Below are 72,089 nucleotides of genomic sequence, written 5' to 3'. Positions count from 1 at the left end.
CCGATGAGATCATCGTGGAACATGTGGGAGCCAACATGGGTATCCAGATCCCGCTGTTGGTTATTGACCGGAGAGTCATCTCGGTCATGTCTGCATGTCTCCCGAACCCGCAGGGTCTACACACTTAAGGTTCGGTGACGCTAGGGTTATAGAGATATTAGTATGCGGTAACCCGAAAGTTGTTCGGAGTCCCGGATGAGATCCCGGACGTCACGAGGAGTTCCGGAATGGTCCGGAGGTAAAGAATTATATATAGGAAGTGCTATTTCGGCCATCGGGACAAGTTTCGGGGTCACCGGTATTGTACCGGGACCACCGGAAGGGTCCCGGGGGTCCACCGGGTGGGGCCACCTGCCCCGAGGGGCCACATGGGCTGTAGGGGGTGCGCCTTGGCCTATATGGGCCAAGGGCACCAGCCCCAAGAGGCCCATGCGCCAAGAGTAGAGGAAAAAGGGAGAGTCCTAAAGGGGGAAGGCACCTCCGAGGTGCCTTGGGGAGGATGGACTCCTCCCCCCCTTGGCCGCACCCTTCCTTGGAGGAAGGGGCAAGGGCTGCGCCCCCCCCCCCTCTCCCTTGGCCCTATATATAGTGGGGAAAAGGAGGAGCAACTATACCTAAGGCCTGGCGCCTCCCTCTCCCTCCCGTGACACATCTCCCTCCTCCCGCAGCGCTTAGCGAAGCCCTGTTGGAATCCCGCTACTTCCACCACGCCGTCGTGCTGCTGGATATCCATCAACCTATCCCTCCTCCTTGCTGGATCAAGGCGTGGGAGACGTCTCCGCTCCGTACGTGTGTTGAACGCGGAGGTGCCGTCCGTTCGGCGCTAGGATCATCGGTGATTTGGATCACGACGAGTACGACTCCATCAACCCCGTTCTCTTGAACGCTTCCGCGCGCGATCTACAAGGGTATGTAGATCCACTCCTCCCTCGTTGCTAGATGAATCCATAGATTGATCTTGGTGACACGTAGGAAAATTTTGAATTTATGCTACGTTCCCCAACAGTGGCATCATGAGCTAGGTTTATGCGTAGTTACTATGCACGAGTAGAACACAAAGTAGTTGTGGGCGTTGATTTTGTTCAATATGCTTGCCGTTACTAGTCTTATCTTGATTCGGCGGCATCGTGGGATGAAGCGGCCCGGAGCGACCTTACACGTACTCTTACGTGAGACTGGTTCCACCGACTGACATGCACTAGTTACATAAGGTGGCTAGCGGGTGTCTGTCTCTCCTACTTTAGTCGGATCGGATTCGATGAAAAGGGTCCTTATGAAGGGCAAATAGCAATTGGCATATCACGTTGTGGTTTTTGCGTAGGTAAGAAACGTTCTTGCTTGAAACCCATAGCAGCCACGTAAAACATGCAAACAACAATTAGAGGACGTCTAACTTGTTTTTGCAGGGTATGCCATGTGATGTGATATGGCCAAAAGGATGTGATGAATGATATATGTGATGTATGAGATTGATCATGTTCTTGTAACGAGAATCATGACTTGCATGTCGATGAGCGTGACAACTTCATGGAGACACAATGATGGAGATCATGATGATGGAGATCATGGTGTCATGCCGGTGACGATGATGATCATGGATCCCCGAAGATGGAGATCAAAAGGAGCAATATGATATTGGCCATATCATGTCACTATTTGATTACATGTGATGTTTATCATGTTTATACATCTTGTTTACTTAGAACGATGGTAGTAAATAAGATGATCCCTCATTAAAATTTCAAGAAAGTGTTCCCCCTAACTGTGCACCGTTGCGACAGTTCGTTGTTTCAATGCACCACGTGATGATCAGGTGTTTGATTCAAACGTTCACATACAACGGGTGTAAGACAGATTTACACATGCAAACACTTAGGTTGACTTGACGAGCCTAGCATGTGTACAGACATGGCCTCGGAACACAGAAGACCGAAAGGTCGAGCATGAGTCGTATAGAAGATACGATCAACATGAAGATGTTCACCGATGTTGACTAGTCCGTCTCACGTGATGATCGGACACGGCCTAGTTGACTCGGATCATGTAATCACTTAGATGACTAGAGGGATGTCTATCTGAGTGGGAGTTCATAAGATGAACTTAATTATCCTGAACATAGTCAAAAGGTCTTCGCAAATTATGTTGTAGCTCGCGCTTCAGTTCTACTATTTAGTTATGTTCCTAGAGAAAATTTAGTTGAAAGTTGATAGTAGTAATTATGCGGACTAGGTCCGTAAACTGAGGTTTGTCCTCATTGCTTCATAGAAGGCTTATGTCCTTAATGCACCGCTCAGTGTGCTGAACCTCGAACGTTGTCTATGGATGTTGCGAACATCTGACATACACATTTTGATAACTATGTGATAGTTCAGTTAAACGGCTTAGAGTTGAGGCACCGAAGACGTTTTGAAACGTCGCGAAACATATGAGATGTTTCGAGGGCTGAAATTGGGATTTCAGGCTCGTGCCCACGTCAAGAGGTATAAGACCTCCGACGATTTTCTTAGCCTGCAAACTAAGGGAGAAAAGCTCAATTGTTGAACTTGTGCTCAGATTGTCTGAGTACTACAATCGCTTGAATCGAGTGGGAGTTGATCTTCCAGATGAGATAGTGATGTTTCTCCGAAGTCATTACCACCAAGCTGCTAGAGCTTCGTGATGAACTATGATATATCAGGGACATATATGATGATCCTTGAGATATTCGCGATGTTTGACACCACAAAAGTAGAAATCAAGAAGGAGCATCAATTGTTGATGGTTAGTGAAACCACTAGTTTCAAGAAGGGCAAGGGCAAGAAGGGATACTTCATGAAACGGCAAATCAGTTGCTGCTCTAGTGAAGAAACCCAAAGTTGAACCCAAACCCGAGACTAAGTGCTTCTGTAATAAGGGGAACAGCCACTAGAGCAGAATTACCATAGATACTTGGTAGATGAGAAGGCTGGCAAGGTCGATAGAAGTATATTGGATATACATTGTGTTAATGTGTACTTTAATAGTACTCCTAGTAGCACCAGGGTATTAGATACCGGTTCGGTTGCTAAGGGTTAGTAACTCGAAATAAAAGCTACGGAATAAACGGAGACTAGCTAAAGGTGAGCTGACGATATGTGTTGGAAGTGTATCCAATGTTGATATGATCAAGCATCGCACGCTCCCTCTACCATCGAGATTGGTGTTTGCATTGAGCATAGACATGACTGGATTATGTCTATCGCAATACGGTTATTCATTTAAGGAGAATAATGGTTACTCTGTTTATTTGAATAATACCTGCAATGGTCTTGCACCTAAAATGAATGGTTCACTGAATCTCGATCATAGTGATACACATGTTCATGCCAAAAGATATAAGATAGTAATGATAGTACCACCTACTTGTGGCACTGCCACGTAAGTCATATCGGTATAAAATGCATGAAGAAGCTCCATGTTGATGGATCTTTGGACTCACTCTTTTAAAAGTTTGAGACATGCGTACCATATCTATTGGTGTATATGCATGAAGAAACTCCATGCAAATGGACCGTTTGGACTCACTTGATTTTGAATCACTTGAGACATGCAAATCATACCACATGGGCAAGATGACTAAAAGCCTCGTTTTCGGTAAAATGGAACTAGAAAGCAACTTGTTGGAAGTAATACATTTTGATGTGTGCAATCCAATGAGTGCTGAGGCATGTAGTGGATATCGTTATGTTCTTACTTCACAGATGATTTGAGTAGATGTTGAGTATATTTACTTGATGAATCACGAGTCTGAATTATTGAAAGGTTCAAGTAATTTCAGGGTGAAATTGAAAGATCGTCGTGACAAGAGGATAAAATATCTATGATATGATCATAGAGATGAATATCTGAATTACGAGTTTGGCACAGAATTAAGACATTGTGGAAATTGTTTCACAACTAATACAGCCTAGAACACCATAGTGTGATGGTGTGTCCGAACATCATAACTGCACCCTATTAGATGTGATGCATACCATGATGTCTCTTATCGAATTACCACGATAGTTTATGGGTTAGGCATTAGAGACAATCACATTCACTTTAAATAGGGCACCACGTAATTCCGATGAGATGAAACCATATGAACTATGGTTTAGAGAAACCTAAGCTGTCATTTCTTAAAAGTTTGGGGCTGCGACGCTTATGTGAAAAAGTTTCAGGCTGATAAGCTCAAACCCAAAGCGGATAAATGCATCTTCATAGGACACCCAAAACAGTTGGGTATACCTCCTATCTCAGATCCGAAAGCAATAAGGGATTGTTTCTAGAATCGGGTCCTTTCTCAAGGAAAAGTTTCTCTCGAAAGAATTGAGTGGGAGGATGGTGGAGACTTGATGAGGTTATTGAACTGTCTCTTCAACTAGTGTGTGGCAGGGCACAGGAAGTTATTCCTGTGGCACCTACACCAATTGAAGTGGAAGCTTATGATAGTGATCATGAAACTTCAGATCAAGTCACTACCAAACCTCGTGGGATGACAAGGATGCGTACTACTTCAGAGTGGTACGTAATCCTGTCTTGGAAGTCATGTTGCTAGACAACAATGAACCTACGAGCTATGGAGAAGCGATGGTGGGCCTGGATTCCGATAAATGGCTCGAGGCCATAAAATCCGAGAGAGGATCCATGTATGAAAACAAAGTGTGGACTTTGGCAGAACAGCTCGATGGTCGTAAGGCTATTGAGTGCAGATGGATTTTAAAAGGAAGACGGACAATGATGGTAAGTATCACCATTAAGAAAGCTTGACTTGTCATTAAGATGTTTTCCGACAAGTTCAAGGAGTTGACTACGATGAGACTTTCTCACTCGTAGCGATGCTAAGAGTCTGTTGGAATTATATTAGCAATTACTGCATCATTTATGAAATCTTGCAGATAGGATGTCAAAACATTGTTTCCTCGATGATTTTTCTTGAGGAAAGGTTGTATGTAATACAACCGGAAGGTTTTGTCAATCCTGAAATATGCTAATAAGTATGCAAAGCTCCAGCGATCCTTCTAAGGACTGGAGTAAGCATCTCGGAGTTGGAATGTATGCTTTGATGAGATGATCAAAGATTTTGGTGTATACAAAGTTTATGAGAAACTTGTATTTCCAAAGAAGTGAGTGGGAGCACTATAGAATTTCTGATGAGTATATGTTATGGATCATAAATGATGTAGAATTTCTGGAAAGCATATAGGGTTATTTGGAAAGTGTTTTCAATGGAAAGCCTGGATTAAGCTACTTGAACATTGAGCATCAAGATCTATAAGGATAGATCAAAACGCTTAATGGTACTTTCAAATGAGCACATACCTTGACATGATCTTGAAGGTGTTCAAGATGGATCAGTCAAAGAAGGAGTTCTTGCCTGAGTTGTAAGGTATGAAGTTAAGACTTAAAGCTCGACCACGGCAGAATAGAGAGAAAGGACGAAGGTCGTCCCCTATGCTTAAGACATAGGCTCTACAGTATGCTATGCTGTGTACCGCACCTGAAGTGTGCCTTGCCATGAGTCAGTCAAGGGGTGCAAGAGTGATCCAAGTATGGATCACAGGACAGCGGTCAAAGTTATCCTTAGTAACTAGTGGACTAAGGAATTTTCTCGATTATGGAGGTGGTAAAAGAGTTCGTCGTAAAGGGTTACGCCAATGCAAACTTTGACACTAATCCAGATTATTCTGAGTAGTAAACTGGATTCGTATAGTAGAACAGTTATTTGGAATAGCTCCAAATGTAGCGTAGTAGTTGCATCTACAAGATGACATAGAGATTTGCGAAGTACATATGGATCTGAAAGATTCAGACCCGTTGACTATAACATCTCTCACAAGCATAACATGTTCAAACCCAGAACTCATCGAGTGTTAATCACATGGTAATGTGAACTAGATTATTGACTCTAGTAAACTCTTTGGGTGTTAGTCACATGGGGATGTGACCTTGAGTGTTAATCACATAGCGATGTGAACTGGTTATTGACTCTAGTGCAAGTGGGAGACTGTTGGAAATATGCCCTAGAGGCAATAATAAATTGATTATTATTATATTTCCTTGTTCATGATAATCGTCTATTATCCATGCTAGAATTGTATTGATAGGAAACTCAAATACATGTGTGGATACATAGACAACACCATGTCCCTAGTAAGCCTCTAGTTGACTAGCTCGTTGATCAATAGATGGTTACGGTTTCCTGACCATGGACATTGGATGTCATTGATAACGGGATCACATCATTAGGAGAATGATGTGATGGACAAGACCCAATCCTAAGCATAGCACAAGATCGTGTAGTTCGTATGCTAAAGCTTTTCTAATGTCAAGTATCATTTCCTTAGACCATGAGATTGTGCAACTCCTGGATACCGTAGGAGTGCTTTGGGTGTGCCAAACGTCACAACGTAACTGGGTGGCTATAAAGGTACACTACGGGTATCTCCGAAAGTGTCTGTTGGGTTGGCACGAATCAAGACTGGGATTTGTCACTCCGTGTGACGAAGAGGTATCTCTGGGCCCACTCGGTAGGACATCATCATAATGTGCACAATGTGATCAAGGAGTTGATCACGGGATGATGTGTTACTGAACGAGTAAAAGAGACTTGCCGGTAACGAGAAAGAACAAGGTATCGGGATACCGACGATCGAATCTCGGGCAAGTATCGTACCGCTAGACAAAGGGAATTGTATACGGGATTGATTAAGTCCTTGACATCGTGGTTCATCCGATGAGATCATCGTGGAACATGTGGGAGCCAACATGGGTATCCAGATCCCGCTATTGGTTATTGACCGGAGAGTCATCTCGGCCATGTCTGCATGTCTCCCGAACCCGCAGGGTCTACACACTTAAGGTTCGGTGACGCTAGGGTTATAGAGATATTAGTATGCGGTAACCCAAAAGTTGTTCGGAGTCCCGGATGAGATCCCGGACGTCACGAGGAGTTCCGGAATGGTCCGGAGGTAAAGAATTATATATAGGAAGTGCTATTTCGGCCATCGGGACAAGTTTCGGGGTCACCGGTATTGTACCGGGACCACCGGAAGGGTCCCGGGGGTCCACCGGGTGGGGCCACCTGCCCCGGGGGGCCACATGGGCTGTAGGGGGTGCGCCTTGGCCTATATGGTCCAAGGGCACCAGCCCCAAGAGGCCCATGCGCCAAGAGTAGAGGAAAAAGGGAGAGTCCTAAAGGGGGAAGGCACCTCCGAGGTGCATTGGGGAGGATGGACTCCTCCCCCCCTTGGCCGCACCCTTCCTTGGAGGAAGGGGCAAGGGCTGCGCCTCCCCCCTCTCCCTTGGCCCTATATATAGTGGGGAAAAGGAGGAGCAACTATACCTAAGGCCTGGCGCCTCCCTCTCCCTCCCGTGACACATCTCCCTCCTCCCGCAGCGCTTAGTGAAGCCCTGTTGGAATCCCGCTACTTCCACCACGCCGTCGTGCTGCTGGATCTCCATCAACCTCTCCCTCCTCCTTTCTGGATCAAGGCGTGGGAGACGTCTTCGCTCCGTACGTGTGTTGAACGCGGAGGTGCCGTCCGTTCGGCGCTAGGATCATCGGTGATTTGGATCACGACGAGTACGACTCCATCAACCCCGTTCTCTTGAACCCTTCCGCGCGCGATCTACAAGGGTATGTAGATCCACTCCTCCCTCGTTGCTAGATGACTCCATAGATTGATCTTGGTGACACGTAGGAAAATTTTGAATTTATGCTACGTTCCCCAACAAGATATAGATCGTGTGGTCTATATTACAAGATGGTAGGCACACCATCATCACCAACTCGGTTTTTTTACAAGAGTGGAGAAGTAGAGATAAGAGTAGAGATAGAGACTAGGGAGGAGCACCATCTACTACTTCGTGTGCTACTCCTGCGCTCCATTCGGCGGCCGCAACGTCCCCTACAACCACTCCCTCCTGCGCTCCATTCAGCCGGCGCTGTTGGAATTTGAGGAGCGCACTCGCGCGACTACTGGCAGCGATGACTTCACCGACGACGACTTCTTCCCCGACTGAGGGAGTCCTGGATTAAGGGGTCCTCAGGTGTCCGGGATGTGTGATATGGGCCGGACTAATGGGTCGTCAAGATACAACATAGAAGGCCTTCCCCCATATCCGGATAGGACTCTCCTTTGTGTGTATGGAAAGATTGGTGTTCAGATGTATAGTTTCCTTCTTCTGTAAACCGACTCTGTACAACCCTAGGCCCCTCCAGTGTCTATATAAACCGGAGGGCTTAGTCCATAGAGGCTATCAGAATTCACATAGGCTAGACTTCTAGGGTTTAGTCATTACGATCTCAAGGTAGATCAACTCTTGTAACCCCTATACTCATCAAAGTAAATCAAGCAGGAAGTAGGGTCTTACCTCCGTTAAGAGGGCCCGAACCTGGGTAAACATCGTGTCCCCTTTGTCCCATGTTACCTCCGATCCTCAGACGCATAGTTCGGGACCCCCTACCCGAGATCGGCCGGTTTTGTCACAGACATTGGTGCTTTCATTGAGAGTTCCACTTTGTCGTCGACAAAAGGTTCGATGGCTCGTTCGACCATCATCAAAGATGTTGTTTCCGAGGAAATCTTCGTCCCCAGTCAACTTTTTGTGTTCGGCAGCTTCGCTTTGCGTGTCAATTCGGTTGGTCACCTTGAACAGATCTGTAGCTACGCACTGGTCATCAGATCAGATTTAGGAGCCTGAATTACGTCGCCGATATCCGAGGAGACTTGATCTTCGAAGGATTCATGGCCTCGGATCCATCATCAGGCACCGCTCAAGGACCAACTATCATCCCTGCCCTGGCCTTAGATGTAGAGCAGACCACTTCATCCAAAGATGGGTGTCTGAAACCCATCGAACTCTGTCCTACTACGGAGCTCTTCTCCGAAGACCCAGAGGCAACTATGTCTTCAGCGAGTCTGGAATCAAGCAGAACTCTTCCTATCATCGGAGAGCCGAACTTGCCTCTAGATGTCAACTCAGAACTATCAAGGTCTGCGCCTAGTAAACACAGCGTCGTAGAATCTGCCATTGAAGGAAATATGGCCTAGAGGCAATAATAAAGTTATTATTTATTTCCTTATATCATGATAAATGTTTATTATTCATGCTAGAATTGTATTAACCGGAAACATAATACATGTGTGAATACATAGACAAACAGAGTGTCACTAGTATGCCTCTACTAGACTAGCTCGTTAATCAAAGATGGTTATGTTTCCTAACCATGGACAAAGAGTTGTTATTTAATTAATAGGATCACATCATTAGGTGAATGGTCTGATTGACATGACCCATTCCATTAGCTTAGCACCCAATCGTTTAGTATGTTGCTATTGCTTTCTTCATGACTTATACATGTTCCTATGACTATGAGATTATGCAACTCCCATTTGCCGGAGGAACACTTTGTGTGCTACCAAACGTCACAACGTAACTGGGTGATTATAAAGGTGCTCTACAGGTGTCTCCAAAGGTACATGTTGGGTTGGCATATTTCGAGATTAGGATTTGTCACTCCGATTGTCGGAGAGGTATCTCTGGGCCCTCTCGGTAATGCACATCACATAAGCCTTGCAAGCATTGCAACTAATGATTTAGTTGTGAGATGATGCATTACGAAACGAGTAAAGAGACTTGCCGGTAACGAGATTGAACTAGGTATTGAGATACCGACGATCGAATCTCGGGCAAGTAACATACCGATGACAAAGGGAACAACGTATGTTGTTATGCGGTCTGACCGATAAAAGATCTTCGTAGAATATGTAGGAGCCAATATGAGCATCCAGGTTCCGCTATTGGTTATTGACCGGAGACATGTCTCGGTCATGTCTACATTGTTCTCGAACCCGTAGGGTCCGCACGCTTAAGGTTTTGATGACAGTTATATTATGAGTTTATGCATTTTGATGTACCGAAGTTTGTTCAGAGTCCCGGATGTGATCACAGACATGACGAGGAGTCTTGAAATGGTCGAGACATAAAGATTGATATATTGGAAGCCTATATTTGGATATCGGAAGTGTTCCAGGTGAAATCGGGATTTTACCGGAGTACCGGGAGGTACCGGAACCCCCCGGGAGGTATATGGGCCTTAGTGGGCCTTAGTGGAAGAGAGGAGAGGTGGCCAGGGCTGGGCCGCGCGCCCCTCCGCCCCTAGTCCGAATAGGACAAGGAGAGGGGGGCGGCGCCCCCCTTCCTTCTCTCTCTCCTCTTTCCCCCCTCCCGAATCCTATTCCAACTAGGAAAGGGGGGGAATCCTACTCCCAGAGGGAGTAGTACTCCTCCTGGCGTGGCCTCCCCTGGCCGGCCGCACCCCTCCCCTTTGATCCTTTATATACGGAGGCAGGGAGCACCCTTAGACACACAAGTTGATCCACGTGATCATATTCTTAGCCGTGTGCGGAGCCACCTTCCACCATAGTCCTCGATAATATTGTAGCGGTGCTTAGGCGAAGCCCTGTGACGGTAGAACATCAAGATCGTCACCACGCCGTCGTGCTGACGGAACTCTTCCCCGACACTTTGCTGGATCGGAGTCCGGGGATCGTCATCGAGCTAAACGTGTGCTAGAACTCAGAGGTGCCGTAGTTTTGGTGCTTGATCGGTCGGGCCATGAAGACGTACGACTACATCAACCATGTTGTGCTAACGTTTCCGTTGTCGATCTACAAGGGTATGTAGATCAAACTCTCCCCTCTCGTTGCTATGCATCACCATGATCTTGCGTGTGCGTAGGAAATTTTTTGAAATTACTACGTTCCCCAACAGTGGAATCAGAGCCTAGGTTTTATATGTTGATGTTATATGCACGAGTAGAACACAAGTGAGTTGTGGGCGATATAAGTCATACTGCTTACCAGCATGTCATACTTTGGTTCGGCGGTATTGTTGGACGAAGCGGCCCGGACCGACATTACGCGTACGCTTACGCGAGACCGGTTCTCCCGACGTGCTTTGCACAAAGGTGGCTAGCGGGTGACAGTTTCTCCAACTTTAGTTGAACCGAGTGTGGCTACGCCAGGTCCTTGCGAAGGTTAAAACAGCACCAACTTGACAAACTATCGTTGTGGTTTTGATGCGTAGGTAAGATTGGTTCTTGCTTAAGCCCGTAGCAGCCACGTAAAACATGCAACAACAAAGTAGAGGACGTCTAACTTGTTTTTGCAGGGCATGTTGTGATGTGATATGGTCAAGACATGATGCTAAACTTTATTGTATGAGATGATCATGTTTTCTAACCGAGTTATCAGCAACTGGCAGGAGCCATATGGTTGTTGCTTTATTGTATGCAATGCAATCGCGTTGTAATGCTTTACTTTATCACTAAGCGGTAGCGATAGTCGTGGAAGCATAAGATTGGCGAGACGACAACGATGCTGCGATGGAGATCAAGGTGTCGCGCCGGTGACGATGGTGATCACGATGGTGCTTCGAAGATGGAGATCACAAGCACAAGATGATGATGGCCATATCATATCACTTATATTGATTGCATGTGATGTTTATCTTTTATGCATCTTATCTTGCTTTGATTGACGGTAGCATTATAAGATGATCTCTCACTAATTATCAAGAAGTGTTCTCCCTGAGTATGCACCGTTGCGAAAGTTCTTCGTGCTGAGACACCACATGATGATCGGGTGTGATAGGCTCTATGTTCAAATACAACGGGTGCAAAATAGTTGCACACGCGGAATACTCAGGTTATACTTGACGAGCCAAGCATATACAGATATGGCCTCGGAACACGGAGACCGAAAGGTCGAGCGTGAATCATATAGTAGACATGATCAACATAGCGATGTTCACCAATGAAACTACTCCATCTCACGTGATGATCGGACATGGTTTAGTTGATTTGGATCACGTAATCACTTAGAGGACTAGAGGGATGTCTATCTAAGTGGGAGTTCTTTAAGTAATATGATTAATTGAACCTAAATTTATCATGAACTTAGTACCTGATAGTATCTTGCTTATTCATGTTTGATTGTAGATAGATGGCCCGTGCTGTTGTTCCGTTGAATTTTAATGCGTTCCTTGAGAAAGCAAAGTTGAAAGATGATGGTAGCAATTACACGAACTGGGTCCGTAACTTGAGGATTATCCTCATTGCTGCACAGAAGAATTACGTCCTGGAAGCACCGCTGGGTGCCAGGCCTGCTGCTGGAGCAACACCAGATGTTATGAACGTCTGGCAGAGCAAAGCTGATGACTACTCGATAGTTCAGTGTGCCATGCTTTACGGCTTAGAATCGGGACTTCAACGACGTTTTGAACGTCATGGAGCATATGACATGTTCCAGGAGTTGAAGTTAATATTTCAAGCAAATGCCTGGATTGAGAGATATGAAGTCTCCAATAAGTTCTATAGCTGCAAGATGGAGGAGAACAGTTCTGTCAGTGAGCACATACTCAAAATGTCTGGGTATAATAATCACTTGATTGAATTGGGAGTTAATCTTCCAGATGATTGCATCATTGACATAATTCTCCAATCACTGCCACCAAGCTACAAGAGCTTCGTGATGAACTATAATATGCAAGGGATGAATAAGACTATCCCCGAGCTCTTCGCAATGCTGAAAGCTGCGGAGGTAGAAATCAAAAAGGAGCATCAAGTGTTTATGGTCAACAAGACCACTAGTTTCAAGAAAAAGGGCAAAGGGAAGAAGAAGGGGAACTTCAAAAAGAACAGCAAGCAAGTTGCTGCTCAAGAGAAGAAACCTAAACCTGGACCTAAGCTTGAAACTGAGTGCTTCTACTGCAAGCAGACTAGTCACTGGAAGCGGAACTGCCTCAAGTATTTGGCGGATAATAAGGATGGCAAGGTGAACAAAGGTATATGTGATATACATGTTATTGATGTGTACCTTACTAATGCTCGCAGTAGCACCTGGGTATTTGATACTGGTTCTGTTGCTAATATTTGCAACTCGAAACAGGGACTACGGATTAAGCGAAGATTGGCTAAGGACGAGGTGACGATGCGCGTGGGAAATGGTTCCAAAGTCGATGTGATCGCAGTCGGCACGCTACCTCTACATCTACCTTCGGGATTAATATTAGACCTAAATAATTGTTATTTGGTGCCAGCGTTAAGCATGAACATTATATCTGGATCTTGTTTGATGCGAGACGGTTATTCATTTAAATCAGAGAATAATGGTTGTTCTATTTACATGAGTAATATCTTTTATGGTCATGCACCCTTAAAGAGTGGTCTATTCTTATTAAATCTCGACAGTAGTGACATACATATTCATAGTGTTGAAACCAAAAGATGCAGAGTTGATAATGATAGTGCAACTTATTTGTGGCACTGCCGTTTAGGTCATATCGGTATAAAGCGCATGAAGAAACTCCATACTGATGGGCTTTTGGAACCACTTGATTATGAATCACTTGGTACTTGCGAACCGTGCCTTATGGGTAAGATGACAAAAACACTGTTCTCCGGTACTATGGAGAGAGCAACAGATTTGTTAGAAATCATACATACAGATGTATGTGGTCCGATGAATGTTGAGGCTCGTGGCGGATATCGTTATTTTCTCACCTTCACAGATGACTTAAGCAGATATGGGTATATCTACTTAATGAAACACAAGTCTGAAACGTTTGAAAAGTTCAAAGAATTTCAGAGTGAAGTTGAAAATCATCGTAACAAGAAAATAAAATTCCTACGATCTGATCGTGGAGGAGAATATTTGAGTTACGAGTTTGGTGTACATTTGAAACAATGTGGAATAGTTTCGCAACTCACGCCCCCCGGAACACCACAGCGTAATGGTGTGTCCGAACGTCATAATCGTACTTTACTAGATATGGTACGATCTATGATGTCTCTTACTGATTTACCGCTATCATTTTGGGGATACGCTCTAGAGACGGCCGCATTCACGTTAAATAGGGCACCATCAAAATTCGTTGAGACGACGCCTTATGAACTGTGGTTTGGCAAGAAACCAAAGTTGTCGTTTCTGAAAGTTTGGGGCTGCGATGCCTATGTGAAAAAGCTTCAACCTGATAAGCTCGAACCCAAATCGGAGAAATGTGTCTTCATAGGATATCCAAAGGAAACTATTGGATACACCTTCTATCACAGATCCGAAGGCAAGACTTTTGTTGCTAAATTTGGAAAGTTTCTGGAGAAGGAGTTTCTCTCGAAAGAAGTGAGTGGGAGGAAAGTAGAACTTGACGAGGTAACTGTACCCACTCCCTTATTGGAAAGTAGTACATCACAGAAACCTGTTTCTGTGACAACTACACCAATTAGTGAGGAAGCTAATGATGATGATCATGAAACTTCAGAACAAGATACTACTGAACCTCGTAGATCAACCAGAGTGAGATCCGCACCAGAGTGGTACGGTAACCCTGTTCTGGAAGTCATGCTACTAGATCATGATGAACCTACGAACTATGAAGAAGCGATGGTGAGCCCAGATTCCGCAAAATGGCTTGAAGCCATGAAATCTGAGATGGGATCCATGTATGAGAACAAAGTATGGACTTTGGTTGACTTGCCCAATGATCAGCAAGCAACTGAGAATAAATGGATCTTCAAGAAGAAGACTGACGCTGACGGTAATATTACTGTCTACAAAGCTCGACTTGTCGCAAAAGGTTTTCGGCAAGTTCAAGGGATTGACTACGATGAGGCCTTCTCACCCGTAGCGATGCTTAAGTCTGTTCGAATCATGTTAGCAATTGTCGCATTTTATGATTATGAAATTTGACAGATGGATGTCAAAACTGCATTCCTCAATGGATTTCTGGAAGAAGAGTTGTATATGATGCAACCATAAGGTTTTATCGATTCAAAGGGAGCTAACAAAGTGTGCAAGCTCCAGCGATCCATTTATGGACTGGTGCAAGTTTCTCGGAGTTGGAATAAATGCTTTGATAGTGTGATCAAAGCATTTGGTTTTATACAGACTTTTGGAGAAGCCTGTATTTACAAGAAAGTGAGTGGGAGCTCTGTAGCATTTCTGATATTATATGTGGATGACATATTACTAATTGGAAATGATATAGAATTTCTGGATAGCATAAAGGGATACTTGAATAAAAGTTTTTCAATGAAAGACCTCGGTGAAGCTGCTTACATATTAGGCATTAAGATCTATAGAGATAGATCAAGACGCTTAATTGGACTTTCACAAAGCACATACCTTGACAAAGTTTTGAAGAAGTTCAAAATGGATCAAGCAAAGAAAGGGTTCTTGCCTGTGTTACAAGGTGTGAAGTTGAGTCAGACTCAATGCCCGACCACTGCAGAAGATAGAGAGAAAATGAAAGATGTTCCCTATGCTTCAGTCATAGGCTCTATCATATATGCAATGCTGTGTACCAGACCTGATGTGTGCCTTGCTATAAGTCTAGCAGGGAGGTACCAAAGTAATCCAAGAGTGGATCACTGGACAGCGGTCAAGAACATCCTGAAATACCTGAAAAGGACTAAGGATATGTTTCTCGTTTATGGAGGTGCCAAAGAGCTAATCGTAAGTGGTTACGTCGACGCGAGCTTTGACACTGATCCAGACGATTCTAAATCGCAAACCGGATACGTATTTACATTAAACGGTGGAGCTGTCAGTTGGTGCAGTTCTAAACAAAGCGTCGTGGCGGGATCTACGTCTGAAGCGGAATACATAGCTGCTTCGGAAGCAGCGAATGAAGGAGTCTGGATGAAGGAGTTCATATCCGATCTAGGTGTCATACCTAGCGCATCGGGTCCAATGAAAATCTTTTGTGACAATACTGGTGCAATTGCCTTGGCAAAGGAATCCAGATTTCACAAGAGAACCAAGCACATCAAGAGACGCTTCAATTCCATCCGGGATCTAGTCCAGGTGGGAGACATAGAGATTTGCAAGATACATACAGATCTGAATGTAGCAGACCCGTTGACTAAGCCTCTTCCATGAGCAAAACATGATCAGCACCAAGGCTCCATGGGTGTTAGAATCATTACTGTGTAATCTAGATTATTGACTCTAGTGCAAGTGGGAGACTGAAGGAAATATACCCTAGAGGCAATAATAAAGTTATTATTTTTTCCTTATATCATGATAAATGTTTATTATTCATGCTAGAATTGTATCAACCGGAAACATAATACATGTGTGAATACATAGACAAACAGAGTGTCACTAGTATGCCTCTACTAGACTGGCTCGTTAATCAAAGATGGTTATGTTTCCTAACCATGGACAAAGAGTTGTTATTTAATTAACGGGATCACATCATTAGTTGAATGATCTGATTGACATGACCCATTCCATTAGCTTAGCACCCGATCGTTTAGTATGTTGCTATTGCTTTCTTCATGACTTATACATGTTCCTATGACTATGAGATTATGCAACTCCCGTTTGCCGAAGGAACACTTTGTGTGCTACCAAACGTCACAACGTAACTGGGTGATTATAAAGGTGCTCTACAGGTGTCTCCAAAGGTACATGTTGGGTTGGCGTATTTCGAGATTAGGATTTGTCACTCCGATTGTCAGAGAGGTATCTCTGGGCCCTCTCGGTAATGCACATCACATAAGCCTTGCAAGCATTGCAACTAATGAGTTAGTTGTGAGATGATGCATTACGGAACGAGTAAAGAGACTTGCCGGTAACGAGATTGAACTAGGTATTGAGATACCGACGATCGAATCTCGGGCAAGTAACATACCGATGACAAAGGGAACAACGTATGTTGTTATGCGGTCTGACCAATAAAAGATCTTCGTAGAATATGTAGGAGCCAATATGAGCATCCAGGTTCCGCTATTGGTTATTGACCGGAGACATGTCTCGGTCATGTCTACATTGTTCTCGAACCCGTAGGGTCCACGCTTAAGGTTTTGATGACAGTTATATTATGAGTTTATGCATTTTGATGTACCGAAGTTTGTTCGGAGTCCCGGATGTGATCACGGACATGAAGAGGAGTCTCGAAATGGTCGAGACATAAAGATTGATATATTGGAAGCCTATATTTGGATATCGGAAGTGTTCCAGGTGAAATCGGGATTTTACCGGAGTACTGGGAGGTTACCGGAACCCCCCGGGAGGTATATGGGCCTTAGTGGGCCTTAATGGAAGAGAGGAGAGGTGGCCAGGGCTGGGCCGCCCCCCCCCTCTAGTCCGAATAGGACAAGGAGAGGGGGCCGGCGCCCCCCCCCCCCCCTTCCTTCTCTCTCTCCTCTTTCCCCCCTCCCGAATCCTATTCCAACTAGGAAAGGGGGGAATCCTACTCCCGGAGGGAGTAGGACTCCTCCTGGCGCGCCCTCCCCTGGCCGGCCGCACCCCCCCCTTTGATCCTTTATATACGGAGGCAGGGAGCACCCCTAGACACACAAGTTGATCCACGTGATCATATTCTTAGCCGTGTGCGGTGCCACCTTCCACCATAGTCCTCGATAATATTGTAGCGGTGCTTAGGCGAAGCCCTGCGACGGTAGAACATCAAGATCGTCACCACGTCGTCGTGCTGACGGAACTCTTCCCCAACACTTTGCTGGATCGGAGTCCAGGGATCGTCATCGAGCTGAACGTGTGCTAGAACTCGGAGGTGCCGTAGTTTCGGTGCTTGATCGGTCGGGCCGTGAAGACGTACGACTACATCAACCACATTGTGCTAACGCTTCCGTTGTCGATCTACAAGGGTACGTAGATCAAACTCTCCCCTCTCGTTGCTTTGCATCACCATGATCTTGCGTGTGCGTAGGAAATTTTTTGAAATTACTACGTTCCCCAACAGCCATGCCTAGCCCCGCAGGTCCTCAGTTTCCTGTCTGGCCTTCGCTCTTAAGCGAGGCCTTCGACTTAATGCGATCCCTCGCCATTACGGAGGTATCACCTCCAAACGACACCCAGCCCGAACTAGGGGCTGAGCACAGGAAATTTTGCATCCCACCCACCACCCAGTTTGTAGCCACTATCGAGGACTTAACCGACATGCTCGACTACGCCTTCGAAGACATCGACGACATGGACGACGTCGCCGGAGACAAACCAGGCCATGACCCACCCTTTACGGGGCGTTGGACGACCACCTCCACATATGATGTGTATATGGTGGATACACCCAAAAAGGATGACGACGACGCCAACAAGGACCCAATTGAGGACAAGCCCACCGAGGCAGCACCAAAACGTCGACATCAGTGGCGCCGCTCAAAGTCGTGTCACGAAAAGGAAAGCAATACTGGCACCGGAGACAATGACACTCTGGAGAATGCCAAAGACTCTGACAACCCCATCGAGCCCGCCATAGAGTAGGAGGATCGGGAAGATGGACAAATCAATCCAGACGAACTTGCCGAGAATGAGGATTCAGAGCATAGTAACTATCTACCGATCTCCAAGAGCAAGTTAGCCTTGGCAACGAAGATTTCATCATGCCAGAGGAACCCCTCGAGCAAGAACGCTTCAAGCGATAGCTCATCGCAACTGCGAGGAGCCTAGAAAAGAAACAACAACAGCTTCAAGCCGAACAGGATACGCTCAACGACTGGTGGACCCAGGTCCTAGCTGCCGAGGAATATGGCCTCGAATGCCCAACAAAGAGTTATTCGAAGCATCGGCTACTACCACAATTCGATGATGAGGCCCTCGAGCCAATACCGTCAAGATATGACAGCGTTGATGAACCAGACCGACCACCACGTGGGCAAGACTAAGCGGCTGCTTACGCCGAATACCAACCCGCACCACCTCACCGTAGAGGCAGGGAGGCGGCGGCTCCCGGATACACCTACGACTTACGCCGGGACCTGGACAATAGAGCCGGTCAAGCTAGATCAATCTATGGGTCAAGGGGGCGTGCCCCAACGCGAGAGGACGGCCATCAGGCTTGGCGCGATAGGCATAACCTCACCCGGTCCAAAAACCGAACACGGATGTCATCCGAACTCCGTCATGACGTTGCCCGATACAGAGGCGCTGCACACCCCTTATGCTTTACCGACGAGGTAATGCAGCACCTGTTTCCAGAAGGGTTTTAACCCGTAAACATTGAATCATATGATGGAACGACAGATCCCGCGGTATGGATTGTGGACTTTATTCTCCATATTCACATGACTCGCGGTGATGATCTCCACGTAATCAAATACCTCCCCTTAAAGCTGAAAGGACCAGCACGGCACTAGTTAAACAGCCTCCTAGAAAACTCCATTGGTAGCTGGGAAGAGCTAGAGGATGCCTTTAGAGACAACTTCCAAGGTACCTATGTCCGGCCTCCGGATGCCGATGACCTTAGTCATATAGTCTAGCAACCTAGAGAGTCAGCCCGTAAACTCTGGACCAGGTTCTTAATTAAAAAGAACCAAATCGCCGACTTTCCGGACGCCGAAGCCCTTGCGGCCTTTAAGCATAGCGTCCGCGACGAGTGGCTCGCCCGACACCTCGGACAGGAAAAGCCAAAGTCTATGGCAGCTCTTACAGCACTCATGACCCGCTTTTGTGCGAGAGAAGATAGCTGGTTGGCTCATAGAATCAATAGTACTAGCGACCCTGGCACCTCCGAAGGGATGGCAACGGTAGGCCATGGTGCAACAAACATAAGTGCCGAAGCAACAATGAAGAAATGGAAGACACTGCGGTCTACGCTGGATTCAGTGGCTCTAAATCCAGTCAGCGGAAGAAGACATTCAAAGGAAATAAGGATGGTCCATCTAATTTGGACAAAATACTCGATCGGGCTTGCCAGATTCATGGCACCCCTGACAAGCCTGCCAATCACTCCAACAAGAACTGTTGGGTTTTCAAACAGGCCGGTAAGCTAAATACCGAACACAAGGGGAAAGGGCCGCCAAGCGAGGACGATGATAAGCCCCGCCCAACAAACACAGGGGGTTAGAAGAATTTTCCCCCTGAAGTGAAAACAGTGAACATGATATATGTCACGCATATCCCCAAGAGGGAACGCAAGCGCGCACTAAGGGACGTCTACGCCGTAGAGCCTGTCGCCCCTAAATTCAACCAGTGGTCGGCTTGTCCGATCACCTTCGATCAGAGGGACCACCCGACCAGTATCCGTCATGGAGGTTCGGCAGCTTTGGTCCTCGATCTAATTATTGATGGGTTCTATCTCACTCGAGTCCTTATGGACGGCGGCATCAGTCTTAACTTGATTTATCAAGACATTGTTCGTAAAATGGGTATTGACCCATCAAGAATCAAGCCTAGTAACACCACCTTGAAAGGAGTAATACTCGGCGTCGAAGCCTGCTGCACGGGCTCATTAACATTGGAGGTAGCCTTCGGTTGACCGGACAACTTCTGAAGCGAAGACCTGATCTTTGATATCGTCCCCATCTTTTGTGGTTATCACGCAGTGCTAAGACGTACCGCCTTTGCCTGCTTCAATGCAGTCCTGCATTATGCTTACTTAAAGCTCAAAATGCATGGACCTCGCGGCGTTATCATAGTCAATGGAAACATGGAGCGCTCCCTCCGCACTGAAGATCATACCACGGTCCTTGCAGCCGAGGTACAGAGCGGCCTCATCAAGCCGAACACCTCATCGTCCATCAAGCCTCCGGACACTGTCAAACGAGTCCGGTCCACCCTGCAGAACGACAGCCTGGTTAGTCCAGCGCTAAACTAGCAGTCCCACCTCTGTCAATTGCCCCATCTAACTGTGGCATATGTACCGCGTGCGCGTAATTACGCACTCAAAATACCTTGGGAAACGATAGAGGCACTTTGCGGACGAGGTCCATAATGCCGCTCGACCCTATTCAGACCTTAGACCTTTTTTCCCTTTCCTTTTTTTCATACTAGATGACCCATTGCGCCAAATGGCGCAAAGACCCGTTTAAAACCATGTGCTCGTTGAAAATATTTGAATTTTTTTAATAACTTTTTGTTTGAGCATATGTTAAGAACTTGGCCTTTTGTATAAGTCTAAATGATTGTACAGAGCTAAGCTCTCATAAAATGCAAGATGACAACAACAGAGTACAATTGTATTGTGTGCAACGACATCCAAAATTAGTTAGCTAATAAATGGTTTGAAAGAAACCAAACATTTTAGAGTGTGTATCCCACATCTCACTCTCCTAGAAAATGAACTCACAGAAAAAACAAGCCGCCAACAACTCAACGAAAATACAATTGATTTGATTCAACAACGGTAAGAGAAAATGAGTAACCTGCAAAAGAAACAAAACGTTTAAATTAGTATTTTTAACCATACAAGAGTGTTGCAAGTAACTTTATACAAGAACAAAAGGGCCAAAACCATAGAGTACAATGACTAAAAGTAGTAAATACATATGTTTTATTGCGTATATTATTGTATAATTTTAAAATATTTATTAAATAGAAACTACATAATAGATTGAAATTCTTATGCATGTTTGCATGTTGAGCTGTATTTTTTCTGTATGGTTGTATGTTGAGGTGGACCTTTTTTCATCCATGTTATTTGATGAGGCGACATACTTACATGTTAAGAAAATTAGATTGATGAAGGCTAGCTATTTAAAAAAAGAATAGGTTAGAACCCATGATAAATGACTTAATCACATATAGGACCCTGGTGGGCATTTTCAAACTTATAAAACCTGCTTGACACACCCATAATACTCTTAGGACCGATGGTGTACACTTCATCCAACTAAATGTAGTTTGACTACAGACTTTTTATGCTTGATGGATGCAATATAAAGCATACTTTGATTTCAGCTCAATTCCGGCAGTAGGTTAACGCACCAGTAATAGCCTTTTTGGGCAAATGTTACTTTAGACAACATGTACTAAGAAATAAGAACTCTAAGAGGTAAGCTTGCTTCTGGATGTAAGCTCATGTATAAACAATGGATGAATGTAAAATCACAGTTCATCATAGATGGGAGGAGCATTTGTTTGAGCAGGTCCCTCCTGTACTTTTTCCAAGATGTCTTCAGCTGATACTGAGCATGATCTCTAGCATCAGCCAGCTTCCTTTGCAGTATCAACAGGCCAATGCATCTTGAGACAATGTACAGAACCACCAAGGAGAACATGAGGAACCCAATGGTCAGGGTGATCCTGGAACATATGATAGCTAAAAACTGGACGACCCAAACAATATTGTCGTTACACAAGCAGAAACTTGTCTTGAAGATGGAAACCAAATGTTTATCGCAACAGGAGTAGGCATACAAGTTAAACCCATTTGTTCCACTTCTTTTGTTCTACTGAAAGATAAGAACAACCACATCATAAATGATTGGTATTAAGGCTGGTTTTGAACTCTACAAGAGATTCCTGCTACATACCCATTGAGAACATCTTGTCATTGCATTGTGGTGAACAAACCATGGGTGTGCATCATCAAAGAGCGGTGCCCTTGATATTCACCTTCAGCCTTTTGGAGAACACTTGTTGATTCATCTGCATAAAAAGAAATTAAAATTAGCTAGCAGCTTGGCCTTGATAGGTCTGGAAATGGGTTCATACCACAGAAAAAGAGTATGTAGTTCTTATTCATATGGAAAACTTGAAGCACATGAGGCTCTGCAGCGGATTTCATCCCAGCCTTTGTCCTAGAGCATTTAGCAGGTTCATTTTCATTGTGTAAACATAAATTATAGAATGAAATAACAAATATAGCAGGCGATTCTTTAATTAGTGCAATGCGATTTCATTTTGGTCATATGAAAGAGTTATATCACCACAATGATTTCTAATTTCGTTACCACATTTCATAGTTCAAGGGAAGTTATCTTTTTCCCTGTTCTCTCCATACCAGTGGTGAACATCACCATGCCTGTCACCCATAGGGACATAACCCTCCATCACTGCACACATCCACTACCAATTTGCAAGCATCCCCAGTGAGTACCACACTGTCTGCATATAGAAAGGAGGTGAGATCATGATTGATAAACTATGCGTGAGAAATCTATATTTGCCTTCCAGTTTATAGAAGAATAAGAAAGAGACTTAGACAGACTTTTATGCAATGCTCATTTAACCTGTGAAGGACAAAAATATTCCACCATGCATCTCTGAATGATGAACTAAACTAAATAAGATATATATGTAGTAAATTCATTCAAAGTAGAAAAGGGATCTTCACATAAGCTTCTTGCTGAGGACATTTCTTGACTGGAAGGTCACACTTGAACCCATTACACTTATAAAACCCGGCCCTGTTGTCATTTCAATTGCAAATTAATCATCAATAATGCAAAATAATTTATGACCAACAAGTGATTTGGAGGAAAATATTGATAATGCAAATAAATACACACACGTAGGAAGATGCATCGCAATAGTCGTATTACTTGAATTTCTGACCTGGCCAGCAAAGTCAGATCATCATGGATAGTACACAGTGCCACATGATTTTTTTGGATCACAGAAACCTGGCCTAAATACATCTGAATGATATAAACAATTTGTCGAAATGCTTGGCAGACATATGAAAAACACACATGAGTAAACAAAAATATATGATCGGTATCTGTATTTGATCCACTTGGGTACATGTACATCCTAAAAGCAACAATCAAGCTGCCATACGACCTGATGTGCAGCTTATCCTGTGATACACAGAACTTCACAAATCATTAGGACATCATGTATTAGAATACATGAGCAAGAAGACAAACAAGCTGACCACAATATAAAGCTGGTGACTGAAATGATCCGCACCACTACATCATTGTAATTGGTTCAAACCAGCCCCTAAATTCCACACACTGCCTCACCATATGCAAGTGAAAGGTCATAAACCAGAAAGCGACTGAACAAGCGATAACAAGATTGGCATACCTAGTTTGCACCTTGTATGCAGAGCCGGGGAAATGAGAAAGTTGAAGGCAGTGTTGTTGTGGAAATCGGCATAGACCTAAAAAGTAGTTATCCAACTAATTAAATAAAAGACCTTGATTTGAGAATAACAAGCACCCAAACCTTTCATTAACAATCATTTTGTTGTTAGTCTGCACCATATGAACCCAAAGTAAGTTTTCCCTTTTACTTTTGTTTTTTCATGCAAATGTGTAACAGGGAGAGGGTCTGAAAAGAGAGATGGTTCAGAAGAAAGAGAGGGCACAGAGGGGAAGGGGATTAACTGTGAGTGGAGGCGAGGACGAAGTCGCAGGGTCCGTCTAGTACGGAGGGGCTCTGTACTAGCTGGGCTACTCCGGGACCTTGCGGTGCACGTTGCTGCCGGCGTGCTCCGAGGCATATACCTCCTATGCGCTGGGCGCACGCGTTCCGAGCCGTCGGGCACGCCATCCTTGAATGCCTGTGGTGTAACGCCCTCGATGCGGCTATATCTCCTACGTGTCGAAGCACGACTTAGAGGCATAACCGCATTGAAAGCAATGTCGCAAGTAAGGTAATCTTCACAACAACCCATGTAAATATATATATATATATAGAAGGGGAAAGGATACATAGTTGGCTTACACTCGCCACGTCACACAAATACATGAATAACATTACAATCATCCAACACACTCATGGTCTGACTACGGTACCAAAATAAAAGATCAACCCCAACATGCGACATGGTCCCCGATCGCCCCAACTGGGCACCACTACTGATCATCTGGGAAAGACACATAGTAACGGCGAGAGTCTTCGTCGAACTCCCACTTGAGCTCAAGCGCATCATCTGGAACGGTATCATCGGTCCCTGCATCTGGTTTGGAAGTAATCTGTGAGTCACGGGGACTCAGCAATCTCGCACCCTCGCGATCAAGACTATTTAAGCTTATAGAAAAGGCAAGGTAAATATGTGGAGCTGCAGCAAGCGACTAGCATATATGGTGGCTAACATGTTCGCAAAAGAGAGCGAGAAGAGAAGGCAAAGCACGAACGAAAAACTATGATCAAGAAGTGATCCTAGAACAACCTACGTCAAACATTACTCCAACACCGTGTTCACTTCCCGGACTCCGCCGAGAAGAGACCATCACGGTAACACACGCGGTTGATTCATTTTAATTAAGTTAAGTTTCAAGTTATCTACAACCGGACATTAAAAAATTCCCATCTACCCATAATCGCGGGCACGGCTTTCGAAAGTTCAAATCCCTGCAGGGGAGTCCCAACTTAGCCCATCACAAGCTCTCACGGTCAACGAAGGATATTCCTTCTCCCGAGACATTCTGATCAGACTCGGCATCTCGGTTTTACAAGACATCCTCGACAATGGTAAAACAAGTCCAGCAACACTGCCCGAATGTGCCGACAAATTCTGATAGGAGCTGCACATATCTCGTTCTCAGGGCACACTCAAATGAGCCAGACGTCGGGTAGGCCAGCCCAGAGTTGCCCCTGGTAGCCCCGGACATCACTCAGTTGGACCAACACTTAGAGAAGCACTAGCCCGGGGGGGGTTAAAAATAAAGATGACCCTTGAGTCCGCGAAACCCAAGGGAAAAAGGCTAGGTGGTGAATGGTAAAACCAAAGTTGGGCATTGCTGGAAGAGTTTTATTCAAGGCGAACTGTCAAGGGGTTCCCATTATAACCCAACCGCATAAGGAACGCAAAATCCGGGAACATAACACCGATATGACGGAAACTAGGGCGGCAAGAGTGGAACAAAACACTAGGAAAAAGGCCGAGCCTTCCACCCTTTACCAAGTATATAGGTGCATTAAGATAACAAGATAATATAGTGATATCCCAACAATAAACAATGTTCCAACAAGGAACGATCTCCAATCTTCACCTGCAACTAGCAACGCTATACGAGGGGCTGAGCAAAGCGGTAACATAGCCAATCAACGGTTTGCTAGGACATGGTGGGTTAGAGGTTTGACATGGCAATTTGGGAGGCGTGATAAGCAAGTGGTAGGCATCGTAGCATAGGCATAGCAAAAGAACGAGCATCTAGCAAGCAAAGATAGAAGTGATTTCGAGGGTATGATCATCTTGCCTGCAAAGTTGTCAGAGTTGCCTTGATCCTCATAAGAAAACTCAATGGGCTCCTCGTTAGCGAACTCGTCTCCCGGCTCTACCCAAACAAGACAAACAAGCAAAAGAACACAATCAACCACGTGCAAAGCTCAAACAACATGATGCGAACATGGTATGCTATGCGGGATGTGATATGTGATGCATATGCAAGATTTGACAAGGAATGATTGAACCTGGCCTCAACTTGGAAATCCAAGAGTGCCACTGGAAAGGTGAGGTGATTTCGGTTGAAATCGATATAAAGATCACCGGAATCAGATGCACGGTTTGGAAATGGCAAGCAAAACAAATATGGCACCGGTCTGCGATAATCAGCAAGTAGCCATCTAAATGCATCAAGATAAATATGCTACAGCACTCAAACATGACAACAAAATACATGGCAAGGATCCACTCATTATGCTTGACAAAAGATGAACACTAAGGTACGGCTAATTCATCCACTAACATGTTCAAACAAGCATGGCAAAAATGCAAATGATAACAGGTTTCAGACTTAGTGAAATTAATACAAGTCTGGAATTTAATATCAGGAAGCACATTTTGGAGCATAAAAACTACATGCTACAGGAACTTTACATGGAAAATCAAGGCATGGAATGAAGCTACTCAAAGCACTTAACAAAAGTCCCTTAGTGACCTTGAGCCAAAAGGGATCAGAAAATACAATTGCAAACATGTGAACATGGCAAAAACATAATCAGATTACAGACTTAGTGAAAAACTGGAGCATGCAAATCTGTTAACGAGTAGGCATGTCCACGAGCTCGATGCACTCACTACAAAGCATGGCATGACAAACTAAGAATACACCCATCAAGAATACATATCATAGAATCTAGACATGGCAAGAACAACAACATAGCATGCACAGATCAATAGAAACATCCTCGGCAAAATCGCTAACAAGTCAACAATCTGCCAGGATTCACGAAATAGCAAAAGTAGAGCTCGATTGACTCAAGCTATGGTGCTCCATAAATGCAAACAAAGACACGGATGGATAGGGCACCACAATGTTAACAAATCATCTTTACTGATCATCCTCAAAAGAGGCACAGATCACGAGGAAACAACATGGACATATGGCATAATGACAAAATCAGGACAAGGACTTAGTGAAATTCTAAGTCCCTGAAATCAGCATTACCGATTGCACTACTTTGCAAGCTTGTGCTAGTCACCACACATATCACAAAAATACATGGTAAGCACCTCTGTAAAGATGGCATGGCATATAACAAAACACATGTAGAGCTCAGAAGGCATATCATGCACACATTAATCATGGCAAAAATGACAAATAGCTATTTGATGAAACAGATCTGCCAAGTTTATCACATAGCCCTCTTCCAACAGCATTTCGGGCATCAAGATGAGCTCAAATAAAAATGATGCAATGAGATGAAATGATATACTCTCTGAGGCGAACATTTTGGCATGCTACACACGCAAATCGGAGCTACGGATGCGGAGTTATAGCATGCCAAAGTTTGCAAAAAGATTAGGGTTCGAGGATGAAAAAGTCAACCCTCGAATCTCAGATCTGGATCTAGATCATGGCTTCACGCGAACCGAGGATCACCGGCCGGAGTTCATGCTCGCCGGAGCTGCTGGACATCGCCGGAGGAAGGGGAGGAAGCCGAGGCGGTGGAGGTAGGCGGCGGAGCTCGCCAGAGCGGCGACGGCGGTGGCCGGGCGGCGCGGCGAGGTCCGAAAAGGACGGCGGCGAGGTCGAGCGTCGCCACGGCGAGGGACGCGGCGGCCGGCGCGGTGGCCCGCGGCGGAGGGAGCGGCGAAGCCCCCAGAGACGAAGGAGATGGCGGCGGGGATCCGAGGGGCGGGCGGCGCGCTCGGTGGAAGGAGCCAGGCCGGGAGGGCCCTCGCTGGGCCTCGCGGGCCCGCGTGGTCGGCGGTGAACTGGGGACCCGCCCGGTACACGTGGCGCGCCCTGGTTCGTCGCGGGCGGCGGCGGTGACTTTGTCCGGCCGGACCGGACGCGTCCGGTGCGGCGAGGAGCGGGGAGCTAGGGTTTGGAAGGAGGGGATCCGGGATTTTCGGGAGAGGATCTATATATAGGCATAGAGGGAGCTAGAAAGCTCCAAATGGAGTGCGGTTTTCGGCCACGTGATCGTGATCGAACGCTCTAGATGATGGAAGGGTTTTTGGTGGGTTTTGGGCCAAATTGGAAGGGTGTTGGGCTGCAACACAAACAAGGCCTTCTCGGTTCCTCGGTTAACCGTTGGAGTATCAAACGAAGTCCAAATGGTACGAAACTCGACAGGCGGTCTACCGGTAGTAAACCAAGGCCGCTTGGCAAGTCTCGGTCCAATCCGGAAATGTTTAACCCCCACACATGAAAAGAGGTAGAAAGGGCCACCGGAGGAGATAGGAGCGCCGGAATACAAAACGGACAACGGGGAAAATGCTCGGATGCATGAGACGAACACGTATGCAAATGCAATGCACATGATGACATGATATGAGATGCATGACAAAGGCAACAACACACGGAGACAAAAACCCGAACCCGAGGAAACAAAATAACTTAGTGCCGGAAACGGCAAGAGTTGGGATACATATAAGGTAAATTACATCCGGGGTGTTACATGCGGGTAGGCCGCGCCCATCACACCGTGCGTGTTGCCGTTGCCGCCGACGACATATGCTCGTGGTCGCCTGTCCATGCTTCCGCACACATGCTGCTACGCGGAGCAAGGTGGATGCAGAGGTGGCGGCGGCGCTCACGGCGCAGCGGAGGCGAGCCGATCTGCCTCCCTGGCTGGCATATACGCCTTTCCTCCTTCTCCAGCCGGTGAATGCCCGGTTTATCTCCTTCTCCCGCGGCTTCCTCACGAGCTGTGGTGGATAAGGACCTCGGGAGGTGCTGGATCTCATCGACGGTAGATCTCCTAGGGCTGCCGGGGGGAGGGGGAAGGGAGGAGCGAGGAGACCTATGGGTTGGGGGCACCCACACCGCACGCTCTTGCTGCCTTAGACAAGAAGCGGCATGGCGCAGGGGTCAGGCAGAGCACAACGTAGGAGTCAGCCGCACAACTCTCCCCAACACCAAATGCGAACGAAAACGACGACGTGGCGACCCCGACGAGACACGCATCTAGTGCAGCCGACAAGCAGGACCACGAGTAGCTTCGGCCCACCTGTCATCGAGGCATGCGAAAGACGGTTGCAGAAGCCGGGTGCACACACACCGGCCGACCCCTCCGCAACTGCTCCCCACGACGCACGATGCACGACGCGGGCAGCGCTCCAGGAACGTCCCGCCAAGAGCGGTTGACTGGAAAAATCTATAACTTGAGTCTGCGCGCACACAAAAATGCAACATTCACTGACACACGGGACCAAGAGGAATATGGGCCCACATACAGCGTCACCCACCAGCGAATCAGAGGGGCGAGCAGGAACCGTAAATCGCGTGCAGCACTCAGGACGCACCCAGGCGACGCGGCTGGAGAGGCCGCCTGGGCAACCGAAAAAGGCTCACCCAGCCAATCGGTTGAGAGACCGAGCCCACAGGTCATGGTCTACCATGAACTCACCATGCAGTCAAAACGAAAACCAATGAAGATCCAACATCAGCCAACGCAAATAGAAGCAGTTTGACCAACATCCAACGGCCCAAATTGAAGCAAAACAAGGGACAACCGAGGAGACGAGTTGGCTAGCCTCATTATATGTTTAAACTAGTGGACCCGTTACGCCAAATGGCGCAGAGGCACGCTAAATCCATGTGCGCAATGAAAAAATATCCTTGGTTTAATCCCCTTTAGTAGGAAACATCATGAACTGTTGTCTATGATGAGATGTATATACATATTTTAATTTTATAGCACAAAATACTTGCTACCATGTTTGCACAGACCCATTTGAAATCAATCATGTTCACACTGAAAACATTTGCATTTTCCAATGACTTTGTGTTTGAGCAAAAAATACATAGGCTCTTGTTTAAGAATGTATGTACCTTTAAAATCATTAAATGCTTTCAAAATATTTTCATTAGTTAGGAGCTTTAGGTTTGAGCAAACATGTATGATTGGAGCTTTAGCCCTTCTGTATAAAAATAATACTACGAAACATCTCCATAATAGCTAGCTATGGTCTATGACATTTGTTTCATAACTATCAAAATGACTAAAACATCATTTCTATTGAATCACGTAGACTAAAGAAAACAGGGGGATTAATCAATAGTTCAACACTAAAACATTATTTCGGAACCAATACAATCTTTTAATCGATTTCTCGCCTATGATATAAGAGGCTGCAGACGGAAAGTAAAACCAAAATCCGTGTCACCTTGACGAATATGCAGAATTTGGCATGTTTGGCAATTGAAAAACATTCAAGGATACAATATCTTTGACTTTAGCAGAAAGCGAAATATTTGTATAGTGCTCAAACAATCCCAAAATGGTATTAAGAAATGAGAAATGGTAAACTTGTTAACATTGTTCAAAATGGTAATTTAGAAACCTATCCTAGCCTTCTAGTTTATAGAAAGAAAAGAGAAGGGAGCTTAGACATCCTTTACAAAATGCTAATTCATCCACTAAGCTTCTGCCAGAAATAAGCATGCATTGTAGATTCACTAATTAACTATGTTGCATGGAGAACTTATTTTGTCAGGGGTAGTCTATGTGACAAACTACCCCAGTGACAAAGCTATAAACCTACCTCACTTGACAAAGCTATAAACTATCTAATGGACAAAAATAAAGCTTTTGACATTCTGCATACTATCTTTCCCTACCACAATGTGATGAAGCTCTAAAACTGTACACGCATGGCAATAGGAAAAATGAAGCTCTAGAACTGTACACACTGTACAAAGCTATAAACTCTCCAATGGAGTTGACTTTTTTAACCAAACTAAAGCCAGCGCATGGCATATGGTTAGAGCTAAGCGAGCACGCATACATTGTTTGAATTTTTAATGGCACAAACGTTCCAAGAACAAAACATATGAAGAACCTAGTAGCATCAATCAGTTCCAACACCACCCTACACCTCAAATCCATATGCCCATTGCATGGTGATTAAACACGCACTTCACAGGGGAGTGTATGATGCCAAAAGAACACCTGCATACACACGCAGGTAAAATGGTACAGCCACAATAGGACTTGGAAAGAAAAAGTCTGAACTACCTGTTAGATGTACAGGTATCACAGCCCAGAGTGCAACACATTTTATAGCAGCAACATCAGATATCAAAATGCACTACATCTTAGACTATCGATCCTTGATAAATAAACAAAAGCACATTCAACGTGGTTGTAGTTTCAAACAATCACATGAAAAATTCTGCCTACACACCTAAACTAAACCAGCAAGTTATGGTAGTGGCCCGAAGAAATAATTTAGAGAAGCGACATAAAGCAGAGGAGAAGGCAGATGGTAAATCATCGAAACTCAAAACAGGTTACAACACAAAAGATTTGTTTATTCCAGAAATATAAGTGAGCATTTGATGAGAGGACAATACACTCTATTAAGGGAAGTAGAACATTTCATAATGCTCACCTAACATGTACAAAACAGAGATCAGCCATGTAATTTTACTACATGGTAGGTTATCATTTTTACTTTCATTGTCCAGCAAAGAGGAGTCACAGTTTGCAAGTACTATAGCTTCATTCGTATATCCTTGAAAAATAGAGTCAGGTGCAACATTTATACACCACGTCTAATATCAGTTAATGAGAAAAAAGTAGTGGAACTAATAAGCACGCAAATTCTCAAATCAATCTCCACAACATCGTCTGCAGAAAATTTTACAAAAGAAAAGGTCAATCTCTTCTTTTATCATACCAGAGGTACATCAAGTACGTTTCATTTGCAGACAATAGGAAAACCTTAATCCAACTGAAAGATGGACAATCCTGAAACAATGATGAACATCAGCTCTATTGACTTGTGTAGTCCAGGGATAGCAAAAGTACCTAATGAAATATTACATGTATATGACCTTGCGATTCTTAGGCTTTGTGAAGAACTGGAAAGTTGACTTCAGTCCAATCGTTAGAGAAACACCAGAGACGAAGAGAACCTGACATGAAATGCATGATAATTAGGATGCAATAGGTTAGAGCGAAGTATAAGTAAACCAGGAGGATGATTCTTACATTTCCCATTGCAAGGAACCCCTTGTCAAACAGCATGAGGATCCTAAGAAACGAGAAGAGAACTCCAAAAACCCAGTCAAGCCCAGCCCGATCTCTATTGGAAAATGTGAAACAATTAGAGCAAGAGTTCAGAGATGCAAGTGCATTGTACAACAACATGCATACTTAGAGAGTGCGTTCAGAAGTAACTTTAGCAACTATTAGATGGTCCCTCCTGATTATATCTTTCTGGAAATTTGTACAACAACCAACGAAAAAAGAATAAAACACTGAACAGCATGAATGGTTCTTATTCTGAGCATGAACAGATCTACACTATAACCATATGAAGTGAGGTTCGGTGAATAATGTTGGGTTTCGTAGTAATTTCAAAAAATTTCCTACGCACACGCAAGATCATGTGATGCATAGCAACGAGAGGGGAGAGTGTTGTCTACGTACCCACGCAGACCGACTGCGGAAGCGTTGACGCAACGTAGAGGAAGTAGTCGTACGTCTTCCCGATCCGACCGATCAAGCACCGAAACTACGGCACCTCCGAGTTCGAGCACACATTCAGCTCGATGACGATCCCCGGACTCCGATCCAGCAAAGTGTCGGGGAAGAGTTCCGTCAGCACGACGGCGTGGTGACGATCTTGATGTACTACAGCAGCAGGGCTTCGCCTAAACTCCGCTACAGTATTATCGAGGATTATGGTGACTGGGGCACCGCACACGGCTAAGGAATAGATCACGTGGATCAACTTGTTGTGTCTTTGGTGCTAGCCCTGCCCCTCTATTTATATGTTGAGCCCCGGGGTCGAAACTTTGAGCAAAAGCCTCCTCAGTGTCGGTTTTGCCCGAAAGGCAAGAGTCCCACTCGGACTCCAGGACCAAACGCCACAATCCTTGGCGTCTGGCCCAGACGCCATGGGCCTCGGCGTCTGGCCCAGGGCCAGACGCCAGGGTCTCCGGCGTTTGGCCCCCTGGCCTCCGCAAAACTCCTTTTGCACCGACCTAAAGCCTCATGGGATTGACCCCTTGGCCTAACCATATCATCCAATATATGAATCTTTACGTCTCGACCATTTCGAGACTCCTCGTCATGTCCCCGATCTCATCCGGAACTCCAAACTCCTCCGGTACATCAAAACATGTAAACTCATAATATAACTGTCATCGTAACCTTAAGCGTGCGGACCCTACGGGTTCGAGAACAATGTAGACATGACCGAGACTCGTCTCCGGTTAATAACCAATAGCGGGACCTGGATGCCCATATTGGCTCCTACATATTCTACGAAGATCTTTATCAGTCAGACCGCATAAAAACATACGTTGTTCCCTTTGTCATAGGTATGTTACTTGCCCGAGATTCGATCGTCGGTATTCCTATACCTAGTTCAATCTCGTTACCGACAAGTCTCTTTACTCGTTCTGTAATACATCATCCCGCAACTAACTCATTTAGTTGCAATGCTTGCAAGGCTTAAGTGATGTGCATTACCGAGAGGGCCCAGAGATACCTCTCTGATAACCGGACTGACAAAACCTAATCTCGGAATACGCCAACCCAACATGTACCTTTGGAGACACCTGTAGTACTCCTTTATAATCACCCAGTTACGTTGTGACGTTTGGTAGCACCCAAAGTGTTCCTCCGGCAAACGGGAGTTGCATAATCTCATAGTCATAGGAACATGTATATGTCATGAAGAAAGCAATAGCAACATACTAAACGATCGGGTGCTAAGCTAATGGAATGGGTCATGTCAATCAGATCATTCAACTAATGATGTGACCTCGTTAATCAAATAACAACACTTTGTTCATGGTTAGGAAACATAACCATCTTTGATTAACGAGCTAGTCAAGTAGAGGCATACTAGTGACACTAAGTTTGTCTATGTATTCACACATGTATTATGTTTCCGGTTAATACAATTCTAGCATGAATAATAAACATTTATCATGATATAAGGAAATAAATAATAACTTTATTATTGCCTCTAGGGCATATTTCCTTCAGTCTCCCACTTGCACTAGAGTCAATAATCTAGATCACATCACCATGTGATTAACATCGATAGTTCACATCATCATGTGATTAACACCCATAGTTCACATCGTCATGTGACCAACACCCAAAGGGTTTACTAGATACGGTAATCTAGTTCACATCGCTATGTGATTAACACCCAAAGAGTACTAAGGTGTGATCATGTTTTGCTTGTGAGAGAATCTTAGTCAACGGGCCTGCCAAATTCAGATCCGTATGTATTTTGCAAAATTTTATGTCTACAATGCTCTGCACGGAGCTACTCTAGCTAATTGCTCCCACTTTCAATATGTATCCAGATTGAGACTTAGAATCATCTGGATCAATGTCAAAAACTTGCATCGACGTAACCGTTTACGACGAACCCTTTTGTCACGTCCATAATCGAGAAACATATCTTTATTTTACTAAGGATAATTCTGATCGCTGTCCAGTGATCTACTCCTAGATCACTATTGTACTCCCTTGCCAAATCAGTGCAGGGTATACAATAGATCTGGTATACAGCATGACATACTTTATAGAACCTATGGCCAAGGCATAGGGAATGACTTTCATTCTCTTTCTATCTTCTGCCGTGGTCGGGCTTTGAGTCTTACTCAACTTCACACCTTGTAATACAGGCAAGAACTCTTTCTTTGACCGCTCCATTTTGAACTACTTCAAAATCTTGTCAAGGTATGTACTCATTGAAAAAACTTATCAAACGTCTTGATCTATCTCTATAGATCTTGAAGCTCAATATGTAAGCAGCTTCACCGAAGTCTTTCTTTGAAAAATTCCTTTCAAACACTCCTTTATGCTTTACAGAATAATTCTACATTATTTCCGATCAACAATATGTCAATCACATATACTTATCAGAAAATGTTGTAGTGCTCCCACTCACTTTTCTTGTAAATACATGCTTCACCGCAAGTCTGTATAAAACTATATGCTTTGATCAACTCATCAAAGCGTATATTCCAACTCCGAGATGCTTGCACCAGTCCATAGATGGATCGCTGGAGCTTGCACATTTTGTTAGCACCTTTCGGATTTGACAAAACCTTCTAGTTGCATCGTATACAACTCTTCTTTATTAAATCCATTAAGGAATTCAGTTTTGTTTATCCATTTGCCAGATTTCATAAAATGCGGCAATTGCTAACATGATTCGGACAGACTTTAAGCATAGATACGAGTGAGAATCTCTCATCGTAGTCAACACCTTGAACTTGTCGAAAACCTTTTTGCGACAATTCTAGCTTTGTAGATAGTAACACTACTATCAGCGTCTGTCTTCCTCTTGAAGATCCATTTATTTTCTATGGCTTGCCGATCATCGGGCAAATCCATCAAAGTCCATACTTTGTTCTCATACATGGATCATATCTCAGATTTCATGGCCTCAAACCATTTTGCGGAATCTGGGCTCATCATCGCTTCCTCATAGTTCGCAAGTTCGTCATGGTCTAGTAACATGACTTCCAGAATAGGATTACCGTACCACTCTGGTGCGGATCTCACTCTGGTTTACCTACGAGATTCGGTAGTAACTTGATCTGAAGTTTCATGATCATCATCATTAGCTTCCTCACTAATTGGTGTAGGAGTCACAGGAACAAATTTCTGTGATGAACTACTTTCCAATAAAGGAGAAGGTACAATTACCTTATCAAGTTTTCTACTTTCCTCCCACTCACTTCTTTCAAGAGAAACTCCTTCTCCAGAAAGTTTCCAAATTTAGCAAAAAAATCTTGCCTTCGGATCTGTGATAGAAGGTGTACCCAACAGTAACTTTTGGGTATCCTATGAAGACACATTTCTCCGATTTGGGTTCGAGCTTATCAGGTTGAAGCTTTTTCACATAAGCATCGCAGCCCCAAACTTTCAGAAATGACAACTTAGGTTTCTTGCCAAACCACAGTTCATAAGGCGTCGTCTCAACGGATTTTGATGGTGCCCTATTTAACGTGAATGCAGCTGTCTCTAATGCATAACCCAAAACGATAGTGGTAGATCAGTAAGATACACCATAGATTGCACTATATCCAATAAAGTACGGTTATGACGTTCGGACACACCATTACATTGTGGTGTTCCAGGTGGCATGAGTAGTGAAACTATTTCACATTGTTTTTAACTGAAGGCCAAACTCGTAACTCAAATACTCTTCTCTACGATCAGATCGTAGAAACTTTATTTTCTTGTTACGATGATTTTTCACTTCACTCTGAAATTCTTTGAACTTTTCAAATGTTTCAGACTTATATTTCATCAAGTAGATATACTCATATCTGCTCAAATCATCTGTGAAGATCAGAAAATAATGATACTTGTCGCGAGCCTCAATATTCATCGGACCACATACATTAGTATGTATGATATCCAACAAATCTTGTTGCTCGCTCCATTGTTCCGAAGAATAGAGTCTTAGTCATCTTGCCCATGAGGCATGGTTCGCAAGCATCAACTGATTCATAATCAAGTGATTCCAAAAGCCCATCAGCATGGAGTTTCTTCATGCGCTTTACACCAATATGACCTAAACGGCAGTGCTACAAATAAGTTGCACTATCATTATTAACTTTGCATCTTTTGGTTTCAATATTATGATTATGTGTATCACTACGATCGAGATCCAATGAACTATTTTCATTGGGTGTGTAACCATATAAGGTTTTATTCATATAAACAGAACAACAATTTATTCTCTTTAAATGAATAACCGTATTACAATAAACATGTTCAAATCATATTCATGCTCAACGCAAACACCAAATAACACTTATTTAGGTTCAACACTAATCTCGAAATTATAGGGAGTGTACGATGATGATCATATCAATCTTGGAACCACTTCCAACACACATCGTCACTTCACCCTTAACTAGTCTCTGTTTATTCTGCAACTCCCGTTTCGAGTTACTAATCTTAGCAACTGAACTAGTATCAAATACTGAGGGTTTGCTATAAACACTAGTAAAGTACACATCAATAACATGTATATCAAATATACTTATGTTCACTTTGCCATCCTTCTTATCCGCCAATCACTTGGGGTAGTTCCGCTTCCAGTGACCAGTCCCTTTGTAGTAGAAGCACTTAGTCTCAGGCTTAGGACCAGACTTGGGCTTCTTCACTTGAGTAGCAACTTGCTTGCCGTTCTTCTTGAAGTTCCTCTTCTTCCCTATGCCCTTTTCTTGAAACTAGTGATCTTGTCAACCATCAACACTTGATGTTTTCCTTGATTTCTACCTTCGTTGATTTCAGCATCACGAAGAGCTTAGGAGTTGTTTCCGTTATCCCTTGCATATTATAGTTCATCACGAAGTTCTACTAACTTGATGATGGTGACTAGAGAATTTTTTCAATCACTATCTTATCTGGAAGATTAACTCCCACTTGATTCAAGCGATTGTAGTACCCAGACAATCTGGGCACATGCTCACTAGTTGAGCGATTCTCCTCCATCTTTTAGCTATAGAACTTGTTACAGACTTCATATCTCTCAACTCGGGTATTTGCTTGAAATATTAACTTCAACTCCTGGAACATCTCATATGCTCCATGACGTTCAAAACGTCTTTGAAGTCCCGATTCTAAGCCATTAAGCATGGTGCACTAAACTATCAAGTAGTCATCATATTGAGCTAGCCAAACGTTCATAACGTCTGCATCTGCTCCTGCAATAGGTCCGTCACCTAGCAGTGCATCAAGGACATAATTCTTCTGTGCAACAATGAGGATAAACCTCAGATCACGGATCCAATCCGCATCATTGCTACTAACATCTTTCAACACAATTTTCTCTAGGAACATATCAAAATAAACATATGAAAGCAACAACGCGAGTTATTGATCTACAACATAGATATGCTAATACTACCAGGACTAAGTTCATGATAAATTTAAGTTCAATTAATCATATTACTTAAGAACTCCCACTTAGATAGACATCCCTCTAATCTTCTAAGTGATCACGTGATTCAAATCAACTAAACCATGTCCGATCATCACGTGAGATGGAGTAGTTTCATTGGTGAACATCATTATGTTGATCATATCTACTATATGATTCACACTCTACCTTTCGGTCTCCGTGTTCCGAGGCCATATCTGTATATGCTTGGCTCGTCAAGTATAACCTGAGTATTCCGCGTGTGCAACTGTTTTGCACCCGTTGTATTTGAACGTAGAACCTATCACACCCGATCATCACATGGTGTCTCAGCACGAAGAACTTTCGCAACGGTGCATACTCAGGGAGAACACTTCTTGATAATTTAGTGAGAGATCATCTTATAATGCTACCGTCAATCAAAGCAAGATAAGATGCATAAAAGATAAACATCACATGCAATCAATATAAGTGATATGATAGGGCCATCATCATCTTGTGCCTGTGATCTCCATCTCCGAAGCACCGTCATGATCACCATCGTCACCGGCGCGACACCTTGATCTCCATCGTAGCATCGTTGTCGTCTCGCCAATCTCATGCTTCCACGACTATCGCTACCGCTTAGTGATAAAGTAAAGCATGACATCGCGATTGCATTGCATACAATAAAGCGACAACCATATGGCTCCTGCCAGTTGCCGATAACTCGGTTACAAAACATGATCATCTCATACAATAAAATTTAGCATCATGTCTTGACCATATCACATCACAACATGCCCTGCAAAAACAAGTTAGACGTCCTCTACTTTGTTGTTGCAAGTTTTACGTGGCTGCTACGGGCTTAAGCAAGAACCAATCTCACCTACGCATCAAAACCACAACGATAGTTTGTCAAATAGACTCCGTTTTAACCTTCGCAAGGACCGGGCGTGGCCATACTCGGTTCAACTAAAGTTGGAGAGACAGTTGCCCGCAAGCCACCTATGTGCAAAGCACGTCGGGGGAACCGGTCTCGCGTAAGCGTACGCGTAATGTTGGTCCGGGTTGTCTCGTCCAACAATACCGCCGAACCAAAGTATGACATGCTGGTAGGCAGTATGACTTATATCGCCCACAACTCACTTGTGTTCTACTCGTGCATATAACATCAACATAAATAATCTAGGCTCGGATGCCACTATTGGGTTTCGTTGTAATTTCAAAAAATTTCCTACGCACACGCAAGATCATGTGATGCATAGCAACGAGAGGGGAGAGTGTTGTCTACGTACCCACGCAGACCGACTGCGGAAGCGTTGACGCAACGTAGAGGAAGTAGTCGTACGTCTTCCCGATCCGACCGATCAAGCACCGAAACTACGACACCTCCGAGTTCGAGCACACGTTCAGCTCGATGACGATCCCCGGACTCCGATCCAGCAAAGTGTCGGGGAAGAGTTCCGTCAGCACGACGGCGTGGTGACGATCTTGATGTACTACAGCAGCAGGGCTTCGCCTAAACTCCGCTACAGTATTATCGAGGATTATGGTGGCTGGGGCACCGCACACGGCTAAGGAATAGATCACGTGGATCAACTTGTTGTGTCTTTGGTGCTAGCCCTGCCCCTCTATTTATATGTTGAGCCCCGGGGTCGAAACTTGGAGCAAAAGCCTCCTCAAAGTCGGTTTTGCCCGAAAGGCAAGAGTCCCACTCGGACTCCAGGACCAAACGCCACAATCCTTGGTGTCTGGCCCAGGGCCAGACGCCAGGGTCTCCGGCGTTTGGCCCCCTGGCCTCCGCAAAACTCCTTTTGCACCGACCTAAAGCCTCATGGGATTGACCCCTTGGCCTAACCATATCATCCAATATATGAATCTTTACGTCTCGACCATTTCGAGACTCCTCGTCATGTCCCCGATCTCATCCGGGACTCCGAACTCCTTCGGTACATCAAAACATGTAAACTCATAATATAATTGTCATCGTAACCTTAAGCGTGCGGACCCTACGGGTTCGAGAACAATGTAGACATGATCGAGACTCGTCTCCGGTCAATAACCAATAGCGGGACCTGGATGCCCATATTGGCTCCTACATATTCTACGAAGATCTTTATCGGTCAGACCGCATAACAACATACGTTGTTCCCTTTGTCATCGGTATGTTACTTGCCCGAGATTCGATCGTCGGTATTCCTATACCTAGTTCAATCTCGTTACCGACAAGTCTCTTTACTCGTTCTGTAATACATCATCCCGCAACTAACTCATTTAGTTGCAATGCTTGCAAGGCTTAAGTGATGTGCATTACCGAGAGGGCCCAGAGATACCTCTCCGACAATCGGAGTGACAAAACCTAATCTCGGAATACGCCAACCCAACATGTACCTTTGGAGACACCTGTAGTACTCCTTTATAATCACCCAGTTACGTTGTGACGTTTGGTAGCACCCAAAGTGTTCCTCCGGCAAACGGGAGTTGCATAATCTCATAGTCATAGGAACATGTATATGTCATGAAGAAAGCAATAGCAACATACTAAACGATCGGGTGATAAGCTAATGGAATGGGTCATGTCAATCAGATCATTCAACTAATGATGTGACCTCGTTAATCAAATAACAACACTTTGTTCATGGTTAGGAAACATAACCATCTTTGATTAACGAGCTAGTCAAGTAGAGGCATACTAGTGACACTAAGTTTGTCTATGTATTCACACATGTATTATGTTTCCGGTTAATACAATTCTAGCATGAATAATAAACATTTATCATGATATAAGGAAATAAATAATAACTTTATTATTGCCTCTAGGGCATATTTCCTTCAAATAATACCTAGAGGAAGCAATTCTTATTCCATCCAACCCTTCGTCCAGCACAACAAGATGGATCCATATCCATAATTGACGTTGTATGAACAACAATTTCCTTCATTAAATCTGGACTGGGAACTGGGCAAATCTGTTTCCATGTACAACAGAGAGATAGATAAGGGGATGAGAGAGAGCATAGAAAGGAACGGGAAAGTACCTGCGCTTGGAGGGGGAGGCTAGCCTCACCAGCGTCCAGCAGTGGTGGTGAAAAGGAGCACGTGGACGACGGCTTCCTCGACCAAAAGAACGAAGACGATGACGGATCTGACGGCCTCGGGCTGCCATTGTCAAGACCTACCCCTCGTCAGGCAGGGAAGAATCAAGCCGCGACGCTACTCGTGTAGGCACGGCCCGGGGCGATTGGATTATGCCATCCCCTTCCCCATCGTTCATCCGCCTCCCTTCCTCCTCTCTGCTACCCATGACTCCGCCTGAGTCAGGCTGGGATGAGAGATGGAGCCATGGACGAGCCTAGCGGCGTCCGACGCGGGAGGGTACGACGGCTGTGGCGGCTGATGAGCGAGGAAGGAAGGAGGAGGAAGAGTGTGGAAGACGGCTGCGGGATCGACATATAAATCCTGCTGTGCAACCCGCTCATCCGGACGCCTTCCTGCGCGCATCATTCGTGTCCGTTGGATCTCCTTTGACATTGACTCCAGATCATTCGATCATTTGACTGCTAGTAATTTTCTCACCGTACAGTTATTTTTATTGGCCTATGACTGGTGGGCTAAGCCTCGCATGGATTGGCTGGGTCAGCCGTTCCCGTGTAGGGATTAGCCACCCACTACGCGCCCGCCCCGTGCTCGACGTGCATTCCTCAGCCCCCGCGCCCCCTCCGCTCTCTCCCCCCCCTCCTTGTCCCTGTCCCAACCCTAATCCTTTTCCCTCTCCACCCCGCAGCCGCCCCCTAGCTCCTCGTCCCCTTCACTCAGTCCATCCCTCCTCATCCCAGATCCAGCGGATCCGAGGCGTGCAGACGCGGAGGCGAGTTTCTCTGGCGCCGGTGGCAACCTGCAAGCAAAGGGCGGCGGCGGCGCTCGATTTGATCTGCAGGAGAGAGAGAGATGGAGAGGAGGGACGCCACCATGGGAGAACAGGGCCAACTTCGTGGTGGGCATGGAGGCGCAGAGGAGGATGGCGATGGGGGATGGGAGCAGAGTAGCAGGACTTCCAGGCGGTGCTCGCGTCATGGTGGAGTGGAGGAGCTCGTCGTCCATCATCACAATCCACAATCTAGGTTGCTCCCCCCTCCTCTCCCAGTTATTATCTCAGTTCTCTGATTTTATGATTTTGATTCTCAATTTCTGTTTTTTTTTTCAGATCTGAGATAGAAAAGAAGAGAAAGAATCTTGTGGAATTTCAGATCTGAGATAGGAACGGGGAGAAAGAATCTTGTGAAAGAGCCTGACGAAAAAGAAAGGGGTGAATCATCACTTTCTCCCATTCATGTTTGTTTCTGCATTTTATTTTTAAGATGCAGGTTGGCCAACTGTAACAATAGAAATATATGTGCAATTTTTGTTTGTGTACTTCAATAAAAATATATTTTCACTTGACCTCGAGGGCGGTTGCATCCAGTTATTGTTTCCGGGAGATTTATTGGTGAAGGTCTAAATATTTTAAGATATATTGACGAGATATCACTCATGAAGGAATGCTCAAGGGCATAAGATCTAATGTTCTTCATGTTATACAGTCATCTGGTATAAATTGCTAGAGTAGATAAGAAACAGATTTCCAACATAATAAACAGCTCACATTCCTTGGTATTGGCATATGGTTCTGAAACTTAATATGCACAATAGAGTATGTATTGCAGTCTGTATTATATCAAAGTTTGGTTCAAAATGAACAAACATCAGCATTGTACCCGTACTGGATGCAAGTGATTTGAATTTTTTCAGTCAGTTAACAAGCAGTTTTCCAATTAACAAAACGACAGTGTAGAAGCTCTTTTACTAATGAGATACATAAGGTGCATAATACTGGTTCAAACAGCAGCAGTTTTTCAACCAGTTAACAAACAGTAGAAGTTTTACTACTGAGATAAGCACCAGTTTTTCAGTGTACAAACAACAGCAGTTTTACTACTGAGATAAGCAGCAATTTTTCAGTCAGCTAACAAGCAACAGTTTTGCAGTAACATCTTTCATGTATACTTCCAATGCATAAACATGAGCAGAGATACGCTACAGTTTAGGCAAAGAATGAATCAAAAAATTGCAGAGAAGCAGCAAAATGAGTTCCTTCTTTGAGAGAATGCAAATCAGATATGTTTGTTTCAGGGTTCAGACTTCAAGATAACTAAAATGCATCCCCTAACTTTTTTCAGGCAAGATCCAGTTTCATTTCTTATATTTGTGCTTCTTCATTGAGTGGTCTCCAACTTTCTATTGTTTACAAATTCCAAATAGAGCTCCTGGTTTGCTGTGTTGATTGGTACCATACATAAGTTGAACTTTGTTTTCAAATGCAAGGACCTAATAATCTACTTATATTATGGGACGGAGTAGTAACATGTATGTGTGGCGGCACAAGGAGCATTTCCTTCTGAAAAAATAATATTAAAGATAAGTCAATGACACAAAGTACTGAATAAATCAATACTTCTAATGATCTATATGATACATACTTTCCATGTTACCTCTACTATATAGTTTTACAGTACAATGTCACATTTCTGATCTGTAGTGTACCTCAGTTACTAGCATGATATAAAGTTTATGGATAATTGCCAACAGAGTTCTCATATGTTTCTATGTATCTGAATGTTCACATTCATCAAGTTTAAGCTTTATGTATAGCTTATGTCTTTGAAGTTAAGCAGTCACACAGTCGTAGGTCCACCGTTTCATGATTTTTAATTTGCTAACTGGGTAAAAGATTCCTTGTCCTTGGTGAGATACATGAATTCACATTGTTTCGTACCAGATGTATGAAGAACAAAGATATCTTTCTTTATCTTTATTTTCCTCGACTACATATTATTTAACTGTGTCATGTTTATAACCTACTTGACATCGATACGGTTCTATGAGAGGTCATTTTGCTTATGCATCAGTCCTCAAGGTGGATGTTGTTCATTTAGATATTACATTTTGTTGCCATGTTTCCACATTAGTCAAAAGTGTTCATCTCAATAATTTATTAAGAGTGGCTTCGAATAATATGGCATCAAAACGTTTGTTTTCTCTCCAACCAATAATGAAATGATATCTGTGCATATAAAACGGCTACCAATTCTTGGTTTTAATTAGCTTCTTGAAAAAGGGGCGCAACAGGTCAATGGACTATTGTATTGCTGATGATAATGTTGTTTCGTGTAGAAAGGAATTTTCTCCTTGCTTTCATATGTCGATATCAACTCACTGCTTGATTCAGGTGCTTTTTCGTGTAGATAGGGTGACAGGAATATTCCTGTTATATATTTACCAGTTAGCACATGTAATCTGGTACTCTGATTTCTTTGACACTTTTCTCTTCACGATGTAGTCAAGGCAAAGGGCATTAGGAGACCTCCAATCTGCAGAATGGCATGGTATGAATACATGTGACACCCGCTGTTCATTTCACTGCTTTTATAAAATTTATGCATTCTTCCTTCACTTTTTTGTACTTACATGTTTTGCGCTGTTGAGTTAACTCAGTTGTAGATAACAAGTGTGCTCTGTATTCACTTTAGCTAACATTTTTTTTGCTACTGTTAAAACATATACTGCTTTTTAAGGGAAGCATAACTATTGTTTTATTTTATTAACCCTAGATGTTCCTGAACTCTCCGACGGCCCGAACCGGCAGGCAGAAAAAAAAAGAGAACACGCCCAATCCAGGAACCACCCTCCACCTTCCCTGAACCACCCGAATCCCGCACCTCTCACTCTCTCCCGATCCCCCATGGCGCCGCCGCCGCTACCTGCCCCACGCCGTCGTTGCTACGACCTGCCCAGACCACCGCCTCGCCATCTGCCCCGCACCGCCCACCACCGCAATTCAGCCATCAAAAAATCGGGCGCCGCTGGACCTCCGAGCGCCGGCGCCGCCACCCGTTTCTCCTACCGCCGCTCGCCTTCTAGTACCATGTCCCTCTCAAGTCTCCCCCACGCAGGCCCCGCCGTGCATCCGATGACCCTACAACAACCATGGATGCGGGAGGAGAGGTCGCCGGATCCCGGTGCGCTGCCGCCTACCTAGGCGCCTCCACTGGGCACCGCTACCTCGCGGCCAAGCGCAGCAACCAGCCGCCGGAGCGCGCACCACCCGACGCCCTCGCGTCAGCGCGCCACCCTTGCTTCCTCTGCAGCCATGCATCACGCGTTGAGCACCACCAGCAGGTTCCGTCCCCCTCCTCCTCCTCGATGTGAAGGGGAGACGACCCCCAACTCCGGTGAGCCCAGAAAATGATCTTCCCCGTGGCGCATGTCTGAACTGCAACCTCGATCTTCTTCCTCTGGAGTTAAATCAACTGATGCTAGCAATTTGTTGATGCTGCTCCTCCTCCTGCTCGTGTAGGCCGAGCTGCTCCCTCGAGCTTTGCTGCCCTTCTGCCTCCATCCTCTCCCCATGAACTACCGGAACCAGAGCTGAGGGAAGCTGCAGTAGCAGCTGGGAGCAAGTCGCTCAAAAGAATTGGAAGATGCTTGTCTCTTTAGCTGCGAAATATGCAGTGTCGGTATGGTCGACAAAAAAATGGACATGACCCTGGAGTGGCTTCTTACCACTACTACAACGACCTTGTTGTTAACATCATTCGTCCACTCTACACGTCAGAAGTTATCTTCTTCCCACAAGACATTCAACCATTGTGTTTATTGTTCTTGTTGTGCTTCTACCACCAGATTGCTCTCTTCCCCCTTCGGCCCTTCGTGTGGTGATTTTGCTGCACCTGTGACGAGGAACAAGCAAATTCTCGCAAGCACACTTCAGCTCCGAATGAAACCCGACGCACGATCCGCTAGTCAAAGTGAGGAGACTGAAAGAAGTAGCATCAGAGAGGAAGGTAAGTCCAGAGGCACTGATGTCTTAAATCACACCGTTTTGAAACAAACCGACGATCATTACCAAGCTTTCTTCAAGGAAAAAGAACCAGGACAAGACCGATATTGATGGAGCGTTTTTGACCATAAGTTGTTTCTCTAGTTTAAATACTGATGACAGCCAGTCTCCCTGCTTCTTGCCCCATTTTGTTTGGTGATGTGTATCTAATGTGTATGACATTCGTAAGATCAGCTCCCCCTTTTAGCAAGTTACTAGAAGCCGAGAACGGCTGTAGTGCTCAGATTGTTCTTGTTCTGAGTTGGAGAAGCTAGAGGCACCAAGCAAAAATGTGGGTCACTCTTTTCAGTGGCAAACAACGTTGCCAGTGAGCAATAATTTTTGAAGGGAAGGAACCACATTTAAGTATCCCGTTGATAAATTTGCAATTAAGCTAGCGTCTGGCTGCTGCTGGTGGAAGGCTTGCGATTCTAAAGAATCTTTGATGCAATGTTGTTTGCCCTGACTGTTCGCTTCCCTGACTTAGCCAACGGCTGAAATAAAAGACATTTCATTTCCAAGTAATATTGAAGATTAGAGACATTTCATTTCGTAGCTTGTACTGTTGCTTCAGTGATAAGATGTCATTGGTTCATTACACATGAGTGCGTGACAGCCTGAAGCCTCTGCTACCCCTGCAGTGTCGGTAATATACCTGGTCGTTGTTGTCATGTGTGGACTGCAGGGATGGTCGAATCCGACCTTCCTAGGCATCACCTTTCTTCCTTCTCTCATTCATGTTCTTGCATCTAAGCTCCACTCCTGTCTACTATTTCAGTCTATATTCTCAGAAGTACCAGAGATTCCAAATAAAAACATGGCCTTTATATATTCATGCATATTCAGACTCACTCATCTTGCTTGTTCAATTCATTCATTCATCAGGAGGGGACTTGCTTGTGTGTTTAAATCTGCAGTGCAACAAAAGTTGATTCTTTGAAACCAATTCAAGGACATTGATCTGAAAAGCAGACGACCGCCTTCTGCTACTACCATCGAGCGATGCCCGCTGCACAACGCGCCGACTATTACTATGCTTAAATTTTTATTTGTGAAGGTCAAAATGTTGTGTTTGAGAAGGTCAAGTGTGTTATGTGTATCTCAGCAAGTTCAAATAATTTAAACATGCAAAAGAAAAACATGGGAGATTTGTGATTTTTTAGAACTTGAAGTGACAAACAAATTTATAAAGAGCATAAACAAAATTTAACTCTATAAAATTCACTTCAAATCATTAACAGGAAAAAGAATGTTCTCTTTGTTCTCGAACAGAAACAAAAATTAATAAAAAAGTTTCTGTTTCGTTAAATCAATTGTGCTTCTTTGCTCTATACATGTTCATTGATATTGCCAACAAGTATACTATTTTCCAAAAAGTGGTTTGATATATATTACATGACTAGATTTTTTTCTGCTACTAAGAAATAAACCAGGAAGTCCAAATTAAAAAGATGAAGAAGTTATTTTTCTCATTATTTAAGAATGCAGAATAAGAAGTTCAAAATAAAGTAATGCAAAAAGTTTGATGTATAAAAAATGGAAAATCTGAATCTGTTGATGGGAAGGACATAAGAAGTTCACACAAAAAAATAATACAATAGTACAAAAACAAGAGAGCACTTTGAAACGGATATTTCATCGTTTCTAATAAAAAATTAAGAAGTTCAGATTTTAAACATAGAGCAGTTCAAAAAATCGTAAAAATGGGATTATCACCATTTCTAGAAAAACACTAGAAGTTCAAATTTAAAAAACAGATCTGTTCAATATTTATTACAAAACTTGGATTTCGCCGTCACTGAAAGAAAATAAACTAAGAAGTCCAAATTACAAAATAGAGAAGTTCGATATTTATAAAGAAACTCATATTTTCCTTGTTGCTAAAAAATAAAAATGATGAAATTCAAATTAAAAAAGAGGAGTAGTTTGATGTATACGGGAAACTCAAATTATTACCGTTGTAAGAAAAATAAAACTATGAAGTTCAATTTACAAAAAATAATGTTTGTGGCGCAACAGGTTTAATGCTTGTTACAAACCCAAAGAAGGTCATTAAAAAAGGCATCTCAAACAATTTTATATAAAAAAAAATTTTCTCTTAAAATAAACCTAGAAGTTCAAATTTAAAAACGGGGTGGCTCGATGTCTATCAAAATGTAGGATTTTTTCCGTTGCTAAAAAAAATTAAAGTAGGAAGTCCATATTAAAAAGATGGAGAAGTTCGGCGGTTATAGAAAACTCAGATTTTTCTCGTTATTAAAGAATGGAAACAAGAAGTTAAAAAATTAAATAACAAGAGTTTCAACTTTTAAAAATAGAGCGCTTCAAAATTTCATTAAAAAGATTAATAAAAAACCAGGAAGTTCATATTAAAAAGATGGAGAAGTTTGATGATTATAAAAAACTCAAATTTTCCTCGCTATTAAAGAATGGAAACAAGAAGTTCAAAAATAAAATAACAAGAAGTTCAAGTTTTAAAAATATAATGCTTTAAAATTTCATAAAAAAGGATTAAGAAATAAAATCAGGAAGTACATATTAAAAAAAATGGAGAAGTTCAATGATTATAGAAAACTCATATTTTCCTCGTTATTAAATAATGGAAACAAGAAGTTCAAAAATAAAAAACAAGAAGTTCAACTTTTAAAAATATAATGCTTCAAAATTTCATAAAAAAGATTAAGAAATAAAACCAGGAAGTCCATATTAAAAAGATGGAGAAGTTTGATGATTATAGAAAACTCAGATTTTCCTCGTTATTAAATAATGAAAGCAAAGAAGTTCAAAAATAAAATAATAAGAAGTTCAACAATTAAAAATAGAGCACTTCAAAATTCATAAAAAAAGACTAAGAAAAATCAAATAAAAAATTCATAAAAAAACTTAAATATTTTCACGTAACCGAGAGTGGTCCAGGTTGATAACTGCCAGAAGTTCATCTACTACACGGTGTGCATTTTTTATTGAAAAAAGAATAAAAAAATCAAAGGCTAAAAGTTTTGTTGTTATAAGTTCAAGCACTTCGTCGGAGAAAGTTAAAAAAATTATTGTGAGAGAGATTTGTACAAAAGGAATATTATTTGTGTAACACTGACGATGGATGAGAAAATTACAAACGAAAATACGTCACAGAAGTTCAACTGAAAACAGTAGGAAGTTCAATTACTATAGTGGATGAATTTCAGATGAAAAACTTTTAAAATTGTCGCGAATATGAAAAAACGATCAACACGGAAAGTTAAGTGCTTACAGCAGCTTTCCATCGGTATATCACTTGCTCAATTCCAGTGAGTGGATGGAGAGTTACGGGCAGTGGATGGAGACCTACGAGCAAAAAAATCACGTGAAAAACAGAGTGAAGTTCAGGTACACGCACCGAGAAGTTCAGGTTCTTCACGCGGTGCATTTTCGAAGAATCTGTTTCGCGATATAGGCAGAACACATGATCCCGCCGTTTTCGAAGTTACTTGAGAACGGCTAGGAATCAGAGAAAACCATCAACATGAAAAAGTTTCGCATTTTCCGTAGCTTTTTAGCGGTATATTATTTGTCCCATTTCGATAAAGTTTGTAGACATTACGGCAAAAATACGTTTTAACCATTTTCAAAACTGACATAAAACTGTAATGAATTAGGAGAAACAATATATACAAAAAAGTTTCGCATTTCTTCAAGCTTTCCAACGCCATATCATTTGCTGCATTTGGACATACGGTTAAAAAATTAGCTTGAAAATACGAACTCGGTGAAACTTGTACCGTTTTCTAAATTACTTTTAAACCATTCAAAATTAGAAAAAACTTTTAACATAAAAAAGTAGCGCATTTTCATAAGCTTTCCAACGCCATATTATTTGCCTCAATTGGATTAGCCGTTTAGAAATGGCATCGAAAATACGAACTCGGGTGTTCGGTTTGTGAAATTTTATGATTTTCCGAATTACTCTTTAACCGTAGGGAATTAGAGAAAACTTTCAACATGTGGAAGGAGCGGTTTTGCAGCAGCTTTCCAACGCCATATGATTTGCCTTATTTCGATAAACGGTTTAAAAATGCGATCGAAAATACGATTCACGTTTTTTATATGAAGAAAAACGGTTTTCAAAACTGCTCTTAAACCGCTTACATTTTGCCAAAAATTTAATTTGGGTCATGATACTGATGTCCATAGCTATCCAACAGTATATCGCAAGCCCCATTTGGACACCTTTTAGCTGAAGTTCAACCTAGTACTCGGGGAAGGTGAGGCGCGTTACTCGGAAAGTTCATGTTGTGATCAGAATATTATTCTGATTCCGTGATCAGAATAGTGTTTATATATATATATATATATATATATATATACATATATATATACCTAGGTGCCTGGGCACCTTGCCTATCCATCGTTAGATCGTGTTTAGCGACAGATTTGGAAACCAATGTAAATGATTTAATTACTAATTAATTTGGCAGGCTTTAATTCTTTAACTGTCTCATTCATGCATGTCACATCATATAAAAGGAAGGTGATTAAAATATCACAGTGAATAAATATCAACATTTATTACCTCCTTATATATCATTTATTGATTCGTAGAATAAATCACTACGTATGTAAAATACACATGTATGTTACGTAACCTCAGTAGTAGGTATACACATACCCACTATTTAATTGGGTATACACATACACATACCCGTACATGTACCTTTTTTCAAGGCATGCGCATATATACATAATTTTGTTAGTTGATATATGCATACCCGCGTATGTACATAATTTCGTTAGAGGTATATGCATATCCGCATATGTACATAATTTCTTTGGTAGGTATACGCATACCCGCGTATGTATATAATTTCTTTTTTTGCAGGGGTATGTATATAATTTTGTTCGTAGGTATATGTATACCCACGTATGTACATAATTTTGTTAGTAGGTATATACATATCCGCTACGTATATAATTTCTTTAATACCTAAAAACCTAGAATAAATCATTGGATATATACGTACCTGTATGTGTACATAATTTCATTAGTAGGTATATATACCATAGGTATATTTATATTATTTGGAGTCGGCGCACAATTTGTTGATATAGATAATAAAAATATTTTGTCATGAATATCTCAGAATGGTATCAATTTTTATGTATACATTTATTCATCTGTGCGTAGAAAAAATCCACAAGCCGACGAGTCACATTGTGCGTACATACTATATATGTTTTCTTTTTATTCTGCCATTCTCTCTCCATCAATTAATGTGTGTTTTAATTCTATTCAAATCAATAAATACAAATGGGTGGACATGCGAGCTATTAAATGCTAGGTGCCTTGGCACCTAGGTGCCCCAAACAACTTACCTATATATATATATATATATATAGCAAATTCCTTCTAATTTGTTGTTCTTAATTGCCGAAGGAGCCTTTCAGTGGTACATGCACGCGGTTTCATATGTATAACTGTAATCAACATACAACACTGAGAAAATTTTATTTGTGAGTTGCATGACCATGGTGTTAGAATCCTTACCATTTATAATTTTTGTATACATGAACATATAAACACTCACTACAATAATTTCCCTGTTCGTGCGGTGTAATTTTAAAACAAGCAGTGGGGAAATCCTTATCACTGTTCTTTTATGTCTTATCTGGTTAGCATAGTAGTTGAGAAGTGATAAGAGCAATACTTTCTGTTGAATTGCTGGGCTAAATATGCTCTCTTTTTGCAATTACCAGCTTGAGAAGCTCATCAATGCTAATTCAACTGAGGTTGATTGGGAACGTCCCTTCTATTTGAATTTAACACGTCATAGTCAATGCAGGTATGATTTTGTGGCACTTCCACGGAGATCTTACAAGCTTTGTATGCTCATTGGCTATAATTGCATAAGAATAACTAGAAACCTTTTTTGGTGATCTATGAAGCCGTCATGGCTGGTGTGCGAGACACTAGAGTAGAGACATATATCCAGGAGGCGCCACCATATATAAGAGTCGTAATAACGGTGGCGCAGAGCGCGTGTTTGTTCAGCATGGATGTGGCCGTGTGTTCATTTGTAGCTTGATAGCTTTATAAAAAAATTTACTTCACTGATTCAGTTTTAGGTTTTCACTCAGACATACAGTGGTTAGTGATGTTAATCCATACATAGTCCTATATGTAGCTTGATGTTACCGTATCTTTCATTAAAGATCTTGTGAACCCATGTTGATTTCTGGACTAATAAAGTGATATGCTGTTAGATGAAGCATTCAAATTTTTATTTGTGTTCTGGCTTTGTATGTTCTATGCAGCCGTCTCCCTAGGGACAGATCCCTTGTGACCCTCCCCTGTTTTTGATGCCAACAACATGGTGCCATGCGAGAGAATCGTGATTCGCCACCTCTTCCTTTTGTTTTGATCCTACAGGAGCCCCTGCAGCCCTACTGCCCCTGAGCCCAAATCACATGAACCTGCCCCAACCTCCTTGTGTCGAATGAACGAGTCTTGCTTAAAATTGAGTTTTCTTAATTAGTATATATGGCCTCTCTGGACATGACATTTCTTCGTGTACAGGCCACAAGCTCTGTTAGTTGTATGATAGATATGGAATTTCAATTTGATAGTTTGAACAATAGTTATCTATTAGTTATTGTCAGTCTGACATACTTTCTCACCTTATATCATGTTTTAAGCTCAACTGATGGATGATTTCTGCCATGTTTTTGTTCTTCATTTTCACGTGGAAGTATTAGATACCCTGAGGATGGATGTTTTATTCAAAGAATGTCCCAGAAATTGTGAATCTCGGTGTACAAGAATCAACACAAATGCTGAAACATTTTTTTTGCTGAAGGTAGTATTTTTTTCCTGTTCCCAGGCATTTTCCTCATGTTTGCTTCTAAAATGTTACTTGCAAGGCTTATATGATTCATGGAGTTCAATTAGCAATGCTTATAATATTCCACCCAAAGAATAATATTGTTGCAGGGGTAGAGACATGCAATGGCGAGGGTTGCACCGAAAGCGAGGGATGGCATGGTAGAACTGGAGGTTGTCCCATGGCGAGGGTAGGGCAGGGCAGATCAGTCCTAAATATCTCAATGTTGAATCATTTCCAATAGCCTTCCAGCAAGTTCATTCTTCTTCTCTGATTGGGTCATGTTAGGCCAGAAGAGTAAAACTAGAGAGGAAGGATAACTTATTAGGCAATTATGTTCGTTGTACTGCTTGGTATTTGTTTCGAATATGAATAATTTTGGTTATGATTTCTACACTGCATAGTGTCGTTATTATGAGATTATTGATTACTGTCACATATCTCTTTTCAATGCAAACAGATATGCATTTGCTTTGGATCTTTAGTGCTTCCCTTTCTATGCTATTAAGAATATGACCCTTGGTGGCTGTATTTAGTTCTTGGATAGAATCAGTTGTGAAAATAGGGAGACAAGATGTTGATCTTCTCGAAGAGTACTACATTGATGCCTTCTGTTGATCATCGATCTCTAAATATTCTTACTTGCATGCTTTGAGTGCTTGGTTCGCTCTCGCCCTTTGCGTCATTGGCGCAACGGGTCATCTAGTTGGGGGAAAAGAATTGAGGGTGCGGCATGCAAGAGGACAAGCGGTCCGACATCGTCGCATGTCCCTTTCCGCCTTTCCTCAACCACCATGCGTAGCGATCGGACAGGTTGACTTTCACCAAGGATCCAATTCACCTACGAAGGATCAGTCGAACCTCATCCAAGCAAGGTCCACAAGTCATTCATACGTGAAAAAAGCATGGTCAAACTCATTACCATGCGGTCAACCGATCGAATGGTTAGCAGAGGAAGTTAAAGCCCATCCGATGACCATGAACGATGCGCACGGGGGAGTTCCGTGGAGGAGGGTCGGCTAGCATCCTTATTGTTAGAATTACAGGTTCGTTAAGACCAAATAACTTCACAGACGTGCAAGGGCCCTTTTCTAGGCCCCTTTTTTGTTAACGATGCTGATCGCTCCTTTCAAAGGATCTTGCACCAAGGCGAAAAGCAGCGGAGACGTGCGGCAGGGTGTCGAGGGGATCTTCAAGACTACCTTTCTCTTTTTAGGCCCCATATACAGTTTTTCCTTGTTCACTCGGCATGTAAAATAGCCTTGATGTTTATGGCATTATTTGTAATAGCACGTTTTGACGTATCAATCGGATTATAAGGGAAACCGTTTTTTACCAACCTTTGTTCGGTATTCGATTATTTCACATTCTGTATTCCCCTTTTGCGTCAGATTGCCATGAATACTCTGGTAGGGCCTAAGTACCAGGGGCTCTATTCGACCACATGTATTTTCAAAAAAAGTCCAAAAACTTCTAGAGTACACTTCGGCGTCCCGAAGTTGGCATTATATGCATCAGCTCTGAATCATGTCTTTGGTCAAAAGTTGGGTTGCACGGCTCCTGTGATTACTACCTTACATTTCGCTTGTTCGGCTAGGTTAGTAAAGGGAGAACTACTACGATTGTCTTTCTGGTTCGTCCGGTCAAACACCTCAGTACAGAAAGCCGAAAACTGACTGTCATGATACGGCGAGAGCTGGTCGGTGATTCGGCGACCTACTACAAATCTCTTGTGTTTTCTTCCATATTATACGAAGGACTGGCCTTCGTCCAGTCACGTGCCTAACGCATCCCAATTCGGATAGCCGCATAAGCACCCGGGGCTAGTTCTTAATCCCATCGTCATACTCCTATGGCTAAGTGAAAGTGATAAAGCCGCATAGTCTAATTTCCTGGTTCGCTGCGCAGACACCTCCTTTACGGACCAAGACGTTGGGTCAAGAGTGATCATGCGCTATTTTGAACACCCCCGTAGCATCTACGTGGGGGATGAAGTCGACGACTAGTAAACTCTCAGAATTAAAAGTGGCCGCAAAGGAGGAAAAGTAATTTAAGATAAGGGCATAAATACATTACAAAGCCTTGGTTCACAAAAACAAAGTATAGACAGCTCGGATACATTCATTCAAACATGATATCCTTCGAGCATTGGCCCTTTACAATCCGGGCACCCTCCAGGACATCGTCGAAGTATCAATCCGGCTTGCGATGGTCCTTGCCTTTGGGTGGGCCCTCGGTCGCCACGAAGGAGGCCTTCATATTCGCCCAGTGCATCTTGACACGGGCAAAGGCCATCCGCGCACCCTCTATGCACGCCGAGCGCTCTACAACTTTGACTCGGGACAGCGTGTCAGTGAGTTGCTTAACCAGGCCGAAGTGGCTGGTAGGAATGGGTTTGGTTGGCCACAGCCGAACTATAATGCCCTTCATGGCCACGGCGGACATCCTATGTAGCTCCGCCAGCTGCATCATCTGGTTGTTCAACATCGCTGGACGCTCCGGCACTAGGTATCAAAAGAGCTTCTCTGTCGTGTTCCCCTCCTGGGCCCGGAAGAACTGCGTGGCGTCGGCAGCACCCTTTGGAAGATCCGCAAAGGCGTTTGGAGAACTCCACAGTCGAGTGAGCAAGGCATATCTTTGACCGCCAAATACACTCTACAAAAGAAATGGCTTACCAACCGCTATTTGTTCGGCCTGCCAGATCTCCTCCCGAGCTGCCCGAGACTCGGTCCGTGCCTCCTTGGCCGAATTGAGGGCTTTGGTGAGTTCGACCGCTTGGGCTGTAATCTTCTCCTCCAAGGCCTCACATTTGTCGATGGCGTCCTTGATATCTTGCTCTACCTCGGCCTCCCTCTCCTCATGCTGGCGGCGGGCGACCTGTTCGGTCTTAAAATCCGCAGCCGCTTTATCAGGCCGCTTTGCTTGCTCTTGCCTGCTCCTTGGCTTGAGCAAGGGCGCCCTTAAGGATCTCGACCTCGGTCGCGCTACCTGCAATCATGATCATGGAGGCGCATGATTTTAAACTCCGCATTCGCATATCACTTCAGGCATATAGGAATATCTTTTAACACACCTTGCGCCTCATCGGACCGCTTGTTAATGCGGTCGATATCATTATCGGCCAGCTTCAACTTCCACCTGAGTTCAGAAACTTCAGCGGCCTGGGCGGTAGCTGCCAACAGGGAAGCATGTTTATCAATAGAAAAGTACGTTCCCTCCTGTGATTATTACTGGATCCTCTGTTCGGCCATTTTTTCAACACCAAACAGAGTCTCAAGGCTACTATCTATACACAGGCATATTTTTCATATGAAAAGCGACTAAGAATATTACATCGCATACCTCGAAGCCTGTTAGCAGGATGGTGAAGGCTTTGTTCAACCCGCTCTTGGTGGACTGAACCTTCTCGACCACCGCACCCATCAGGGTGCGGTGCTCCTCCAAGATGGAAGCACGTTGCAGTGCGTCCACTAGAGTGTTCGGCGCCTCCGGATTAGTGTAGGTCACCGCCGGAGTTGGCACTCCCCCCTCCTTTGAAGGGGGTTGCTCACTCGATTCCGGAGCTACATGGGTCTCCGGAATAGTGCTTGGTTGGGGGCCAGACTGGTCAGGGCGCCCGTCGTCAGCCTCCATGGGGGTTGCGTCCCCCATGTTCTCGGCAGCCGTGGCATTACCCTCTGGCGCCGTCTTGGCGTCCTCCCGTACCTCTCCATGGCCCAGAGAGGCCCTTCGGGACAACACCTCAGTGTTATCCACGGTGGTTGGCGGAGAGGCTCGCGGAGGCGTGTCGCTCTCCACCATCTCCGGTGCCAGACAGTCCCCCTCAGATGATGATGGTTGGGGAGGTCGCGGGCCAGACTGAAACACACAATATAATATGTTATACTACAATCATAAAAGACCAGATATATGTAAAGCATCCTTGGGTACTTACGATGCGGCCAGGGGTTTCACCTTGGGGCGCCGCTCGGGGATGGCTTCGGCATCCGAATCTGAGCCATCCGAGAGGGATATCTTCCCCCTCTTGGACGCCTCCGCCTCCGGAGGCCGCCCTTTTCTTCTTCCTTCCCTTAAGGGGATAATCGCTTTCTGTCTCCTCCTCCTCTTCGTCTTCATCTCCCTCCTGGGAGGAGGGAGCTTTGGTCTCTCTGGACACAATGTCCGAAGTACCTTTACGGCGGAGGCCACCTTTGGCATCCTTGCTCTTCTTCTTGGCCTTCTTCTCCGGCGCCTGATACGGCGTCGGGACCAGCATCCTCGTTAGCAGAGGAATGGCTGGGTCTTCGGGTAGCGGAGCCGGACACTTGATCCGCTCTGCCTTCTTTGTCCATCTCTGAATAAGGGATGGAAGGCTCAGCATACCCTTTGATTTGTAAACAAAAGTTATGTTCGGAAACTAAGTGCTTACCGGGGTGGCCGGATGAGCGCAGTCGAGGCCGATGTCGTCGGTCTTCTCCGGCCACTTCTTCTGGGCCTTGAAGAGCAGCTTCCAAATCTCTTCATGCGTTGTGCCGAAGAATTGCTACAGGGTTCGCGGCCCTTCCTGATTGAACTCCCACATATGGATAGGCCGTGGACAAAGGGGTGGAGAGGAAACCCTAGTCCGCAGAGGAAGTGGGGGATAAACACCACTCTTTCGCCGGGCTCTAGAGTGGGGATGACTTGCTTTTTGGCAGTGATACGTATCCAACGTGTCTATAATTTTTGATTGTTCCACGCTATTATATTATCCATCTAGGATGTTTTATATGCATTTATATGCTATTTTATTTGATTTTTGGGACTAACCTATTCACCCAGAGCCCAGTGCCAGTTTCTGTTTTTTTCTTTGTTTTTGAGTATCACTGAAAAGGAAAACCAAATAGAGTCCAATTGACTTGAAATTTCACGGAGATTATTTTTGTACCAGAAGAAGCCCAAGCAGTATTGGAGATGGGCCAGAAGAGTCCTGAGGCACCTAAGAGGGTGAGGGCGTGCCCTACCCCCTAGGCGCACCCCCTACCTCGTGGCCGCCTCGGGGACCCCCCCTGACTTGTTCCCGACTCCAACACCTCTTATATATAGCCAAACTTCCAGAAAGAAACCTAGATCGGGAGTTCCGCCGCCGAAGCCTCTAGCCACCAAAAAACAATCTAGACACATTCCGGCACCCTGCCGGAGGGGGGAATCCCTCTCCGGTGGCCATCTTAATCATCCTGACACTCTCCATGACGAGGAGGGAGTAGTTCACCCTTGGGGCTGAGGGTATGTACCAGTAGCTATGTGTTTGATCTCTCTCTCTCTCTCCCTCTCTCTCTCACGTGTTCTTGATTCAGGATGATCTTGATGTATCATGAGCTTTGCTATTATAGTTGGATCTTATGATGTTTCTCCCCCTCTATCTCTTGTAATGTATTGAGTTTTCCCTTTGAAGTTATCTTATCGGATTGAGTCTTTAAGGATTTGATAACACTTGATGTATGTCTTGCGTGGGATACCCGTGGTGACAATGGGGTATTCTACTAATTCACTTGATGTTTGTTTTGGTGATCAACTTGCGGGTTCCGTGACCTTCGAAATCTATGCATAGGGGTTGGCACACGTTTTCGTCTTGACTCTCCGATAGAAACTTTGGGGCACTCTTTAAAGTTCTTTGTGTTGGTTGAATAGATGAATCTGAGATTGTGTGATGCATATCGTATAATCATACCCACGGATACTTGAGGTGACATTGGAGTATCTAGGTGGCAATAGGGTTTTGGTTGATTTGTATCTTAAGGTGTTATTCTAGTACGAACTCTAGGATAGATTGAACGGAAAGAATAGCTTCGTGTTATTTTATTACGGACTCTTGAATAGATTGATCAGAAAGGATAACTTTGAGGTGGTTTCGTACCCTACAGTAATCTCTTCGTTTGTTCTCCGTTATTAGTGACTTTGGAGTGACTCTTTGTTGCCTGTTGAGGGATAGTTATATGATCCAATGATGTTATTATTGTTGAGATAACTTGCACTAGTGAAGCTATGAACCCTAGGCCTTGTTTCATCGCATTGCAATACCATTTTCACTCACTTTTATCATTAGTTACCTTGCTGTTTTTATATTTTCAGATTACAAAAACCTATATCTACCATCCATATTGCACTTGTATCACCATCTCTTCGCAGAACGAGTGCACCTATACAATTTACCATTGTATTGGGTGTGTTGGGGACACAAGAGACTCTTTGTTATCGTTGCAGGGTTGTTTGAGAGAGACCATCTTCATCCTATGCCTCCCACGGATTGATAAACCTTAGGTCACCCACTTGAGGGAAATTTGCTACTGTGCTACAAACCTCTGCACTTGGAGGCCCAACAATGTCTACAAGAAGAAGGGTGTGTAGTAGACATCAAGCTCTTTTTTGGCGCCGTTAACAGGGAGGTTGGCGCTTGAAGGTATATCTTTAGATCTTGCAATCGAATCTTTTAGTTTCTTGTTTTATCGCTAGTTTAGTCTATAAAAGAAAACTACAAAAAATTGAATTAAGGATGCCTCATATGCGTCATCTTTTTAATGTCTTTCGTGAGAATAAGGATTCCGATAATTGTGCCAAAATGCTAGAAGAAGAATGCATTAAAATGTTTGGCACTAAATCTTTGAATGATGAGCATGATTGCAATGTTGCTAGTACAAAATCTTTGAATATCCATAGTACTAATGATGATTGCACTAGTCATGATGAAAATGTCTCTTATAGGCATGTAAGTTTTTGTGGAGTGCATAGAGTTTGCAAGTACACACCAAGTAGGGAATATAGATTTTGCAAGAGGCACAAGTATTTAGAAACTAAATGGTTGCAAGAAAGGCTAGATGTTTGTGTTGAAAATTTAAATTTTCTTAGCCATCCTTGTGAACTTTGCAATGAAGGTGGTCATTTAAATATCCAATGCAAATTGTTTCATGATCGAATCGTGTCCAAAAAATTTTATGACTTGATTTCCCTTGCACATCATAATGAACTTAGTTTTCTTGTGGGTTATGAAGAAATGAAACGTATAACTAAGGATCTTCCAGAATTTGTCCTTGATAAAGTTCTTGATTTTGATTTAGAGGAAATTTATATGTATTGTGTGGTGAATTGCATTGAAAATCCTTATATTGCCAATTGCATAGAGACAAGAAAACAAATAGAAGATAAAGAGAATACTAATGAAAGGGAAGAGACTTCCCAATATCCTCCTATTATTTCTTATGATGAATCAGGTAACGAGGAGGAGCCTTCTATTCAACCAATATCATTAATAAGGAACTCCAAAAAGAGGATTAAACCCACACATGATGTGAAGAAGAGAAAGAAAAGACGGAGAAGCAAAGGTAAAAAGGTATCCCTCCCAAATGATGTTGCTCCTATTACTCATTGTGATGCTGATAATTGTTATACTATTGGTGCTATCCATACTATTAATGATGAGAGTGATTATGCTTATGATATGAAAAGGCCCAAGCTTGGGGATGCTATGTTTAATGAAGATGATATTTTTAGTCTCCCAAGTTTTGATGAGCAAATTTATTATGATGATAGCATGCCTCCTATTTATGATGACTATTGTGATGACACTTATGCTATAAAAAATAGTGATGATTATATTTATAAAACTTGTCATGATTATTATTACCCTTTTTCTGAACATTACTCTTTTAATGTGGAAACAATTTATAGTATTCGAGTTTCTTATTATAATCCCTTTATTCCGAATGAGAAATTTTTTGCTTATGTGGAGAGTAATAAAAATTCTATGATTGTGGCTCATGAAAATAATGCTTTATGTGATAGTTATATTGTTGAATTCATTCATGATATTACTGAAAATTATTATGAGGGAGGAATATATGCTTGTAGGAATTGCAATAATATCTAGTTTCCTCTTTATGTGCTTAAAATCTTGAAGTTATGGTTGTTTTGCTTTCCTATGCTAATTGATTATTGTTCCCATAAATTGTTTGCTCACAAAATCCCTATTAATAGGAAGTGGATTAGACTTAAATGTGCTAGTCATATTCTTCACGATGCTCTCTTTATGTTCCAATTCTTATCTTTTATGAGAGCAGCATTGAAATCATCATGCCTAGCTAGGGGTGTTAAACGATAACGCTTTTTGGGAGGCAACCCAATTTTATTTTTGTTCTTTGCCTTTTTCTCCTGTTTAGTAATAAATAATTCATCTATCCTCTGAAACAATTGTGTTTTTATGTTTTAATTAGTGTTTGTGCCAAGTAAAGCCCTTAGGATCTTCTTGGATGATTATTATTTGATCTTGCTGAAAAAACAGAAAGTATGCACTCACGAGAATAATTTTCATTTTTTACCAGAGAACGATAAAATACCAATTGCACTTGAAGTAGATTACTAAACTAATTTCCTAGCACTTCCTAATTTTTCAGGATTTTTGGAGTTACAGAAGTATTCTAAACCTACTGATTACTACAGACTGTTCTGTTTTTGACAGATTCTGTTTTCTATGTGTTGTTTGCTTATTTTGATGAATCTATGAGTAGTATAGGAGGGTATGAACCATAGAGAACTTGGAATACAGTAGATATTACACCAATATAAATAAAGAATGACCGCACAACAGTACCAAAAGTGGTGATTTATTTTCTTATACTAACGGAGCTTACGAGTTTTCTGTTAAGTTTTGTGTTGTGAAGTTTTCAAGTTTTGGGTAAAGATTCGATGGACTATGGAATAAGGATTGGAAAGAGCCTAAGATTGGGGATCCCCAAGGCACCCCGAGGTAATATTCAAGGACAACCAAGAGCCTAAGCTTGGGGATGCCCCGGATGGCATCCTGATGTCTACTACACAACCTTCTTCTTGTAGACGTTGTTGGGCCTCCAAGTGCAGAGGTTTGTAGGACAGTAGCAAATTTCCCTCGAGTGGATGACCTAAGGTTTATCAATCTGTAGGAGGCGTAGGATGAAGATGGTCTCTCTCAAGCAACCCTGCAACCAAATAACAAAGAGTCTCTTGTGTCCCCAACACACCCAATACAATGGTAAATTATATAGGTGCACTAGTTCGGCGAAGAGATGGTGAAACAAGTGGTATATGGATAGTAGATAAAGGTATTTATAATCTGAAATAATAAAAAAAGCAAGGTAACTAATGATAAAAGTGAGCGTAAACGGTATTGCAATGATAGGAAACAAGGCCTAGGGTTCATACTTTCGCTAGTGTAAGTTCCCTCAACAATACTAACATAATTGGATCACATAACTATCCCTCAACATGCAACCAAGAGTCACTCCAAAGTCACTAATAGCGGAGAACGAACGAAGAGATTATGGTGGGGTACGAAACCACCGCAAAGTTATTCTTTCCAATCAATCCGTTGGGCTATTCCTATAAGTGTCACAAACAGCCCTAGAGTTCGTACTAGAATAACACCTTAAGACACAAATCAACCAAAACCCTAATGTCACCTAGATACTCCAATGTCACCTCAAGTATCCGTGGGTATGATTATACGATATGCATCACACAATCTCAGATTCATCTATTCAACCAACACAAAGGACCTCAAAGAGTGCCCCAAAGTTTCTACCGGAGAATCACGACGAAAACGTGTGCCAACCCCTATGCATAGGTTCCCAATGTCACGAAACCCGCAAGTTGATCACCAAAACATACATCAAGAGGATCAATAGAATAACCCATTGTCACCACGGTTATCCCACGCAAGACATACATCAAGTGTTCTCAAATCTTTAAAGACTCAATCCGATAAGATAACTCCAAAGAGGAAACTCAATTCATTACAAGAGAGTAGAGGGGGAGGAGAAACATAGGATCTAACTATAATAGCAAAGCTCGCGATACATCAAGATCGTGCTAAATCAAGAACACGAGAGAGAGAGATCAAACACATAGCTACTGGTACATACCCTCAGCCCCGAGGGTGAACTACTCCCTCCTCGTCATGGAGAGCGCCGGGATGATGAAGATGGCCACCGGTGAGGGATCCCCCCTCCTGCAGGGTGCCGGAATAGGGCCCCGATTGACTTTTGGTGGCTACAGAGGCTTGCGGCGGCGGAACTCCCGATCTAATCTCCGTTTTGGAAGTTTTAGGGTACGTGGAGTTATATAGGCGGAGGAAATACGTCAGGGGAGCCACAAGGGCCCCACGAGGCAGGGGTCCGCGCCCTAGGGGGGTGGGCGCGCCCCCACCCTCGTGGCTTCCTCGTTCCTTCCTTGACGTGGGGTCCAAGTCCATCGGGTGGCTTTCGTTCCAAAAATAACTTCTCTAGTTGATTTCGTTCCGTTTCAACTCCGTATGATATTCCTTTTCTTCAAAACACTAAAATAGGCATAAAACAACAAATCTGGGCTGGGCCTCCGGTTAATTGGTTAGTCCCAAAAATAATATAAAAGTGGATAATAAAGCCCAATATTGCCCAAAACAGTAGATAATATAGCATGGAGCAATCAAAAATTATAGATACGTTGGAGACGTATCAAGCATCCCCAAGCTTAATTCCTGCTCGTCCTCGAGTAGGTAAATGATAAAAAAGATAATTTTTGATGTGGAATGCTAGTTGGCATAATTTCAATGTAATTCTTCTTACTTGTGATATGAATATTCAGATCCGAAAGATTCAAGACAAAAGTTCATATTGACATAAAAATAATAATACTTCAAGCATACTAACTAAGCAATTATGTCTTCTCAAAATAACATGGCCAAAGAAAGCTATCCCTACAAAATCATATAGTCTGGCTATGCTCTATCTTCACCACACAAAATATTTAAATCATGCACAACCCCGATGACAAGCCAAGCAATTGTTTCATAACTTTGATGTTCTCAAACTTTTTCAATCTTCACGCAATATATGAGCGTGAGCCATGGACATAGCACTATAGGTGGAATAGAATGGTGGTTGTGGAGAAGACAAAAAGGGAGAAGATAGTCTCACATCAACTAGGCGTATCAACGGGCTATGGAGATGCCCATCAATAGATATCAATGTGAGTGAGTAGGGATTGCCATGCAACAGATGCACTAGAGCCATAAGTGTATGAAAGCTCAAAAAGAAACTAAGTGGGTGTGCATCCAACTTGCTTGCTCATGAAGACCTAAGGCAATTTGAGGAAGCCCATCATTGGAATATACAAGCCAAGTTCTATAATGAAAGATTCCCACTAGTATATGAAAGTGACAACATAGGAGACTTTCTATCATGAAGATCATGGTGCTACTTTGAAGCACAAGTGTGGTAAAAGGATAGTAGCATTGCCCCTTCTCTCTTTTTCTCTCATTTTTTTATTTTTATTTTATTTTTTTATTTGGGCCTTCTCTTTTTTTATGGCCTCTTTTCTCTTTTTTTATTTGGGCTTCTTTGGCCTCTTTATTTTTTTATTTTCGTCCGGAGTCTCATCCCGACTTGTGGGGGAATCATAGTCTGCATCATCCTTTCCTCACTGGGACAATGCTCTAATAATGATGATCATCACACTTTTATTTACTTACAACTCAAGAATTACAACTCGATACTTAGAACAAGATATGACTCTATATGAATGCCTCCGGCGGTGTACCGGGATGTGCAATGACTCATGAGTGACATGTATGAAAGAATTATGAACGGTGGCTTTGCCACAAATACGATGTCAACTACATGATCATGCAAAGCAATATGACAATGATGAAGCATGTCATAATAACGAGACGGTGGAAAGTTGCATGGCAATATATCTCGGAATGGCTATGGAAATGCCATAATAGGTAGGTATGGTGGCTGTTTTGAGAAAGGTATATGGTGGGTTTATGGTACCGGGGAAAGTTGCGCGGTACTAGAGAGGCTAGCAATGGTGGAAGGGTGAGAGTGCATATAATCCATGGACTCAACATTAGTCATAAAGAAGTCACATACTTATTGCAAAAATCTATTAGTTATCGAAACAAAGTACTACGCACATGCTCCTAGGGGGATAGATTGGTAGGAAAAGACCATCGCTCGTTCCCGACCGCCACTCATAAGGAAGGCAATCAATAAATAAATAATGCTCCGACTTCATCACATAATCGTTCACCATACGTGCATGCTACGGAATCACAAACTTCAACATAAGTACTTCTCAAATTCACAACTACTCAACTAGCATGATTCTAATATCATCATATCCATATCTCAAAACAATAATCAAGTATCAAACTTCTCATAGTATTTGATAGAGGCAAAGGTGTCCCGATGTTTCGATGAGATGGTGGCTATCGTTTTCTGTGGGAGTCGACCTTGACGATCCGACTACGAACGTGCGAGACGTCGCGCCTTAGCAATCGCTAAATCAACTTCCGAGGGGTTATTGACCACGCCGGAGCACGATCAACCTGACCACGAGGGCCTGTTTCCTGCGAGCAAACGAAGAACAAGCAAGAAACTGAGATTGCAATCTGGATATTGCGAATATAAGATGAAAGCTTTATTGATCAAGGTGGGGTTCTGTGACGTCTTGGTCTGGTCGTTGGACACAAACGAAGTACGCGAAGTTGCAGCTATGGCGAACTTTTAATCTAAAAAAAACCCAAAATCTAAACGACGCCCTAAGGGCTGTATATATGGAGAAAGAGAGGGGAATTTCGTGGCCCTTGAGGGTGGGGTCTGAAACCAACCCTAACTCTTGTTTCCCCATACATACGGACTCTAAAAATAGCCCATACTTAAGTATTTCGAAATTACATGGGCCTGGCCCATTAATAAGGTGACGCAGCACCTAGAATAGCCTATGGACGAATATTATGAAGTGGCATCTTGTATATTTCGTCCATGGCTTCATGCACTCCTTATGGCGGCTTCAAAGTCCTGAAATCATCACTTGTAACTCCGTTCTTGATCCCCTTGCACATGCCATCAACTTCATGCGTGTTCTTGCTCCAATGTTCATCCTTCTCCAAGCTAGGCCCTTCATTTGAAAGCAAAACAAATGTATCCAATTTAGGCAGCATCATAATCTCATGAACATTAGAATCATTACCAAGAAACGAAAGTACCTGGTAATTTAATTGGCGTGCGCGAGCTCTAGTAATTGGTCCAGTATATGTAACAGTAGGGGCTGTGGGTGTAACAATAGTATTGATGTCCTCATCATCCTCCCATTCTTGAAATGAAGTCGTCCTCGACGGAAGCTCATCTTCCTCACCCAAATAAGGCTTCAAATCTACAATATTAAAAGTGGGACTAAACCCCAAAATCTGCAGGTAGCTCAAGTTTATATGCATTATCATTTATTTTCTCTAAAACCTTAAAAGGACCATCAGCACGTGGCATTAGCTTTGATTTGCGCAGATTAGGAAATCTATCTTTACGCAAATGTAACCAAACAAGATCTCCAGGTGCAAACACAACATGTTTTCTACCCTTATCTCCAGCAAGTTTATATTTAGCATTCATACGCTCAATGTTTTCCTTAGTTAACTCATGCATTTTTAAAATCAATTCAGAACGTTCTTTAGCATCAAAATTAACCTTCTCCGAAGATGGAAGAGGCAACAAATCAATAGGTGCACGAGGTAGGAAACCATACACAATTTCAAAAGGGCACATCTTAGTAGTAGAATGCAATGAACGATTATAAGCAAATTCAATATGAGGCAAGCATTCTTCCCACATTTTCTTGTTATTCTTCAAAACAGCCCTAAGCATAGTAGACAATGTTCGATTGACTACTTCAGTTTGTCCATCAGTTTGGGGGTGACAAGTAGTACTAAAAAGCAGCTTAGTCCCCAACTTAGCCCATAAACATCTCCAAAAGTGGCTAAGAAATTTAGTATCACGATCTGAAACAATAGTATTTGGCACACCATGTAAGCGAATAATTTCACGAAAGAACAAATCAGCAACATTAACAACATCATCGCTTTTATGGCATGGTATAAAGTGTGCCATTTTTGAGAACCTATCCACGACAACAAATATGCTATCCCTCCCCTTCTTTGTTCTAGGTAAACCTAAAACAAAGTCCATAGATATATCCTCCCAAGGAACACTAGGTACAGGCAAAGGCATATATAAACCATGAGGATTGAGTCGTGACTTAGCTCTTTGACATGTAGTGGAGCGAGCAACAAAACGCTCAACATCCCGTCTCATCTTTGGCCAAAAGAAATGTGTAGCAAGTATATCCTCCGTCTTCTTGACGCCAAAGTGTCCCATTAATCCTCCTCCATGCGCCTCCTGCAACAACAAAAGACGAACGGAGCTAGCTGGAATGCATAGCTTGTTAGCACGAAACACAAATCCATCGTTAAGAACGAACTTGTTCCAAGTTCTCCCTTCCTTACAATTCTGCAATACATCTTTAAATTCAGCATCATTAATATATTGATCCTTGATGGTCTCCAAACCAAATATTTTAAAGTCAAGTTGTGAAAGCATAGTATAACGACGAGACAAGGCATCAGCAATAACATTTTCTTTACCCTTCTTGTGTTTAATCACATAAGGGAAAGTCTCAATGAATTCAACCCATTTAGCATGTCGATGGTTCAGTTTTGCTTGACTTTTAATGTGTTTCAAAGATTCATGATCAGAATGTATAACAAATTCCTTGGGCCATAAATAATGTTGCCATGTTTCTAAGGTCCGAACAAGAGCATATAATTCTTTATCATAAGTAGAATAGTTCAGACTAGGCCCACTCAATTTTTCAGAAAAGTATGCAACAGGTTTTCCATCTTGTAATAACACACCTCCTAATCCAATTCCACTAGCATCACATTCAAGCTCAAAAGTCTTATTGAAATTAGGAAGTTGGAGTAAAGGAGCATGTGTCAACTTATCTTTCAATACCGTGAAGGCTTCTTCCTGTGCGGTACCCCAAACAAAAGGTACATCCTTCTTTGTAAGCTCGTTGAGAGGTGCAGCAATGGTGCTGAAATCTCTCACAAAACGCCTATAGAAACCAGCGAGGCCAAGGAAACTCCTCACTTGTGTGACTGTTTTGGGCTGCGGCCAACTCTCAATAGCTTCAATCTTGGCTTTATCAACTTCAATTCCCTGTGGAGTAACAACATAGCCAAGAAAAGATACTCGGTCGGTGCAAAAGGTGCACTTTCCAAGGTTACCAAACAAACGTGCATCACGTAGAGCAATAAAAACAGCACGTAAATGTTCCAAATGTTCCTCCAAAGATTTGCTATAAATCAATATGTCATCAAAGTAAACTACCACAAATCGTCCAATGAAAGCACGTAAAACTTCGTTCATTAACCTCATGAAAGTACTAGGTGCATTAGTTAACCCAAAAGGCATGACTAACCACTCATATAATCCAAACTTAGTTTTAAATGCTGTTTTCCATTCATCTCCCAATTTCATACGAATTTGATGGTAACCACTACGCAAATCAACTTTGGAGAATATTGTAGAGCCACTCAATTCATCAAGCATATCATCTAGCCTAGGAATAGGATGACGATAACGAATAGTAATATTATTAATGCCTCTACAATCAACGCACATACGCGACGTACCATCCTTTTTCGGCACTAAAATGATAGGAACAGCACAAGGACTAAGGGATTCGCGTATATAACCTTTGTCGAGCAGTTCTTGTACTTGACGCATAATCTCCTTCGTCTCCTCTGGATTGGTACGGTATGGTGCCCGGTTGGGTAATGATGCACCGGGAATTAAGTCAATTTGATGCTCAATCCCGCGAATAGGTGGTAATCCCGGTGGCACGTCTTGTGGAAAGACGTCGGCGAACTCCTGCAAAATGTTAGTGACAGCAGGAGGCAAAGAGGAAGGCACGTCCTCGAATGAAAATAATGCCTCTTTGCACACAAAAGCATAGCAAACAGATTTGCTAAAATCTAGATCATCAATATCAGATTTGGTGGCAAGTAAACATGCACTTTTCAATTTAATTTCAGAAGCAACACTAGATTGTTTATTATTATTAGGCTGCATTTGTTGCTCAAATTCTTTTGCCACAATCTGATTTTCACTCTTAGTTTTCTCCTGTTTTGCTTTATTAGCTCTATTAATATCATCTTTCAAAATGGAATCAGGAGTCATAGGAAGCAAAGTAATATTTTTATCCTTATGAACAAGAGTATACTGATTGTTTCTACCATGGTGAATAGAATTTTTATCAAATTGCCATGGTCTACCAAGTAATAAGGAACATGCTTGCATCGGTACCACATCACAATCAACATAATCAGCATATGTAGAGATACTAAAATGCACACGAACAGTACATGTTACCTTAACCTTGCCGCTGTTGTTGAACCATTGGATGTAGTAAGGATGTGGATGTGGTCTTGTGGTGAGAGATAGCTTCTCCACCATCTCGATGCTAGCCAAGTTGTTGCAACTCCCTCCATCTATGATCACGCGAACAGAACGTTCCTTCACAACTCCCTTTGTATGGAACAAATTATGCCTCTGATTTTGCTCAGCTTGTGTAACCTGCACACTCAAAACACGTTGAGCAACTAAACATTCATACCTGTCAGCATCTTCAGGAGCCATGTATTGCATCTCATGATCAGAATCGTCTCCACCGTGTTCGTCACGTGTAATAAGAGCCAAAGTCTCCTCATCATAGTCACTAGCAGACTCATACCCACCATCCTCAGTAACAATCATCACACGCTTAGATGGGCATTCTCTCGCATAATGACCTCCACCCTTGCAACGTCGACAAATAATATCATGTGTTTGCCCTGTTGATGCCATGGATGAAAAAGAGCTCTTTGCAGGCCCAGAAGGTGTGCTCTTGGCAGATAGTGGTGATTGTGCCTGCTTTATTGTATCACGGTTGGAGGTGGCAGCCGACGGAGGCGCCGGTGAAGCAGAACGTGTGGAAGTAGATGATGCACGTGGTGTCCATGAAGAAGGTCGACCTGCAGAAAAGTTAGTCCGCGCCAATGCCTGTCGATCCTGCACTTCACGTTCAGCTTTACAAGCAAGATGGAATAAACGAGTGATATTAGTATACTCCTTATACTCTAGAATCGTCTGAATCTCTCTATTTAATCCACCCATAAAACGTGCAAGCATAGCTTCATTCTCCTCAACAATACCACATCTAATCATGCCAGTTTGTAATTCCTGATAATATTCTTCTACAGAATTCTTTCCCTGTCTTAAGCGCTGCAATTTTTGAAGTAATTCACGTTGATAATATGGTGGAACCCAACGAGTACGCATAGCAGTTTTCAAAGCAGCCCAAGTAGCAGGAATGGGATATAATCTACAATGCTCAGACCACCAAACACATGCAAAACTAGTGAATGCACAAACAGCAGCAGGAACACGTCTCTCCTCGGGATATTGTAAACATGTAAATCGTTGTTCAGTTTCTAACTCCCAAGTAAGATATATATCAGGAACATATCTACCCTCAAATGGTGGAATATTCAATTTTAGTTTAGGGAGATGGTCATGATCTCGTACCTGAGGGTGAGCCCTACCATTGCCATTATTGGCATGTGGACGACCTGATGGTTGCTGTGCTGGTGGTGGCACGTAGTTCTGATTTTGATCAACCTCATCCTCGTAATCGCCAGCAAAATCATCCTCCTCCGCATCAGCAGCAGGAGCCACAGAAGTAGCAACAGCAGCACCAACAGTTTGGCCAGGTGCAAGAGGGAGACGGCTCGCTCGGCGGAGGGCTGTTTCACGATGTGTAGGTAGTCGTCGTTGTTGTTGTTGTAGAGGTGCGTTAGGTGCAGCCGGTGGTGGTGGTGGAAGACGCGCGAGCAATTCATTAAACCTGTTATCGAGCTTAGTTTCGAACGTCTTCTCCATGTCATCTATCTTCTCCATGGCCTCTTCAAATCTGTTTAGCACATCCTGCACCTGTCCATTCATCATTTGCTGAAATTTATCATGCAACTCCTGATTCGTCATGTTCTCCCAGTCAGTCTCGTCGGCTTGTGATCCTGCCATGGTTAGCAACAATAGAAAACACACAAGAATATGATCCTACAGAATACTAACAAGAGGTGGTGGTGGCGGGTGTCACAAATCCGTCAAGCAATTCTCAAATTCTTACCAGTTCTTACCCAGCAGCAGGCGGTGATCGGCAACCGTTGTAGTCAAAACTCTCAAAAGCTTGGATAGAGCGATTGCCAGGGAGAGTCAAACGCACGACGTAGAGGTATGTGGAGCTGGGACGGCTTATAGTATGGTAGCAAAAAGGGTCAGCAATAATCAATTCAGAGATGCAAAGTTGAATAAACGCTCAACGACGGTACTGTGCTGGTCCTAGGCTAGACCGTGCTAGAGACGCGAGCCTAGAACACTAACAAAAATCATGGCGCTGCACGAAAATAAGGGAAAAGCACACTCTGGAACTTTTTTTTTTCGCGTTTTTTTTGCGCTCCTCTTTTTTTTTTGCGAAAAATCACTATAATGGCGAGTGTCTCAAAACTCTTCCCTCGTCAAACTAATAGGATGGGCACGCAATTTTTTTTTCACTTTTTTTTTGCGAAAATCAGGGCAGCGGCGACGAAAAAGTGCGACAAAAAATCACTATGATGGCACGTGGCTCAAAAGACTCAGAAAAGCCTAAAAATAGGATAGGGAAAAAATATTTTTGCCCGTGAAAATTTTGGCCTAAAAACTGCCCGGGGGTCTCCAGACTTTTTTTTTCCGAGACCTACGCAGGCAAGGAAACACGAATCGGAATTGAGATTGATCTCAAGAACAAACTTAATATGAGAAGAACTCGGATTGGTGGTGGATATATGGTTGTGGTATATGGCAGCGGTGGTGGTATATGGTAGCGGTGGTGGTATATGGATAGAGATTGATGGTGGTATATGGATACGGATTGGTAGTGGTATATGGATACGGATTGGTAGTGGTATATGGATAAGGATTCAGAGCGGTGGCGGATAAGCAAAAGTGGTAGATGGGCGATGATGATGGTGCGGCGGCGGCGTGACAACTTATGACCAGAACTCGACACTCTAAAAGACTAGACTCTAAGACCAGCAACTTGACACGACGATGCAACCGCAAATTCAACAAAGCAAAAACCCTAAAAAGATTATGCAAAGGCTCAGATTGGTTCGGATATGATGAACTAACCCTAATTTTGTTTGTGTGGCTTTTTCGTGGACTGTAGGTATGAAGAACAGACTCGATCTAATCTACGAAAAACTGTAAAATCTCACCGAGCAACCTGGCTCTGATACCACTTGATAGAGGCAAAGGTGTCCCGATGTTTCGATGAGATGGTGGCTATCGTTTTCTGTGGGAGTCGACCTTGACGATCCGACTACGAACGTGCGAGACGTCGCGCCTTAGCAATCGCTAAACCAACTTCCGAGGGGTTATTGACCA

At 43.2% G+C, this 72,089-nt stretch overlaps 1 protein-coding gene and 1 long non-coding RNA gene across 17 annotated transcripts; one reads left to right on the top strand and one right to left on the bottom strand.

Annotated features, from left to right (window-relative positions):
* Positions 1-30,973: 30,973 nt before the first annotated feature.
* LOC147970951 (uncharacterized) lies at positions 30,974-32,126 on the bottom strand. Its single transcript, XM_087525847.1, has 4 exons — positions 32,091-32,126; positions 31,934-32,014; positions 31,777-31,847; positions 30,974-31,046 (listed from the first exon to the last, which is right to left on the bottom strand). The coding sequence occupies exons 1-4, from the start codon at positions 32,124-32,126 to the stop codon at positions 30,974-30,976; spliced, it is 261 nt and encodes an 86-aa protein (XP_087381973.1).
* A 9,501-nt stretch (positions 32,127-41,627) lies between these two features.
* On the top strand, positions 41,628-53,239 carry LOC125508569 (uncharacterized). 16 transcript variants are annotated; one of them, XR_015604400.1, is made up of 5 exons: positions 41,628-42,116; positions 42,200-44,417; positions 51,641-51,726; positions 52,640-52,740; positions 52,875-53,239. It is a non-coding gene; the product is annotated as an uncharacterized LOC125508569 (long non-coding RNA). The 16 variants fall into 16 exon arrangements; XR_015604397.1 differs by having other exon boundaries at positions 52,859-53,239; XR_015604404.1 differs by having other exon boundaries at positions 52,634-52,740.
* Positions 53,240-72,089: the final 18,850 nt, after the last annotated feature.

Source organism: Triticum urartu, chromosome 5A (genome assembly GCF_056163025.1).
Source record: "Triticum urartu cultivar PI428250 chromosome 5A, HENAU_Tu73, whole genome shotgun sequence".
In the NCBI taxonomy this organism is placed as follows: Eukaryota; Viridiplantae; Streptophyta; class Magnoliopsida; order Poales; family Poaceae; genus Triticum; species Triticum urartu.
Note: the sequence above shows the minus strand (reverse complement) of the source record. Positions and strands in the feature narration are given on the sequence as shown.

Coding starts and splice junctions, on each gene's coding strand:
- LOC147970951 (XM_087525847.1), bottom strand. CDS start 32,126: ATGCTGTTTGACAAGGGGTTCCTTGCAATGGGAAAT. Junction 31,848..31,933: donor CAAAGCCTAAGAATCGCAAG/GTCATATACATG, acceptor TCATTGTTTCAG/GATTGTCCATCTTTCAGTTG. Junction 31,047..31,776: donor ACGTACTTGATGTACCTCTG/GTATGATAAAAG, acceptor GTGTGTATGCAG/GTGTTCTTTTGGCATCATAC.